Source organism: Ceratotherium simum, chromosome 3 (genome assembly GCF_057802395.1).
Source record: "Ceratotherium simum simum isolate JZ-2026a chromosome 3, ASM5780239v1, whole genome shotgun sequence".
NCBI lineage: Eukaryota > Metazoa > Chordata > Mammalia > Perissodactyla > Rhinocerotidae > Ceratotherium > Ceratotherium simum.
In genome coordinates this window covers 55,305,780-55,377,868 of record NC_141902.1, presented here as the reverse complement: position 1 = coordinate 55,377,868, position 72,089 = coordinate 55,305,780, and positions in this window count along the sequence as shown.

Below are 72,089 nucleotides of genomic sequence, written 5' to 3'. Positions count from 1 at the left end.
CCTCCAAAATATGTACATACGTATGTATGTATGTACATACATATATATATATATATCCTCAACTTTGAAGGAATCAGGAAGGTTTGGGAAAAAATACATATACATATGATAATGGGTGCTGTGAAGTTAAAAGACTCAAATCAGTACACAGCAAACCCATTTGATTTGACCGCTAACCCATTTCCCTGAACCAAACTTTTATCATCCCTATAGCTGGGGTCAGAAAACCACCACCCATGGGTCAAATCTGGCCACTGCCTGCTAAGTTTCCCTGGACCACAGCCAACCTCGGTTTACTCATTCATTGTCCATGCTGCCTTCGCACAACAGCAGGACTGAGTAGTGAGACAGACACTGCACGGCTCATAAAGCATAAAATATTTGCTCTCTGGCCCTTTACAGAAAATAGTTGCCAACTCCTGCCCTCTAGAATATGATTTGGGAAACCTACTTCATTCCTAGTATCGATATTTCTAACAAATTTCTCAAGTCAACACTAAGATGCTTCCCATGGCTAGTAGAATTTGTTTAATAACTACAGTAAATATCTTTCCCATTGACTATTAAAGCATTTTGGCAATAACACAGAAAGGCACTGTGCTATTATATATGATCTCTGTCTTCAGGGAGCTTACAAGCTAGTTTGGAAGGCATTACATGAATGAGATAACACAAGGCACAGATAAGTGGGTGTCAGTAGGTGTTTCAAACAATCAGAGGAGGTGATAAGGCATAGTGGAAAGAATGCAGGGGTGTGAAAGAGTAAAACAAACATGGGATTTAGGCCAAAAGAGTTGGGGTTTAGTCTTGGCTGTGACACTTTCTCCTGTGAAAAAAGTAAAACCTACTTTTTATTGAACACTTACCATGTGCCAGGCACCATCCCCATTGCTTTACATGAAGAATTTCTTTTAATTCTCATCACAGTGAGGTAGGTGCTATTATTATCCCAATTTATTGGTGACGAAACCAAGTCTTAGGTTAACTAACTTATCGAAACAAAGCACATACTAGGAAGTGGTGAACGGGACCAAAAGAGATGTGTAACAGATAACCACCATGTTACAGTGGCTCCTTCCTAGGGATGTCGCTTAACCTCTCCATTTCCCCTGAGGTGGCAGGAGGTCACAGCATACCCTTCTCACAGATGCAGTGCAGAATATAATGTTCCCGAAGCTGTGACACTCAGAGCTTCACCGCGAACACCACAGGACCTCAGGTGGTAGGAAGGTTATTGTGGGCTACAGGGTTCATGCAGAAGGCGCCTCTGAGGCAGGTAATGAAGGATGAGAGGAGGGAGGGAGGAACAAGGCATTCAGGGTGGATAGAAAGTGATAGGGCCACATCTTCAACTTTGAAGGAATTGGTAAAGTTTTGGAAAAGAAAAAGAATATACATAAGGTATACCTATGTACATGTATGTATGTGTATGCTGATTTGAATCTTTTAACTTCACAGCACTCATTACCATATTAAAAGCTTTGAGAAGTCCTGCAATTAAACACTTCTCACTTTGTTTAACCTACAGCTTCCCTATTTCTGTGAGCATGGAATGTGTTTTTCATTGCATATCAATTAATTAACATCTTATACACTAATATTCCTCACATCACCAGTTAGAAATACTGGTTTTTTTTGATGCTGACTCACTACAATCAAACCTACCATTTTTTTTAATGGTGAGGTATTTGCATTTATGAAATTGTTACGTTCATTTGAGGACACAGACTTGTATGCTGACCGATTTCTGCATTTTCATGGTTGTCCGCTGAAAGAATTTAGCACCTCATCAGAAATGAGCCTTATGCATTAAATCCAAGTGGGAGGATGTTGGAGGCTATATCGCAATGTTCATCTCTGTGCTGAGCTCCAACATAAGTGGAAGTTCTTAGAAGCCGTGTGGTTTAATACATCTGTCTCCTTGGCTGCTCTGCCAGCTTTTCATGACAGTGCTTTTCATCATCTGAAACATGTAATTGCTTTTGACGACAACAGGAGAATTGTGGCAAGAGAACTTTCCACAGTTTCCGAAAACACTGAGCCGCCAGTGTTTCAGGTCCAGTCAACTTGAGCAGATGTGGTGTTGGGACAGGAGGGTTTTCAGACCCAAAGGGGTGCCCAAGGGGGAGTGCCTCGGAGTGACTATGCGGTGGGCATTTTTTTCAAAGTAAGGATTTATGGACGGAGATTCATCCACAATACAAAGGCATGATGGGAAACTGAAGGGGAATATGGTGTGGATGAAGAGGTTAAAAGGTGATTCTGTGTTTTGCAGCAGGCTGACCCTTGGCTTTATCTGAGGCCAGAAGTGGGTCTTGACTCCCATTAAGCTCTAAGATATCGTGTGTGCTTGAAGAGCCGAGGCTTAAGTAGAAGAGACTGTAAATAGGAAGCCCAAAGCCCACTCTCCACCCAGTCCCTATTTAAAACCACCCCTTAGCCTTCCCACATAGACGAAGATTGTTCATGGGGACTGTATGGGTCCTGCTAGAATTGATGCCACAGTCTCCTTGCGTCCTGAGCTTATGAAATTTCTAAAACTGTACGTGCCAGCAGATTGTGTCCGTCAAGCAGAATTATAGAAACAGACTGGCTGCTCGGCCGTGATGCTCTCTGGGCTTTTCGGGCAGTGGCCACCCGGAGGAGATTTGACTGTGGGATAAGTGGGGAGCAGTTCCCCCAGGGCAAGGGGTCTTGTCCTCTTCTCTATGTAGCTCTTCACAGACCCTGCGTCAGGAGAGTGTCTGTGCCTTTCTCACTTCCCTGGTCTTGCCGAGCTACTGACCTCTCCGGAGGCCTCACTAACAGGAAAGAGGAAACCAGGACACAGTGTTCAGCTCTAGTTTCCTGGGGTAAAGTGGCCGCTCAGATGAGTGAAACTGGATAACTTAGGAACAAGTTGTCAAAGGCTTATGGATGAAAACACACAAAGTAGACCCACATATAATTTAACCAGTGATACCAGCATACTCTTACTTTCAAGTGTTGAGGTTATTTAGTTTTAAATATAATATAAAGGGAAGAAGCCATGGAAGATGCTGACGTAAAATGCACATGTGTCAGGTGAATGTCCATGCAATTTTGATCATGCAAGTCACACACTTTATTAAGATGCTGGTAGCCCTTTTAGGCCTATACTCTCTTTTCCAAAGTCATGTCTAAATCCCTGGTTACATAAACACATGAATCACTTCTGCCTCCTGGGGACTTGTAAAGTTACTAATTTTGTCACCGTGGGAACAAGTATCTTGGTTCAGATGGTCTGTCCTGGAAAATGGGTCTGTAAGAAATGCTTGCTGAGTTAATGACTATATCCTCTTTTTTATAGTGGGAAACCAAGGCAAAAAAGTTGTGGCCAGAGGACCACACTTCCTCTGCTTTTCTTTCCAAGTCTACACAGGATATGAACAATTATGGGGAAACAAAAGGAGTGGGATGGTTTGTATACTATCAGACCTGCAAAAAAGGAAAAATGTAAAACTGTCGTTTTTTTGCTTGGAACAATGCAGCAAAAAAGAGAAATGCCTCTGGTTTTTCATTGAATTTTTTCTTGAGCACTCTGAACACCCTCACTCTGATTTATGTCTTGAGAACAAAGTGAGAGACACTCCAAGGAGAAGTTCCATTTGCCCTTTTGAGAAGGTGGAGGATGCATTGGAGGCTGCTGTTACCAGGTCCTCTAGAGGCGCTTCTGCTGTCCTAATGCATTTTATTCCTTCCTACTTGAGAAACCCAAGCCCTGTTGTTTTCCTCTTCAGGAAAAATGTAGGTATAGAATGAGAAAGGTGGCCTTCCTTTTGAAATCCTTTAAAAGTTGGGGGACACAAGTCAGTCCCCTGGTAAACCTGCCTTCTTTCCTAGTCCTGAATGGAGAAGAATTCTGCGGGGGGACCCAGGCCACGTTGGCGAGAGAGGGGGTTCAGATCCTGAGTGTGAGGGCAGACAGAACCCATTCATTCATGGCATCAAAGAAGACCCTCTCTGTTGCCAGGACGAGGTGATATGGAAACACTTCTCAGCAGGCTAGAGACCCCTACCCCTTCTAGGATAAAAAGAGAAAATCCTTACAGGTTCACACCACAGGTGGCTACAGTATGGCCGGCTGCCCCACTCAAGGTAAGAAATTAAGGACTGTGCGTGTCCTGGGCGGAGCTGCCTAAAATGAGCACATCAGGTTGCCCCAGCAGCCTCAATCAAACGGAGACAGCCATTTTGAGCAAAAGATGCTCTCAAAGAAGAGCCTTGAGTGTGAAAACATCAACTCCACCTTCACAAGGTATGCTCTCTGGCGGAAGGCTGGCTCTGATATACCCCAGAGGGTTCTTGTTTTTATAATCAGAGCTGCCTTGAAGTCAGAAGAACCTGGAAGAGTTCGTATTGGTGAGGCTGTTGCTTCCCTCTCTGTTGAAGGCCTCTTGGAGTCCATGCCGGGGGCGATTCTGGCTCCTTTTCTCCAGTTCGATACTAAGTCCTACTGCATAATACCCCAGCCAGTCCAGCTGGAGTTTGTTGATTTTTTTGAGGAAATATTGAGCAGCAACTGGCAAAGGAGCCCTGCTGCTTGGGGTAGGGGCCTGGGGAGCGCCCTCCACTCGGCATGAATACCTTTGCAGTGACCTCTCTCTGGCTTGCCTCTGGCTGGCTCCAAGCTGCTCCAGTGTGGCGGCAGGCAAGGATGGCTGTGACGTACGTTCTGTGTGCGTGTGCCAAAGCCCACCTTCCGCATCATGAGAAGGCTTATCACTAATAGAAACCTACTGGCTTTATCCCACAACCTCTCCTGGGGGAGCCTGTCCCCTAGGAAAATTGTCAGAGCTAAGAAAGAGCTGATAATGTTTTGCCAAAATGGGATGAAGGAAACTTGAGCTTGCATAGGGCCATCCCTGTTTTGTAACGTCCTCTGGCCACACATAGAGTCCTCTTCTTCCTCATGCTAATTAAAAGGGAAATGTAAGACACACCTTCATACTCTGCCCCTTCTCTGTCGTGCACACACACACACACACACACACACAAACACAAACACAAACACACAGCTTCTGCCAGAATTCCCAGGACCTGACTCCTTCCTCTCAATTTCTCCTCTTTTCCTCTTCTTTCCTTGTTCCCTGATTTCTCAGTCTGCTGTCTTTTCTCTCTGCCCACCACCCACTGATCCCCCAGCCCTCTGTTTTTCTGGTCTGAGGTTGGCTGGGTGGGGGGTTGTGGATGTCTGGAGGAGAGTGCCAGGAGACAGAGACAGTAATTGTGACTGTTGTTCTCTGCATGCCATGACATCCTTTTCCCTGAGCATTTGCTTCCGATTAAAAAAAAAAAAATCAGCATTACGAGTATATGTTTTTATAGCTAATGTGATCAGACATTCCATTTGTTTCGGGGATTTTAGGTCAGAAAGGAACGAAATGGAGAGTTGGGATGCAGAGCAGTCCTCTGTCAGATCTTTGATTTGCCGGACATTGCAGTGTATGGTGGGGCCCAGCCTCTCTTCTGGCCCTAGCCTGGCCCTGGCCTGTCTCTGCTCCATCTGCCATGTTCTAAGGCCTTCTCCTCTGTACCTGGTACTTCCCCTTGGATGGTCTGGGTGTCTTGGGATGCCAGCACAAGCAATTCTGCCCAGCTTGGGCTCCCTAAAGTACCTACCTACCCCCCTATCCCTGTGAAGTGATTGAGAGACCCTGTCCCTTATACCCCAGCATCTCATTCATTATCATGCTTACGATTCATCTGGGGGTCTATTTATACTCCAAATTCCAAATCACTACATCTGGGGAAAGATCCAGGATTCTGAATTTCTAACCAGCTCGTGAAGTTCTGGGATCTATGGATCATACTTGTTTTTGTGTGTGTGTGTGTGTGAGGAAGATCAGCCCTGAGCTAACATCTGCCAATCCTCCTCTTTTTGCTGAGGAAGACTGGCCCTGGGCTAACATCCGTGCCCATCTTCCTCCACTTTATATGGGACGCCACAGCATGGCTTGCCAAGCGGTGCGTCGGTGCGCACCTGGGATCTGAACTGGCGAACCCTGGGCCGCCGCAGCGGAGCGCGCGCACTTAACCGCTTGCTTCACCAGGCCGGCCCCTGGATCATACTTTCTTAAAGACCACATTTTCTCAAGGCTTGATTCTATGGGCCTGCTGAAATGAAAGATAATTAATCTAATGAGCACATCAATATTAATGAGCTAAAGAGAGAACCAAGCATGGGCCTTACCCTTTTCTCAAGTGTTCTGTGTGCAGCACCTTCCTGGAGATAACTCATTTATTCATTCAACAAATATTTCTCAAGTACCTACAGGTGCCAAGCAATGTTCTAGGCCCCAGGGCAATGCTTTCCAGACTTTAATGTGCATGCAAATTACCTGGGGATCTTGTTAAAAGGCAGATTCTGATTCAGTAGATGAGTGGTGGGACCTAAGAGTCTTCATTTCTAGCAAACTCCTAGTCGATGCTGATGCTGCTGGTCCATGGAGCACATCACAGCTGGCAAGAGTCTAGACTAGTGTTGTCCAATGGAAATATGGCATGAGCCACAAATGATAGCCACATATGCAATTTAAAATTTTTCTGTGGCCATATTAAAAAAAGGAGCAGGTGAAATTAATTTGGAAGAAATGTTATTTAACCCATATGTCTAAAATATTATAATTTCAACACAATCAATATATTATTGACATTCACATTAAGTCTTCAAGATCAGGTGTGGATTTTGCAGTTACAGCACATTTCAGTTTGGACTAGCCACATTCCAAGTGCTCAGTGGCCGCATGTAGCTGTGGCTGCCATATTAGTGCAGGTCCAGGTGATGCCCTCATCACTGGGCAGCTCAGCAAAGTGACACTGGGGAGAGCAGACGGTGCCACTACGGGGCCTGGGACTCTAGTTACAGGGCCGTGTGGCCTTCCTGCTTGAGGAGCAGCCTTAAAGAATCAGACCAGCTTCCCTCCCACCCCATATGGAAAAATAAAATAGAAATCTCAGAACTCAAGCAGTTTCTTCCTTCCAGAGGAAGCTAATTGCTTTTGGGTGGATGAGATTTCCTTTCCATCCCAAATGTTATACCATCCGGCTTCATGAAGATGGAATCTCCTTAAACTCCACTGATGAGTTAGAGAGAAGGGCAGGAGGAGCTTGCACTCTGTGTTTGTGGCTCTTTTCAGTCTTGTTTCTGACGTCAAACGCTTTGAGCACAGCTTTGCTCTGGGAACCAAATTCCAACTTGTGCATTACTGCAAATTCTCTTGACACTCTAGCCTACTGGGTAAAAGTGGGAGATGGGTGCAGGGTACTTGTGAGTCACCACCTCCACCTGTCATACCAGCCGATTAGAGGAAAGGAACCAGATTAGAAGATTTAAGGACACATACAAAATAAAATCCTTTTGCTTCCTTGCCTCCTGCAGTCTTCTGTATTCCCATCCTCTGTACTCTGTGCTTTTATAGTGTTTTGAAGGTACTTTATCCTTGTTGACAGTGCATTTGGATGTAGCAAATGTGGCCGCCCTGGGAGATAACTGCATGACGGGCATAAACCCAGGACACAATGCATTTCCGTGGTAGGAGAATTTGCCCAGGTCCTGTGCCCAATGTCCAAGCATTAAATGGCTCTATTAGAGTAAAATAAATTCTGAAATAGAGTTTAAGGGCTGGTGCAGTGATGGCAGTTAATGTTTATATAGCACTTCTTAGTTTATGTAGCTTTTTGACGTCTCATTTCATTTTTACAAAGTTCTTGACAGGGAAGTATTTTCTGGATGAGGAAAAGAACTGATGGGGTCCTCATCTGTGAGGCGAGGAGGTGGGAGGCGTGGATCTTTCCAGTCCCATTTTTCTCTGACATTCTGTTATTTGGGATTGGTTTGTGCATTTGAATGTCCAGGCCCCGTGGGTAGAGTGTTGGGTCTGGGCTTAATTTTCCTGGGTTGCACTTTGGGCAAAATTTTTACCCTCTCTACATCTCAGTTTCTTCATCTCTAAAATAGGAATGATAATCGCACCTTCCACATAGAGTTGAGAGAGCATTAAATGAGATAATCTATGTAAAGCACTTTGTAAGTTTTTGGAAGTATTTCCATCATCATCATCACCATCTGTATGGCCCTTGGCCTGGCTATGGTTGTAAACAATATGAACGAAATGAAGGATCTATATAACTTTGTTCTTGCTCAGTCCCGCGTTTCCCTGCTAGCCATGCACCCTAATGCCCTGATTCTTCCTGTGTTGTTTTAGAAGGGGAGTCTAGGTGTCTTTGCTAGTATTTCCATTTCCAAAAGAAAAAAATGGCCCATGAGGAAATTTAAAACTACAAGTCAGAATTCCTCTCGGCAGGCAAAACCAGGTAAATAAAGGGCTTGGCTGGCAGTAATCAAAGAAGCACGTTTAGGAGGGACGGTGTCAAGCGTAGGTTGGAAGGCTTACGTAGGGAAGCTGCTGGTCATGCACTGGCACCGTCCGCTATTGAGTTATCACGGCGTCTGCTCAGCCAGCTGAGTACAAATTAATCTCTTGTGGCTGACCAATTATGCGCAGTCTTTTGTGAGAAAACAAGTGAAAAGAAATGCGTTAGGTAAAGAAAGGGCTAGCATCTCTTGGGATGGGAGGAGGGATGGACTTGCACAGTGTCAGAAGGCATTTAATTTCACATTGTTGCCCAGCTAATCTTATCAGAAGGTGTCTGGGAGAGCCTATATCTAATCGTGTGCATATGGACATATGTTCATTACTAGGGTAACCAGCCACCCTTGTTCACCTGGGACAGTTCCAGGTTACAACTGCAGTCCTCGGGTAATTATTAATAGCGCCCCCTTTCCCTCTCAGATGAATCTTGGTTTGGACAATAAATTATATGGTTACCTTAATCAAAACCACGTGGCAGGTCTGTATATATAATAAAAACACATGAGTTGTAGTGCTAGTAGAGTCTAACAGGCTGTTATTGAGGTATGCCTTTTTTGTTTTCTCTAGAAAATGAAAATCAAAAGAACTTGGCTTGTGGAGAAAGGCCAACCTAGACCCTATTACAGAGAATGGTTGGCTATGGTCATTAAGAGAGTAGAGTCCAAAGGTGACCATCTGGGTTCCAGCCCCAGGTCTGCCACTTACCAGCTGTGACTCCTTGGGCAAGTTACTTAACCTCTCTGTGTTTGTTCTATGACCTCTAACAAGAGCAGAGAGGAAGGTTGAAATGAGGAGTAGATGAGTTAATAGTTAACACACATGAAACAATGACTGACATTGATTAAGCCCTCAGTACATATTTGCTATTACTTAGTCTTGGCTTTACTGTTCTTTAGCTGTTTGGCCACAAGGATGGAGCTCTCTGAGCCCCAATTCCCTGTGAAATGAACATACTAATTTCTACCTCCTAGAAATTAATAAGCATCAAATGGGATCACATGTGAAGAGTTGAGTGCAGCATCCAGTTGTCAATGGCTTCTCAATAAATGTTCATTTCTCTTCCCTCCCTCTTTTCCTTCTTTTCTCTAATAGGGATGGGAAGGGCAGGATAGCTCATGGAGCCCATCTCTCCTCTAGTTTGCTTGTTTCATGAGAAGTCTCAGGTTTCTTCTGTGATGTCACTGGCATGAGGCTGTGAAGCCCACTGGTGAGATAAGTGAACTGCCCAAGGCTTGCCTGGGATCTGACTGATGCACGGAGGCTGAGAGGCTGGAATGACTGTAGTGAGGACAGCAGAGAAAGTTTTTAACGATGTCTGAATTTTTGCAGGCTTCTAGAGCACCTATTGCTACATACCCTGGTGGGGTGGGGTTTTTTTTTTCTTATTAATCTTCCCATCCTCCGTCTCAATTTCCCCTCTCCTTTCCCTCCCTCAATGTCTATGAGTTATTTTGGCTTCCAGGAACATTTCCATTTAAGTTATAACAAAGACGAAATGAGCTGAAGACTGCAAAGAAAAATCTATATCATAGCTCAAATTACAAAGGAGGGCATGTTTAAAATGCTCTATCTGCTTTTGGCTTCTATGGGGTCAACAACATCTAACCAAGAGTTTTATCAATAAGAACAGCCTTTAAAAATGTGTAGTCATCGGTTAACACTGTAAACTCTGGATCCTTTGAACAGGCTTTATTCATTCAGACAGTATCCAGACAGGTGAGTTTTTACTTATTGTCTATCATCTAGCCATCCTTTCATTCCTGTACTTATTTGAGAAATCTTTATTGAGTGCTTATTACATGCCAGGCAGTGTGCCATGTGCAGAGGATACAACGGTGAAAAGAACTGTCTGGCCTTGTAGAGTGTACTGTCTAACTAGTGTATACACAATATGTTTGTCATCATTTAAACGCTCCACGGCCCATCAACTGTCCTGAAACACATAAGTGAAAGAAAAAAATTGAGCTAAGAAGGACATGTATTACTGATCTAGAAATAAACAAACAAAAGCCTTATATCCGTGTTTTGAAAGACAATAAAATACGTAGCTTAAGCTGAGGTCATGCACGCCGACCAGAGTAGAGAAATGAAGCAACTGTTTCATCTTAAAGCTTCCAGGCTAATCTTACTGCAATTACTGGTCTCATCTCGAGCCTGAACCCGTGTCTGTTTTGCTTTCCACTTCCATTTACCCTAGACAAATTTTAATGGGATGAATTGGTGTTCCATATAACGTCTACCTATTTAAGATAAAGCCTACTTTGAAACGAATAGAAAATGGTTATTTATGTATAAAAGCTGTGAACATAGCCATTAAAACTGTGTTCTTATGATACAGATGATACATATAATTCATAAAGCTGGAAGTGGCTGGGAAGAAATATGACTAGAAAACCACCATCAAAAAATGACCCAAATACTTTACTAAATATCATTAGTTACTAGTGGTTTCCAAGGTGGTTGACAGAGAAAGTGCATCAGAATTACCTGGGCTCCTTGTTAAAAAGGCAGGTTCTTGGGCCCAATCCCACCTGCTAAATGATGAATTCTAGTAGTAGGGTCTGGGGATCTGCATTTTTAACAGCTGTGGTAGGTTCTTGTGCACATTGAAGTTTGAGAACTTCATCAAGTTGATCCATTTTACTAAAAAAGAATGTGAGCATCAACCTCAGAAAACTGTCCCTCTGAGAAGTGGTCAAAGCAATAATACAGTACAAAATAAAAAAAGAAAGAAAACTAATAAAAAAGCATCTTAGAGAAAATATGGAGGAATCTTGGGAATATTTGGGATTTCTAGGACTAAACCTATATTTACAAAGGATTGTTGAACCAAACACCTTTCAGGTTCTTCAGAAGTTCAGAATGACTTTTCTAATGTTGGGGGTTGACAAGAGCCCAGATATATTTTGCCAGAAGCAAGTTTTTCCCTTCAGATTTTACCTCCCCCTCCCATGCATTTTTAGGGAAATTCAATCCATGTGACCTTGATAGACCTGGCCTAAATTCATCAAAATGTCATTTTGTAACAATGATTTGGTAGCCCTGTAGTATTTCAAAGGCTTTTGTTCCCCTCAGAAACCGGAAGTTGTATTTGGCCAAGGACAAACCAACCCCAGAGAGAGGTTTGAGTTGACTCCAAAACACAAGCCCCACAAGTCTCCTGTGAGTGTCTCACAGGCTCTGGGCTCTCTGCTTAGAATTGGAACCTAACCTTCAAATATTCCTACCCTCTTGCCACAAAAAAAAGAAAAAATTTAATAACAGCAGTGACATCTAGACAAATACGAGGCTGGGAGAAAACTCAGGTTTTAGTCTGGAGTTTTACACCAATTAGCTGTGTAGCTTTCGGCAGATATTTTAACCTCTCTGTTCTTCTCTTTCTTCGTGTCAACTGAGAGGATTAAACTATATGACCTTTGGGTCTAAAGTACTTCCCTGTCTTAAGGATCATAACAATTATTGAAATTGCTGCCTAGAATCTTCTGTGACCACAGTGTATTTTGGTTGGCCTGTTTATTGTCTTTGCAAACACAATGCATTGCTGTGTCTTTGGCTTCTTGCCAGGAAAGACGAGCCAATTTGATCGTGTTGCTTCTGGATGTCAAAACAGTCTCGTCTGATCATGGCACAGAAGAAGTTTGTCGAAAGTGTGACTGACTGACATAATGACTGATTGGCTGATAACGGCGGCTGACAGTGATTGATTGAGTGTAAAATTATCTGCTCTCATTACTTCTGAAATTGAATTCAGATTGGTTCTATTGGAGGGTTTCCATGGAGACCATAACCTGCTGTAGCAGGTGTTTGTGGATGCGGTGGCTTATTGTGATCAATACCTGTTTCCTGTGCTGGTGTGAAGAAGTTATTAGTGATTGTAGTCAGCTAGAAAGAGGCAGCCATATATAAGGAAAAAGCCTCTCCCGTTTTGTCTTGTGGCTACGTAGAATAGATGCGGGCCTTCTCGGGGTTCTGCTTTGGCCGATTAGTCCATGATACATTCAGTAATTTGCGATTCTTATTTTGTTATGAGCTTGGAAGGTTTGCTTTTGAAGAAGAAAAGTGTTCTAGGATATTTTTTCTCTTTGAAGATCAGAACAGTAGATAAATGTTCATACTTGTTTTTTAAAATGTGATATATTACAGTAACAGCAAACATTTAATCAACTCTTAAGCACACACATGTTAATGTAGAGACAGGGATGGTCCCTCAGGCTTTTTCTGGGTTGTTTCCATGAATGAAAAAGTCATTAAACAATTTCATAGGCTTGCCTTATTGATCTCTTACAATGGCATGCTATGTCTGCCCTTCAGGGAAGCCGTTCCTAACTGCCCCCATCAGAGTTAATTACTACTTCTGTGTTCACGTGGCATCCTTCCCTCTTCTATTACAGCATTCATCTCAGGCCACCTTGCCTTAAAATTACTTGCATCTCTTCCGCGCTCTGCATTGTGACCTCCTTGAGGACAGAGTCATTTTCTTTTTTCTCTTTATATCATCCTCAGCCTCTAATGGAGTTCCTGATACATCACAAGGGTTCAATAAATGCCTGTTGAATTGAATTAACTGGGTTTGCATTGCGAGGTCATCTCTTCTGAGACTGGTGTTTAATGGGATTCCCACTAAATGCAATGGAGGTAATGCAACATGTGTCTGGTGGTTCAGTTGCTTTGTCTCCTGCCCTGTAGCTGTATCTGTGCCCAAGAGGGTTATTAGGAAATATTGTGCTACAGAAGGTTCATGTTGTATACGAAGTCTATAGGCACTGACCATACTGAGATGATGGTGGGAGGATACCTAATAAGGATTCGATTTTATGCTTAGCTGCATTCATTCGTTGCTTCAGTTGGACTCTGCTTCAGCAAATTTGGATCATTAGTTGAAAGCACTTCTGGATGAATCCAGTATTAATAGCAGCTAACATTTTTTGAACTATTACCACGTGCCTGGTGCTGCATCAAGTACTTGACGTATTCTTCAGTTCTTTCACATTGCTACCATTATCCCATTTTGAACATAAGGAAGCTGCAGCACAGAGTGGTTGAAGTAATTTCTTTAAGGTCACACAGTTAGGAAGGGGTAGAGCTATAGTCTGGCTCCAAACCCCACTCTTAAACCGTTTGCTATGTTGTGTCTTGGCAAAAGAGTTTCGAAGTGGAATTCCTGAAGCCCCTGCATCAAAATCCCCTAGAGTGATTGTTAAAAATGCAGGTACCCCCAGACCTATTGATTCAGGTTCTTTTGGCTGAGGCCAGCGGATCTGCACTAAGATGTTTTATTCTGTTCTGTTCTCCAGGAGCTGTGCTGTTGGTTTGTTTTCTTGTTTTGTGTGTAGGAGGGACGAGTGATTTCAATACCACAATAATCTCTCCACTAAGGACACAGTCCTTGAGGCTTTTAAATTCAAGTCAGAGCTTTTGGATTTTTGTTTCTTTTTACTGCCTAACTTTAGACATAACTGGAAGTGGTAACCTGAAAACATTTTTTAAAGAGAATTATCAGGCCTTTCTGGCAGAATGAGTGTTGAATGGAACAGTCCAGAGAACTCATCAAGGAGGTTTGTGAAAAGGCACAAACCGGCTCCAATTAAGGGTCAAGCCAGTGGTGTTAGCAGTGAAGGGACTGTTCCAGAGGCATGCTCCACAGAACCCCCACAACTATAGGCAGTTTGCCGGTGGTGGCTTGCCAGTGAACTTCATGGCCTTACACTTGAGCTTCCGGAAGTACGTACATATCTTGCTTTGTATTTTCCTCACTGTAGTAAATGCAAACCAAAGGAGATCTGAAGCAATGTATTGACAATAAGACAAAACTCGGCTTCCTCCAAAGAGGGTTGTTTCTTGTTGCTTTATCTTTGCTGATGCTCTCCTATGGCCCATCCATGTCTTGTCTGCTTTCCTGCCTTTCTAGCAGAAGTTTGCCTGCTCTGATGGGACCACCTTCTTGCAGGAATTTTTTCTGCCTGGTGCAGCCTCCAAGGAGAGACGCCCCATCTGAAAATTTTAAGAGGCTTATGTCTCTGGGGTGAATTCAGTCCTTGCTCTCACCTTGCTTTCTATTCCTAGTTATCTTTCTGTGACTTGTTTCCTAAACTACCCTGAGGGGCAGAGACTGTTTCTTTGAAGGTCTTCTAGTCCTCTCCCTTTCCCTCACTCCAGTGACAACCACAGCATCGCCATATACCAGGGCCATTACCTTTTATCATTTCTTTCTTTTTTCCCCCAGTTTTATTGAGATATAATTGACATACAACATTGTATAAGTTTAAGATGTACAACATAATGATTTGATAGATATATATATATTGTGAAATGATTACCACAAGTTTAGTTAACATCCGTCACCTCCCAGTTACAGGATTTATTTCTGTTTCTTATTTTTGTTGGTTGGTTTGTTTATTTTCTGCCTTCCACCATTAGAATATTTGTAGAACAAATGGGTGCTTATGGGTTAATGGATTTTCTCCGTATCCCTTTCCTTTCTCTCTCCAGTCTCTTAGAAATGCTTTAGTTCTGTATGTATAGCCACCTGTGGGAAGAGTCATGATCCTGGTCTTTATGGTATCAGTATTGCAATTTTGTATGTAGCATAAACATTTTTTTAAGTGCTATTTCTTAGTGATTCAGCCACCTATCATTTAGCTTACCTGCTGTGGCCTTTCAAGGTGAGCAGGAGACCTCTGTTTTGTTCTGGAAGCCAGTCACAGTTGAAAAGCCTCCAGGTGGTTTGCCTCAGGGGTCCAGCAACTTCCCTGCAGTCCAGGAATGCTTCTTGTGACCCCAGCTGTGTGGATCAGGCAGGATTCTTAGGACTCTTAGGTGAAATGGGACAGAAAATTACTCGATGTATTTTGCCACATGCAGTACATTTAACTGCTTCTGGGTTCTTTATACTCTTTCGATTGCAAACTCTCCTAACACTGTGTGGGTAAGTAAAAAAAATTCGTTTTTATTTGTTCTGTTAAAAAAGAAAGAAAGAAAAAAGAAGGAAAGAGAAAAATTTGGGCATTGTCAAAATATTTGCTTAATCTTGCAGATTTGGGAAGTTGTATAGCTGCTTGCTCTGACAGACCAGAACAATGGTCATTAAATGAGAAGCAGATGCAATAAAGTGTGTAGTAACAGGCTTCTATTACGGGTTGTAAGGGGAAAAAAATTAGTTGTTAACAGAACACAGTAAGCGTTATGGAATAAATCGGAACAAAACCATTCACAATTACGGTACAAAGATAATTAAAGTCTACAACGCTAATCAAAGTCTGTTTATATCTATTTCTGTTTGTGTACAAACATATGCACGTAGTTAAATATTTTCTATTGTTTTTTGTGCGATGCTAACTTCAGAGTTGAATCTCTCTGAATTTAACTTTTGTTTTTATATCACCAGGAAGTACAGTCTCCAGAAATTGAAACTCTAGCTTTTCCTCCTTGATTTTCTTTTATTTTTCTTGGCTAACTTCAGAAAATTCTTCAAGTCTGTTACACTACTTCCTCGAGTGGATGTTTTTGGTCAACTGTGTTTTTAGTGGGATCAACTGTGTTTTTTTCCCCCATTTTACAAAGAAAAAGGATTTTTCTTTGAACTTGACCAATATACCAAATTATATTCACACGTTAGCATTACGTAGGATTATAAAATGTCCTTTGGATATGAATCTCAAAAGAATTCAAACTTGAAGAATGAGAAATTGATAAATAATCCTCCCTACTGGCAGTTCCCCAGGGTTTTCTTCACAGGCTATAAATATCACATAAATATTCCTTGAACTGTAAGCTATTATTTTTTTGGATGGATGTCAATGGTTTTTAAGAGGGAACAACAATGAGCTATAATTATTGTTCAGGAGTGATCAGCTAAACAATTGGAAAGGCAATAGCTTTCAACTAAGGTCCAGGAATAGCCTATATATATTGTATTTGACTTAACTTTATGAATTAGGAAGACACTTAATTCTAACTTGCTGTTGACGTTCTTTCGAAAATCACTTTATGCCACCAAACAGATCAACAATCACAAATCTCATTTTTAAAAGAAAATGCTTGATTCTCCTTTTGACTTCTTTCCCTTTCTTTTATTCCTGTTTTCAACCCCACCTACTTTCTCTTTTTTCCCCTTAGTCTCCGTCCACTAAGGATTTAAGATAGCTGCAATTTTAATACAGTTCTTCCTTCTAGGATTAAACTAAAACAAAAAGAACCTGAGCTAGCCCTGATGGCCTACTGGTTAAAGTTCAGCGCACTCCACTTCAGTGGCCTGGGTTCCGCTCCCGGGCTCGGAACCACACCACTCGTCTGTCAGTAGCCATGCTGTGGTGGCTGGCGGCTCACATAGAGGAACTAGAAGCACTTACGGTTAGAGTATACAGCTATGTACTGGGGCTTTGGGGAGGAAAAGAGAAAAAAAGATAGAGGAAGATTGGCAATAGATGTTAGCTCAGAGCGAACCTTTCCCAGCAGAAAAAAAAAAGTTCTTGAAAAAGAACCCGTATATGATGCAGAACGTCAGCAATCTTTAGATAGCATCGGCAAGCCTTCATTCTAGACCAAGACTATCCAATAGAACTATAATGCAAGTGGCATATGTAATTTTAAATTTTCTAGTAGCCATATTTAAAAAAGTAAAAAGAAACAAATGAAATTAATTTTGATAATATATTTAACCTAATATATCCAAAACATTTTAATTTCAGCATGTAACCAATATAAAATATTTGTCAATAAGATATTTTACATTCTTTTTCTCATACTGAGTTTTTGAAGTCCAGTGTGTATTTTATCCTTGCAGGAAATCTCCGTTTTGACTGGCCACGTTTCACTCACACAAGAGCCACGTGGGTTGGTGTTGACCAGACCTGACAGCACAGCTGTAGATAATACTTGGAGAGGCCCCAGTGCTTAATTAACAAAATCTGGAGGCTGGAGTGTCTTATTTATATGGAGCTACTTATCTAGGTCAGTTTGGAGCTAGAGGAGGAATCATCCCCCATTTCTCACTTGGTTGGTGATAGATTTGGAGAAAGGAAATGTCAGGAGGTCTTAACAAATTTGAAGAGTCTGACTGACAACATGACTTGGTTTTGAGCATAAAGCTACAAATTTGGGGCTCTTAAGTTTTACTTGTATGAGAATTCTCTCTTGTTGGGCTTCACATTCTTGTTATGAGCAAGCTAGGACTGAACTAGAAGGATTGTTGGGAAGAGTTAGTTCTCTCTGAACAATCCCAGAACAGAAGGAACATTTGGATTAAAGGTGCACTCAGCGCTCCTCTCTCTTGCTTGCCTGAGGCGGCTCCTGCTGCCTTGGAGACTCACGTTGCCTCTTTTGTCTTGTCTTGTACCCAAAGACTGGAGCCTACATGTGTTCCAAGCTTCGTGATAAACACTCACAGACTCCTTGGGGTATAGCCGAGAGAGCATGGACTTTTAGAATCTGATAGCCCTCAGTTTGAACAGCTGGGTGACTTGAAGCAAATTGCAGATCTGAATCTGTTTCCAACTCTAAAAGAGGCAAGATGATACCTACCTTGCAGAGTTGTTTGAGGAGTAAATACCATGAAGTGTATAAAACACTTGGCAGAGTGCCTGACACATAGTAGGCAGTCAATAAATGGTAACTGTTATCATACTATAAATCTTAAATAAATATACAATATTTGTATAGACATAAATAATAATAAATGAGACCACATTTAATTATTATCTCAGACTGCTGCTGTGGTCCTGTGTAGAAAGATGCTTGTATTGCTCTACAGTCCATGAATGAAAACTATGTTCTCTAGTTATGATCTTTTATGAAGATAATTTTTGATGAAGCTAGAGCAAGAATCGTAGATCTCTAGGCTGTGTTAGAAAACTCCTAAGTGTTTGTCAAACTAAGCTCCTGCCTCTTTTCATTTTGTCAGAATGACTTTAACTGTGAATGTAAAATATTTCTAACGTCTGCACTTGGTCCAACCTGGGTATATGACTCTGTGACTAAACTCCTAATGATTGTCATCTGAAAAGGTGGAGTAGGCATGCTTTTACCCATTTACCAAATATAGATAAAATTCTTGGTTTTTACTTTTCAGGGGCTTGTGGTTTTCTTGAAAACCAATTTTTTATTATTTCTATTCTTTAGCTTTCAAGTTTGCAAGTTTAGCAAAATCTCACCTTTACTCATTCTCATGGCCAGAAAGGCACTATTTGCAGGATTCTGTTTCATTTGGGTGTGCGGGGTCTTTGTTCCTCTCTTTGAAACTCTTTGCTTTGGATTATATTTGGGCCACATTTTATAGCTTATTTTATGATCCATAAAAGTGGTAACCACAATTGGTTACGTGTGATGTGAGCCACTTGGAAGGATTTTCTTTGTAATTCTGCATACTTTCAAGCACTCTGCCTGTTAATTTTGCTAACCAGTCAGTTAACTGAAGTGTTCTTCATGGGTAGAGCATGTGCTGAATGTGACGTACAGAGCTTATGTAAAATATATCCTTTTCACAGTGCACTTCTCCTGTGACACAAAAAGACACTGTTTTAAAGACAAAGCTTTTTAGGTAATCGGTGATAAAATGACCATTCTTGGCAGGACAAGTAGGATCGACAAATATTCTTCAACTCTTCAGAAGGGAAGTCAGTAATATTGAGAACAAAATTATGAACATAGTTATCTATTATACAGAAACATCTGTATGTAATATTTTACATAAAAAGGTTCTCTAACCATGTCTATGGTTCTGCCTTCATGCCCCCGCCCCCCTGCATCATGATGGAACAAGTATAACAGACTTTATCTTTTCACATCATTCTCCTTGCTAATACAGATGTACGTATGCATGGATACACATTTATAGGAGGTCTCTCTGGGTTTTTTTGGTATGGAAGTAGAATCATACTACACATATTTTTATGTTTTTCACTTCACAGTGCATCATGCACCCCGCTAAAACTCAGTAGATAAAGTTCTACCCCTATCCTTTCCCCTCTAATTGGCTAAGCAGCTCTTTAGCTGCCTCATACATGCAAGTTTAGAACACACCCACAATCACATTATATTCCAAATCTTTACTGACAGTAGTCCAGGAAGTGGGTTGCTTGCTAAGCCAAGTCATGTTGTCAGTTCAAAAATCCATCTGACCTAAAACCAAATCAAAAGAGTGTTTCCATTTGATGTAGACCAGAAAAGAAATGACTCAAGTCAATAAACTGGAGGCATTATGTCTTATGAGCATATAGATCCTAGATGATGTGTCAAATAGAGAGACCCTTCACCTGGAGACTAGTGAGATCTGAAAAAGAAAGAATATAAATTAGAGTTTTGTAATACCTCATTTAACTGAGTTTGATATTCAGAGACAATTTGTCTTTATATCATAATTGAGTTTCAGCTGGCCAATAACACCCATGGAGTAAATATTTTTATGCAGTTGTTTCTCTTACCCATTCTTTTCCATTGCCCAAATATTGTCAAGAAGCTAATAATTTTTAAATAAATTCTGTGTTCTTCAGAAACTATGTGTTGAACAGTTGTTAAAGCAAACTGTTGGTCTTGAAGTAAGTGTTTGGATGATATTTTAAATAATCTGTGGTATTATTAAAATGAAATGTGTGTGTATACATGTATACATACATAGACACACTAAATTTAACTGCTTTGTGAGTTTTAAACTATATTTTTCTAATATCTGTCACAATTGTTAATCTGAGTTTTTCTCAAAATTGAGGAAGAGACAACTAAAAATAGTTTATCTATTATTAGAAATAACTGTCTTGACTAAGTTGGATATACATATCACTTACAGAATCAGTTTAAAATGCTACATTTTTTAAGTCCTTGAATGTGGTTCAAAGAAACAGTGTTGTTTTGTCCATAATCACCATCTTGAACCCCAAACTTGCCTGGCAGTCTTAGTCTACTTCTCTGATCAGCTCATTCTCCCACACAGCACAGCAACTATTTCAAGTCTTTTCTCCAACTTCCTTCTCAGGACCTGTGCACCATTGATTATTCTTCTCTTCTATAATCTGTTCTCCCCCTCAAATGGGTCATGCCCATGGCTTATAGAAAAATAGCAAGACTAGTTCAAAGAATTTTATTTTCCTTAGAATCATTTGAGAGTAAGTTGCCAACCTCTTGCCCTATTACCCTGGAATACTTGAGTATATAATCCCTGTATACAAGGATACTCTTCTGCATATCCCTGGCACAACCATCAAAATCAGGAAATTAGCATTAACACATTACAACCTTCAAATCTTTTGACCACAGTCAACTTTCACTAGTTGTCCCTATATATATATGTATATTTATATATCAGTATATGTAAATATGTTTACATATATGTATATTTACATGAGGTATATTTATATGTAATATAAATATATTATATATATTGTATTGTCCCTTTCTAGTGAAAAGTTCCAGTGCACAATCATGGATTATGTTTAGTTCTCATGTATCTTTGGTTTCCTTTCATGTGGTACAGTTTCTCAGTATTTTCTAGACTTTTGTGACCTTAACACAGTTGAAGATTATAGGCCAGTTATTTCATAGAATGACCTTTAGGTTGGGTTTGTCTTATTAGATTCCAGTTATGCAGTATCAGGCTATTACATGTTGGAATTCCTCAAAGCTCAGTTTCAGGCCTTCTTGTCTTCTCACTGAGCCAAGTTCATGTTCACTCCTGCTTCTACTTATCTCTCTTCAGGTAACTCACAAATTCACATCTCAAGCTCAGGTCTCTCCAGAGAGCTCTGGAATCATAGAACCAACTCTCTCCCCAGTTTCTCCTCTTAGATACTAAATACCAATCTATCACCTTGTCCTGTTGATGTAACATCTTAAACATCTTTCTAATCTGTCCACCTCTGTCCATCAGTGCCACCTCCACCCATGCCTTGGACTCACACAGCCTCTTAACTGGTCTCTACATATGCTCTCTGGCTCTCTCCAGTCTATTCTCCTTATTTCAGCCAGAATGATTTTTTCAAAATGCAAATTTGATTGTGTTGTCCCCCTTACCTGCTTAAAGCCCTCCACTGGTACCCCAGTGTGCTTAGGATAAACCAAACAGTAACATGGCCCACAGGGCCCTGTGTAGACTGGCCTCTGCCTCCCTCTCTTGTCAGCCTGATCTCACACCTAACCCTCCCTGGTCTGCACACACTGGCCTTCTGTCTGTCTTTCCAATTGTGCATATGGTGCTTCCTCCAACCACAACCTCTCCACTTCTCAGCTCATCATCTTCCTAGCCTTCCGATATTTTTAATAGCTACTAAGATATAATTCGTGTATCATATAATTCACCCATTTAAAGTGTAAATCTCTATGTTTTTCACTATATTTACAGAGTTCTGCAACCATTACCACTATCGAATTTCAGAATATTTTCATCACCCCCAAAGGAAATCCATGCCCTTTAGCAGTCACTCCTCATTAATATCTACCAGCAGTCGCTCTTCATCCCATCACATCTACCTGTCCAGCCCTAGGCATCACTAATCTATTTTCTGTCTCTATAGATTTTCCTGTTCTGGACAGTTTATGTAAATGGAATCATATAATATGTGATGTTTTATCACTGGTTTCTTTCACTTAGCATAATGTTTTCAAAATTCATCTGTGTTGGAGCATGAATCAGTGCTTCATTCCTTCTCATGGCCAAGTAATATTCTACTGTGTGGATATATCATATTTTATTTACCCAGTCTTCAGTTGATGGACATTTGGGCCAGCCTTCGAATCTTGAATCAAGCATCCGTTCCTCAGAGAACTTCCCTGACCAGCCTAGCTAGGCCAGATCCTGCTAGATGGGGTTTCACTGCACTATCTTTTTCTCTTTGGTAGCATTTCTCATAGCTACAATTTTACTTTTGGTCGTATGTATCTTGGCCTAATTTAATGCTGGTCTTTTCCAGCAGACTATAAACTAGAGGAGGCAGGGACCATACCTGTTTTGACTCACCGTAGTATCCTAGCACCTAACACAGGGCCATGCCCAGAGTAGGAACTCATGAGATATTTGTTAAATGAATGCATCTTAATTCCATTCATTAAAACAAGATTGTTTCTGGCAGTCTAGATATTTGAACCATTTGTATGAATTTCCTTGGCATGGCCTCTATTGTGCCTTAGATTAGAAGGGCCTTCCATAAACCATTCAGTTCTTCTTCTAGCCTCCAGCATGCCTTTACTCAATTGTATTTCTTAATAGAATTCAGCATTTATTGTATATATTTATTTGAATTAAGTTGCAAAAATATCAAAGTAACTGTGAGAGGCAAAAGCAGAGATGCATGCTGAAGTTAATGCATTGTAAGCCAGTAGCTGAGCTGGAAAGGTCTGGGTTACTGTCAGATGTGAAGAGAAATGGGATTCCTGGGGCAAGCTTCTATAAATATCTGGGGAAAAAAATTTTTGTTGTTGAGTTTCCTCTTTGTCATTGAAGTGTGGGAAATAGTGTATGGTAAATATTTTTGCTTGAACAAGTGGTTGGCTGGAATGACAGTAGCTCCCCTTCCTAAATTGCGTCCTGTGGGTTAGGCGCTGTGCTGTGGGCTTAGGTGTGGAGGCTCGTTTAATTCTCCCAGCCACCTTGTGAGGTAGGCATCACTGTTACCATTTTACAGATGAGTAAACTGAGGCTTTGAGAGAAAAAGTAACTTGGTCTTTATCCCATAATTTTTCTAATTCCAGATCTCACGTTAACTACTACAGTTTTAGATACTAGCTGTCCATTTTGGCAGATCTGGGGTCTCCTTTTAACTACAAGGTTTAAAGTAGAGAATTAAAAGCTGTTAATGATTATGCCTGAATAAAATACCTTTGTTGTAACAGAGCAGAGGCAGTAGCTTAGGTTCTGGAGATAGATGCATCTGGATTCCACTCCCACCTCCACCGTTTATTAGTTGAGCACGTTGCTTACTTTCCCTGAACCCCAGTTTCCTCATTTGAAAAGCAGGGATAGTTATATCAATGTCAGTGCTATAGTTAGGGCTTAAATAAAACAAAATAAACAATTTTGTGCTTAAAAAAAAGTCACCTCCCCTCTCATTTCTTCTACTTCTGTATCAATGTGCAAATGAATGGCTTCAGTATAAAGTTTCAGCTAGCCCTTCTAGTTAATACTTTTTCAGGCCAAGACTAGAAAGAAATTAGGTACTAAACAGTTAAAATGTTTATTAGAAATAGAAACATGAATTCTCACCTTAAATATTCTTCTCTTCAGTGAATATGAATTCAACTAATACTATTTGAGCACAGAAATGAATAGGATAGTAATGATCCCTTGCCCACATTGGGCTCATTTCCAATAGAAGAGACACAAACAAACAAGCTTTCACAATTCAACCAAATACAGAGCACTCACTATGACAAATGCCATTGAAGATGCATGGGGAAATTTGACAAATTTTTTGCGGGCCAAAAAGCCTTTCTAAGCTTACTTCTAATGCAGTTAAAACTCAAAGCCTTCAGGGAGCCAATGAAAATCCTCACCTCTTACTTAAAGGTAATTTCAAGGGAGAGGAAATTCAGCCTATTTTATGAGGCCAAGTCTCCCATTAGGTGCTAAAGGGCATTGTTCAGATATCCCACCTAGCAACTCCTGCAGGTACTTCCTGTGTCTGGTTTTTAAGAGTTTAAAACGGGGAGACACTAAGGATAAATTTGAAGGCCAACTGGAAAACTTTAATTCTGTTGATAAACGTTTCTCATTACTTCGCTGTGAAATAGAATTTGTGAGGCCAGCAAGTGGCTTATCTCACTATTTATGAGGCAAGCATATTAAATATGATATAAGCCAACTGGAATTGTGGCGGGTATTTCATGGAATAGTGTCAAATATTGGGGGTGAGGGAGACAAGGAGATGAAGTATATTTGATTTCCTTGGGAGTCACTTTGCTCTTAAATACCCCAATACCAAAAGTTTAAACACATTTTCACAATTCCTTTGTATAAAAAGCCAACAGAATGGCTACCATTGTAATTCTGCTGCTTCTAGCAATTCGCCAGCAGAATACATCCCGAAATAGCAGATATACAATGCAGCATATGCTTTGGTGAATCTAATAATCTCATGAACGCCTTCACTGCTGGGTTAGTAATCTACATAGCTTTAACGGTGAACTTTATAAAATTTGGAGCCTCATGAATCAGAAGGGAAAAAAACAAAAGTGGACAGTTTTAACTATGATGGATGAGTTGCTAGGGAGTAAAATTAAATGGTTGATAATAATTGTGGTAGCTCACAAAGACTGATGTTATTTACAAAAGCTCCATTTTGCATGTAATCAGATGTCTATTCCCCTGAGCTGGGTCATAATTCATATTCTACTTTAATGTTCGTGGAAAATGTGCTTCTCTCTGTGTATGTATTATTTTTAGGATGTTATGTTTCCTTGGTGCATACACAATGAGCCTGAAATCCTTTAGGAATGTGTTTAATTTGAAAGTTTTATCCTTTGGGTCTGGTTAATTCAAATACACGACTAGGAACATTACTGTGGGGCCTGAAAGAATGTAGGCATAGCAAAATATGTGCACAAAGGCAACCCCAACCAGTGTTGCTGACGCTCCTTTGGTAAAAGGCAAACGCCTCCAAGGGTTGCCAACACACATTTGGTGAAAGGTAGCAGAGAGAATTTTCTTTCCAAACTTTTTTCTTCCTCTATTCATTTGATATTTCTGCTCTGATTCTTTACCTTCATAAACTTGATTTATACTGGACCAGATTTCTCTGCTTTTAAATTCAGAACCATGTATGGTGGCTCTTCCGATTTAAAATGCTCATCCCAGGGCCCTTTATACGCTTGTGTCTTCCACTCAATAGCTCCAGGGTATCCTGTGGTCTCCTTTATATTCTCTTCCATCCTTGGTGACAGAGATGATCTGAGCTGCATTTTCATCTCTAGAACTTGGGAAAAGTCCTAAGAGTATGACTCAAGGATTACAGCTCTCAGAAATGAACAGGGTTTGTCCTGCCGTCTCAGAGGAGATGTTCCTGAATCGTCGTTGAAGAGCAGCGGGAGCCTGGGAATTTGGCCCAGCAGCTCTTCAAGGGAATGAGTGGCGCTCTGGGAGCTGAAAGGTCTCTCAGGAGAAACATTTTCACAGGGCTCTGTGATACCCAGTCTTACATATGGAGAGAGACACATGCCTTATGATTTGAGAAGTCTGAGGAGAAATTAAGTCTTGTGTCAGCGTGTAATGCTATGCCGAGGGAGTGGTTAGAACCTTCTGGAGCATCCTGAACCTGACTTGGACTGATCATTTTATACATGATGGGGCTTTGGAGTCACACAGACTCAGGTCTGAGTCCTGGCTGCTCAACTCATTAGATATGTGGTCTGGGCCTGGACTGAGACTTTGGAGATCTTTAAACATCAAAAAGATTGTACTGCCAAAACATGTAATGCAACCACGTAATGCAAAAAACAAAACCAGAAGTTAAACCATAAAGTGAGTATGAGGAGATCCAACAGATTTCTACTTTTTCCCCAAGATGAATGCTACCTGTATGATTTTTTTGGCATATCAAATTATTTTTCCCCCAAATTTTGCTTGTGCCCCTGCTATGCTGGTATCCTCAACTTGGGTTTTGTGTAGAAACCCAACATATGGGATTACCATCTGCCTCTTTAGGGGGTGTGCATATTAAATAAACAGAAGTGTGTCATGAACCTTGTACAGTGTCAGGCATGTAATCAACTGTCAACATAGGTTACTTTTCTTTCTCATTTCTCATCTTTTTTTTTCTTCCATAGATTCTTTAGAGATGAGTTTAATAAGCTCCCAGTGCAATGTAACTGGGCCTTCTGAACTGAGTTTGGTCAAAGTAGATAGGAGAGTACCATGGTTTTATATATATGCTACACTTTGGATACTTTCATGTTTTTCTCGAGCCACAGGAAGTTATCTTCTGATGAAGATGACATATGTGATGAAATCTCTTATCCCATGGAAAATCATGAATGGGAAGGAGTCAGGTTGGTGATTATGATGAATCAAGTTGCATATTTTATAGATTATTCATTTGTTTTAGTGTCTGCCTACTCCAAGGGAATTTGCTTAGACAAAAATATCCAAAGCTTTCAACTGAAACAGTGTAGAGACACCAAGAGCAAGTTTGCCATCTCAAAGGTTCATGCTAATTCTGAGGTAGTCCCACCTCTTCATAGCCCTGCAAAAGTTGAACATCTAGTTCTGTCATTCCTTAAACATTGGTTACCACCAGGAGCACTGCTGCCTCCCTGCATCTTGCCCTGAGGAGCCAAAGACAAACTGCAAACTTGGGCTTATGTTCAACACACCATCTTCTCCTACCTGTGTCTAGACAGCTGAAACACAAATATGGTTTAGGATGGGATTAACCAGCTAATTCTCAGTTAATCATTTCACTTAAATTTGAATGATCTTTGCCATGATGTGTCTTAGGGGTCATAGTTTTTACCTAGCTTTGAAATAAGAAAACACAAAATTACAGAATGGTGTCTTACTGATCAAGGCAAGGCTATGAATATGATCCCATCTCCCAGGTCTTAGTACTGAGCCCCATGAATTTTACTGTGGCTTTTGTTCAGTTCATTTTTAAGGCCTTGTGAAATGGAATGCATTAAATGTGATATGTGTTTATGCCTTGCCAAGTGTGTAGTAGATGTCACATCAGCACAATATGTCTGAGTGGGCACCATTGACGATACTGGCGTGAAAATAAAGATGACACTCTGAAATGTGAGCTCTATTCTCAGAAACATTGGGAAAATGGTATTGCCTTTCAGGTCAAGCCCAGCAGCCACACATCCAATCCAAACTTATCTTCCTTCAACATTTTAGCACATGACACAATTGTCATGCACATTTGTACGCATATACATTTGTTCACACAAATTAATGTGTGTGTATTAATTAATGGTTGCCAAAATTGTGAGTGTTTCTGTCTCAGGCATTTTATGTGCATTAGCTCACGCTGTAGTTCCAACCACCCTGCAGGGTAAGTGCCTTTGTTATCATGATTTTACAGATGGGGAAACTGAGGCAACAAACTGGTGAAGTAAGTTGTCCCAAATCATAGATTCCACAAGTGAGTCACCTGGTATTTGAATTCAAATGATCTGACTGTAGAGCTTGTCCCTCGCCTACTCCTCACAGCTGCCACCCTGTATTGTCCTTTGCCTGAGCAAATCCTACCCACCTTCCCAGGCCTCCTCAGGTTAGCACATAAGTTAATTGACCAAGGGCACTTACTCTGAGCAGAGCACCCCATGCAGCATACCAGGGGATGCACATACCATTCACATCTAGTCTCTGTCTGCAGAACCCCATTGCACAGGTAAGATGTGATGTGGCATGTCCACAAGCACTCTGCTGGAGGTTAAAACCACAGGGAAGATGTTCACGCATCCTGGATGGCCCAGGACATTGTGTCCTCCTGGTGTCATTACTAATTATGCTTCCGTTCACTCTCACACATGCCGCACTTTGGATGATGTCATTGTCCTAGCCATAGGAGAAGTACATCGGAGGGTTTAAGGAAGGAAAGGGTGTATCTGGTCAGAGGAATTGCATGCAAGATATTCTTTTTGAGAAGGTTGTACTTAAGCTGTTCCTTGCAAGGCAGTACTGTGTTGTGACTAGGAGTGTAGGATCTAGAATCAGGCTGTCTGTTTAAAACCCCTCTCAGCCTCAGTATCCTCACCTGTGAGACAGGTATAATAATATTCTTACCTCAGGGTTATTGTGAAGATTAAGAGCTAATACTGTAAAGCATTTGAAGCACTGCCTGGCCTAGAGCAAGTGCTTACTATTAAGTATAATTATTTCAGTAGACACAGGTTCAGGAAGGAACAGCATTCTAAGTTTAGGCAGTGACATCTAGAGTGCATTTAGGAAACTCCAGTGGTGGCTGCTCAGAGCCATTCCCAAAGCCACCTCCTTCCTTGCCAATCTCCCACTATAGAGGCTAAAAAATAAAAATCACTTTCCCACCCTCTCTCGTAGCCATGTGACCCAGTTATGGGCAGTGAGACAAGAGAGAGGAGCCCTTGAGGAGAGTCTTTCTGTGCAGACCTCTCCTGCTCCCTGCATTGGAATACAGGGATTGATGCTTGGAGCGGCTGCTGTCATCTCTTCTCTCCTGACCTTGTGCAACCTCTGATGCAAAGTACAAAGCCATCTGCTTCCAGACTTCATGTTATGTGAAGAAAAATAAATGCTTATTTGTTTAGGCCACCGTCTATTGGGTTTCTGATACTTATAACTAAATTCGTCATAACTGATAGGGAACAAGAAATAACCTAATTTGGCACAAGGATCAGTTACCATTTGGGAAGTAGAGAAGATAAGTGAGAGGGGACAAAAATGTCCTCAGAAATTTATAGAGAGCCCTTGAAGGTTTCTTAGCTTGGGAATAATATGACTTGAGTTATGGTTTAGGTAGGTAATTCTGGCTTCAACGTCTATGATGGATTAGAACAGAGTCTCCAAAATCTAATTGTGCACCAAGATCCTCTGAGAAACTTTTCAAAATACAGATTTGAGGAGGCTTTTGTCAATACTCTCACTCAGAATCTCTGAGGGTGAAGGTTTTGGGAACATCTGGATTGGAGGAGGGAGACCTTGGTGATTTTAACAATAGCCAGGCATTGTTATTTTCAATAAGCCATAAGAAAGAAGCCTCATATTTTAGAATGGGAAAATTGAGCCTGAAGGGGATTAAGTCCATGTCAAAAGTCAATTCGTGAAGAGGCAGCAATTTTGAATCAGAATTCTGGCTTGTCTTTGTCTAGAGTATGTGTGCTTTCCACTGTAAGATTCTCACTTCTGAGACAAAGAGCTTGTTAATCCTGGGCTTCAGGTGGGAAAGTCTGAAGTGAATGGTGGGAGAGAGGATGGAATATAAGTAACAGATGTGAGGAGCTGTGAGGAGGTGATACTTGGAAGCTGACTTAATGTGGGAGCCAAAAGAGGGGGAAATACGAAGATATATGTGAGGCATTTCACACTTGTAGAACTCTGACAATAGTAGCCCCAATGGGATTTGGAAGGAAGATCAGCATTCAGAGCTGGTTTCACTGATACTTTACAAAGGGACATTCTGTGGTGATGTCTGACACACCCTTGGGAATGTCAATTTGGAGCTCCTGGGAGAAGTTAGCAATTCTTTTGATGATCAGTGCTATAAGAGGGGTAGTGAAGGACATGGGGAGAAGAGAAGAGGTCAGAGGTCAGTAAATTGGACATGGGAGTACTCTTGGAGCCAGAGGAGGAATTAGAAGGAGATGTTTAAGAAGTAGGAAAGGAACCAAGAGTGTGCTCTGCTCTGGAGGTGAAAGGAGGGGCTGAAGGCAGAGGGTGATTGACAGGCCATTGAAGAGGGCAGTGAGGATGCCATCGAGAACCTCATCAAGAGGGTAGGTCATCATCAGTGGAGTGGAAAAGAGGTGAAGCAAGGTGCACAAAGTTAAGGAGGGGATTGTGAGGGACTTGAAGTAGCAGAATGGTTTATTCTTTTGAGAGGAGCGCTCAAAAAGGTGGAAGTGGGGTGGGATGAGAGGCTCGCTCAGTTTCCACCTCTTTCCCAACCACTCTGCCCAGAACAACCTCTGCGTCTTCTGAGTATCCATAGTGGTTAGCATCTAAATCAAACTAGTTAGCACTAAGACTAAATCTTCCATTGGCTTCTAATTGTTTGGGGTGTAAGCCTTGTCTCTTAAATCTGACAGATTGTTAGCTAGTAGGCAGTGGTGTATACTGTATCCTTGATGATTGATTGACAAACAGCACTGGGAATGACTATACAAAATGGAGGAGGAACCCGGGGAAGATATTTTTCCTCTTTAAAGAAAGGGCATGATGAAGGACAGACATGGGGAAAATTCTGTTACTTTAAAATGTGGGAAGCACAGCCTGAGAACAAATGGGGTTATCATGACAATGTTAGAAATTTGGGGCGAGCAGTGCCGGCAATATCAATTTCAGAAGAGCCACGCTGGAGCGGTGTGTAATGTATTCCGCTGGGCATGTTCTGTGGAGCTGTGAAGCTGGTGCAATTCTTGTGCCTCGCAGCAACTGGGTCCTTTTGTATTAGAGAGCTTTGGAGATGTTAAGAGCATTTGGGGATCTTGGCAGAACTAAAAAAGATCTTTCCTTTCAGAGGGTGTATTAGATAAGATGGAGGAAAACTCAGAGGGGAATAGAGCTAGATAAGCTCTGCTTGCTTTAAGCCCTTCAGCCTGGACGCTTGAGGTCTGGATTGAGTCTTGGGCCATTTCAGGTACCCTCTGTTGCAAAGGGCACAAGTTAACTGGTTCAGATATGTGCACATTTAATATGTGTATTGGCACATATAGACATATATATGTATATGCGTAGGTACTCATGAGCATATATGCTTATGATGAGTACCTATATATGAGTACATCATCATATACATACATGCTCATATGTGTTAGAAATGCATCTTTGAAGTTATTATATTCCTATATACATCTGTACTTATCCATGGGTACCTATACCTGTACACATGTGTGGTGTGAGTTCTGTATACACATGCATACATATACACACATTAATATTCATGAATGCAAATACATATATGTGTATACAAATAATGTAGAATATATGTTTACCTTATACACACACCTTCACAATTTGGAGACCTTGACACCTTACATTTATAAAGTACTTTAGATACTTTTTTGGACTTCTTTGGCATCCTTTTCTCCCTCTTTTGATTCCTAAGGCAATCGTGGAATGTTAATGTGGGGAGAAAAGCCCCTTTAGTGAAAGAGGAAATAAGTCCACTGAGGCTCGTGGCCTCTGAGCCCTCTGAGTACATTGAGCAGGTTATAGCTAGAGCCAGACAGAGGCCCCAGGCTTGTGACTTTAAAGCCACTACACTTTGCTGAGGAATCAGAAGGCGAGGGCCCTCTGAGTTAGTGAAGCCACTTACAAAGATATTCAATTTTATCACTTTTCTACTCTGCACTGTGAAATATAATGGACTAACAAAGTATTCCATAGGCAAGTTCTTTTGGGGGGGGGCACTGTAATAAATAGAAAAGTCAATTGAACAGTTCTACCAATTTTCTATGTCAACAATGCTTCTAAATGCTTGAGAAGAGCTTGTTCTATTATGTAGGCAACCCTTTTGCCCCTTAGATGAAAATAAACTGCCCCACCCCTGTCAGAATGATCGACATGGAGAGTTAGTGGAACTGGACTTCACAAGGTTCCACTGTAACAGCAGTTAGGAAGGAATGCACATGTGTTTGTCTCCGGGAAGGTTAGAAATGGAAATAAATGCAAAAATATGCTTTTCTGGCAAGTCATCATTTTTAATACGAAGACGGAAAGCACAAGACAGCTTTGTTTTGCCTTTTTTGGGGGTTGTGGTTGATTTTTTCTTGCTTCCTGGTTTTTTGCTAGAAAGAAACTTGTTCATTTCCCACCCACTCCACACCCCCTCTCCCAAGCTGAAATATCTGTCCAAGATCATCCTTTTAAGTGCTCAGTCTTAGAGAAGGGAGAAGAAAAAGAACTGTGATTTAAAATATGTATATACATCTTTTTTTTAAGCTTGCAAACTGGGATTTCTAGACTCAATTTGTGTTCTTGAGACATTGGAGTCAAGTTTATATATAGTTTTTGATGTAGGACCTAATTAGGCTCTCAGCATATCTTAATACTTTCTGCTACATCTGCATTAAAGATAACGTTGCATATATTTGCATTTCATTTACATAAAAAAGTTAGCCATGCTGTATGTAACAATCACTTTAACCAAGTACCGTTGACAGCAAATATTTTGAATAAGCATGTGAAAATCCATGTCTACACAAAGCCTGTCCTGGATTCTGTCGCATCTCTCTCATTTGGAACTTGTTTGTGTGCAGCACATTCCAGGGGAGCCATGGAGGCTAGGCCAACAAATAAGGACGTAGGAATCAAAAGGGTCTGATGTATGCAATATACTCAACTCAGGAAAGAAAGGCTCAATTGATACTTTTTGATGCTGTTTAAATTTCATCAATAATGATAATCAGTGGTAATAATAATGGTCTGGTTTTTATGATATGTTTTAAAAGAGAGGAGATAACCTTGAAATGAAAATATTCATTCATTTCTTTCTTCATTCATGTGAGTTCAGATGAGTCTATGTGAGGCAACCTTATTTCCAGGTCTCATTTAATGAATCTCAGGTTTATCTGGGCCATTTTACTTTAAAAGTGAGCTTTTGTCAGGGGACTGTTCCACCAGTTTCCTCAGAATGAGCTGCTTCTTGCCTTATGTCCTGTGTCCACCAGGCACATTTCCTGTGTTTCAACCTGCCCAATGGCCCACCTCCCAAGTTTGTCACACTCCGTTATCCTTTCCCTCTTATGGGTCCCAAAGCCTCTGGACAGACTCTCTGGGGTACGACTTATCAACATCAGACGATGCTAGGCATAGCTTGTGAAGTGTAGGATCTTCTATAGTTATAATACCCAAAGCTTGTTCTGCAGAACACACTCTTTCCAGGGAATGTTCTCTCAATATGGTTCTAACCAAATACATCTGGGAATTGTTTCATACTTCTGCCTCTTCTTGGAGAGCCACAATGCCTAGAGTAAAAATCTTGCTTAATTTCCTATAAGTTGGTATTTCTCAAACCTTTGGGACCATGGAAGCCTTTGTTGGCATGCCACGTATTTCCCCTGGGAGACCCGTTTTCTGCAGCAATTTTGGAAATCACTGTTCTGTTTTAACAACCACAAGAATAACAAGGATAGCAACAATAATAATAGCAGCTAGCATTTGCTAAGAGCTTCTTGAGTGCCAAGTACTAGGGTAAGTGCTTTACTTATATTATCTCATCTAATTCCCTCAAGAACCCTATGAGGTTAAAGTGCCATGTTAGTGCCATCGTAGAGATGAGAAAACTGAGACCTAGAGGGGTTAAATAACTTACTCCACATTGTGCTGCTAATAAGAGAAAAAGGTAAGACTGGAACCCAGGTCAGTGCTCTTGTTTATTACACTGTTTGCGATCTTTTACAAAGCCTGGTCCTCTTCTGTTTCTGCCACCACTAGTTCCTGCAGTCATTTCTCAGGTGTCATGACTCAAGTCTCCTCACCATCTCAGCCACTTTCCACCCCCGTTTATCCCTATCCCATGTGAACTGTGTTCACTATATGAACACAGACCCCTAGATGGATGCTGAGGTCCAAGGCTGGGCAAAGCCTTCACCTCCCTTGTCCTGGACCCTATGCCTCAATTAATGCAGCCTAGGACTGCAATGGCTCTGTTACAAGTGTCTAATAATTTTGTATCTTTAGAGCATATTCTCAGAATTGTTCAGTCTTCTTTTGCTACGTATGCAGCCCATTTTTAAAAACTGAGATTTGTGATCTATAGCAAGTTTTTCAACCTCCTTAAGCCTCAGTTTTCTGGTGAGTAAAGTGGGGATAATAATAGTACAGACCTCCCAGAGTTGTGGGGGGCAACAGATGAGCATGTGCAGTCCTCAGGATAGTGTCTTGCACATAATAACTACTCAGTAAGTATTGACTGGTATAATCATTATTGTTATTAGAAAATCGGAAATTGCAGTTGAACAAAAAGAACCTTTCTTCCAAACATTTTTCTGTGCCTTTCAATGTAATTAATTTTTCTTTACTTTAAAAATTTTGAATTAATATCTCAATTTATAAGAGTAGCTTTGTCAGTACATTGGAAATGATTCCCACAATGCTGATTTAGGCATTTTACATTTTTATATGCATTTTTTAGCTGGTTTTCCAAGTTGCAAGACTCTAAGGAAAAAAATTAATCCTTACTTGGCAGGCAAGTCCCCTCCCCAAATCCTTGGATTAAAATAGAATCTGCCGCCAGGGCTTTCCTTGTCTTCTGTGATTGAGATCTGTCTCAGGCGGGAAGGCAGCCAATACCTGTGCACAGCAAGTACATTCTTTAGAGATAGAATTTGCAACTTTAATATTTATCGATAGGCACACTAACTCTCTTGATGATGGTAATTAATGAGGTGCTTATATCTTATTTTGCGGTAGTTTAACGAGCTCCAGGCTAGTGGGGAGATCTGGTGCTCGCAGTATATGCTGAGAATCAAAGATGCTGGAGGAAAATGCGGAAAATGGAGCAGAAAAATTAAGGTTTCAGGAGATAAAGTATCTCAGCTTAAAACAATCTCAAAACAAACCTTGGTAAGGCAGCAGCGTTTAAATCGGTGAGAGCTTTCTGGGAAGAAAAGTCACATGTTTCCTATTCCCTTTTCCCCAACCACGCTGTTAATTTTGACCATCTCTTTGTCTTCCTACCCCTTTGGTCTGGTCTGTGTTAGCAGTGTGAAGTGAAAAATTGAGAGGAAAACATATTTCGCTTCTTAAGGTTTAGATAGTTGCAGCCAAAACGTTTTGTCATATTGAGTTTTGAGTAATTGGTCCATATCGACACTTAATTTTACCTTAGACAGCTAGCGTTATAACCCTAGTTAACCTGTGTTTTCTCTTGTTCTTCCATCCTCTGGAAATGAGGTCCACAGAATACAAATTCAGCAAGGCATAAATTCTAACTCCTTAGAAGACAGGAATAGAAGTCAAAGTGACCTCAATAAATCAAAAGCAAGTTGAAGTTCAATAGGGACAAATGTATGGTAGGATACTTATGTCCAGTAAATGGAGTCACATTTAAAATTGAGCACTGTTGTGGTAGAAAAATGTGTTGCTCTTGATGTGAGGAGGGCATCTGTGGTCTTGTCCTAGAACCTACTATGTGCCAGGCGTTCTGTGTATATTAACTTATTTACATATGTTCTGTTGTAATCTCTACAATAACTCTTTAAGCTCTATGTGATTTGTTCTCTCAGTTTCTGGATGTGGAAGCTGCGGTAGAGAGAGGTTAACTAATTCACTCAAGTGTTCACAGTCAGTAAATGATTTAACTAGTTTTAGACCGTGCTCTTTCTACTTGACCAACAGGGCTTCATTACAGAGCTGTTATTTAAAAAGCCAACCCAGTTCTTGGCTGTATTAACTTAGATTTCACTTGAGAAGCAGATAATAACCTTTCTAAGATACTATCCATTAATTAAAATTTAAAAGAAAAATGAGCAGGAGAAATTGGGGCAAGTCCAAAAATACCCCACCTGGTAACAAAGCAGCAAGAAAAATGTAAAACTGGCCTAATGGGAAAGGACTTAAGGTGTTTGGGATTGCTTAGCTGGGAAGAACGCAGCTGTGGGGTGAGTGGCACACTAATTGCCTATAAATGTTGAAAAGGCAATAATAAAGATTTACATTTTACATAAATATTGCAGTTTACAAAGCACTTCCAGATCAGTCATTTTATTGGTTTCTCACAACAGTCTTCCAGAGCAGGAGTTGACAGTCTTTTTCTGTACGGGGTCAGATGGTTAAATATGTTTGGCTTTGCAGACCATATGATCTTTGTCACAGCTACTCAGCTCTGCTATTGTAGCACAGGAAAGAAGCCCTGGACAGTTCCTGAACAAATGGGTGTGACTGTGAGCCAATAAAACTTTATTTACAAAAAGAGAGGACAGGCCAGATTGGCTCTCAGGCTGTAGTAATGTGAGTACATATTATTGTTCCCATGACACAGATGAGGGAGATGAGGCTTGTAAAAGTAAACTGACTTGTCCAACACAACTCGGTGAATAAACAATGGCTGCGGAACTAGAATTCAGTTTCCCTGGTTCATATTTGGTGCTCAGTGCACTAAATTGAAGACGTGTCCCCAGAAAGATTTCAGAGAACTTTGTCTTCCCAAGTTAACTGTTTGCCTGTGAAGGTGATTAAAATTTGGAACAGACTAATCAGGAAGTTAGTTGACTACCTGGTGTAGGGAAATAGTATTTACCAGGTGCTTGAGAAGGGGCATCTGGTCAAAAACACTTTCTGGCTTTCCTGAAATTTCCATTATTAAAGCAGTTACTTAAGGATCTTCCTGAGACATATGTGAATTTCATTTGAATTACAGCATTCCTGTACCTGGGAGAGAAAACACATTAGGTGCCTTCAAATTCATTTGTCTGGTTATCATGTTGACACTGATTTTTAGCTAGTAAAGGCTAGGATTGATGGGGGAATAAGGCAGCAGGACAACTTAGTGTTTGTGGGATTTGGGATGGGGAGAAAGGTTGTCAGTAAAGATTATAAAGACACCAGTGTGAGTGTCCTATATGAACAAATGGTGAAAGCATTATGAGTATCTGCTAGATTTATTGGGTACTTAATACCATCTTCTAGCACATATTCTAAGAGCTGTGCTTGAATTAATTCATTTAATCCTCCAAACAGTCCTGTGAGATAAGTGCTGTTATTATTTCCATTTTAGAGGTAGGGAAACTGAGGCACAAAGGCTCACAATAAATATAGTGGAGGGGGCAGATCAAACTCATGTTTTATATAATCTGCTAGTGAAGCCGCCCCTGCCCTGTCCTTCCTGGTTAACTCTGGGGAACAGAAGCTCTACACCGCTAGGATGCTTGGAATACATACCCAGACTTGCGATGCAATTGGCTGGAGCAGGTGATCTTCCAGGTCTTTCTGTTGCTTTGATAGAGATGTAAATTGAGGTAAGCTGTGGGGAAAACAGAGGGCACATTCTCTGGAAGTTAATGCGTCATTCCTGGCAAGGCTTGATGGCATGAACTCTAGCTGAAGAATGTTTCCTTTTGTTTGCTGAAAGAATCCTTAAGTGGGCACTTGTTGCAAGCTTGGTTAAACCTACCTAGCTCGGGGTTAAACCCTCATAAATCAGAATAGCTCAAGTGACCCTAGTAAATGCCAGGTACCCAGCAGTGGCTGGAGTAATTCAATCTACTTTATAAGTGTCAAGTAGCTAATACTTTTTTTTTAAACCTTTTTATGTGTTTGTGGGAAAGCTTCTACAGATATACTTTCAATAAAAGTATTTTCCCAATATCTCCGTTGAGAAAAGAGCAAGGAATGCCACTTCTGTTTCTTCTTTAGATTACAGTTTTATTTCAAACCACTATTATACTTAAAGTAGATAAGATTTATACATGTAAAAATAAACAAATGCAAAACCTTCTATCATTTTATTAGTCTTGACATTATTCATTTTAGGATATCATTATTATTAAAATTTCTTCCCAAATTTCTATCCTTACGATTCAGGAAATTTAATACCTGTACAATAGGAGAGAAACAGATTGAGTAATGAGATAATGGATGCTTATAAAGGAAGAGAATGTGAAAGATATAGATAATGGGAAGGGAAAGAAAGAAATACAAGATGGTGATAGGAAAGTGGAGATAGGAAAGAAAGGATAAGAAGCCAGATGTGTATGCAGTGGGATGAGGAGGCTGGAGGGAATTCTGGATTTGGAATCAGAAGATCTGAGTTCAGTTCCCAGCTCTGCCCCTTGCCTGCATGACCTTTGACTTGTCACTTGACCTTCATCAGATTCCTTTTATGTCATGGGAAATAATCATGCAAGCTTTAAAGGGTGTTTAAATGACACGATGTGGGTGATGGCACTTGGCTTAATCAAGAAAGGTGTATGGAATTTAAGTGTCTTGGAATAACAGCAAAACAGAACCAAGGGACCAGGCTCATGGTGTGAGCAGAATGGGAAGGAAGCATCTCAGGGAGTAAATTCGTTTGGGTATTCACAGCCAACAGTCCTCATTTCCAAGCTCTGAAAAGTCATGGAACGTTCTGTCTGCTATGCATTACACCGCACCTCCTTACAACTGAGTCCTAATATTACTAGGTCACTAATTTTCATCAGAACCTTATAAGGCAGGAATAGGGTCTGGGATGTGTACCATCTTATAGATGGACACCTCAAGGGTTAATTTTGGTATTTCAGGGAACTTTTGGATGGGGCTCAAGATGATTCTGCTTGAAACAGAACCTCTCTATGGTAGTATTAGATTCAGGTTTCAGGGTGCCTTGAAAACTTCTTTCTAGAAAAGTACCCCAGACTCTCTCAAGCATAGGTCTTTCTCCCCAAAGCTAGGGATTTTCATAAGCTAGATTTAAATTTAATTATTTTCTCCCAGTGTCTTTTCTTTGTAACTCACCATCTGACAGGAATAGTTAGTATATAACCCAAAGCATATGTGGTAAGCTTGTTCCTCTCTGCCTAAATATGAGTTTAATAAAAAAATAGCAGTTAAACATATGTTAAAAATGAAGCAGTACAGTTGAGGGCAAAGACTAAAAGGCGACACAACTGTTTATTAGTTGTGTTTTTCATTTTCACGTTCATGGAATTTTAAAACCTGCTTTTTTTCCCCCCCAAGCTGCAGCCAGATCTGCACAATTATGCACTCTATTTTGGTCTTTATTTCCTACAGATAAACATTAGACTGACACTGTTGAAGTCCATGTCCAAAGCAATGAACATCAATTACCAAATTAATGAATTAGGATCCTTTTATGTGTCAATTGTCCAGATTAATAATGTCAGAGCTTATAATGTTTTACCTCAAGAGAGAGCTTTGGCATTAAGTATAGAAATCAATTTAAGAAAGTGTTAAGTGATCTTGGCTCCCTGGACTGCAGTTCAAGATTTGTGTGATCTAAACATAGTCAGGACAAATCAGATGTTTCCATTTCTCATTGTTGTTAACAGCTTTATTAAGACAGTCCCTCTGACTTAAAATCAGTGCTTAGTCTTGACCTTATAGGTGAAGATTAATTTGCCAGTTTTTCTTTCCGGTGTCATAAGGATGAACCAAGGTGGAGACATCTTTCATCTTGGTGTAACTGACTACACCAAACCATAGTGTTTAAGAATAGGACTGTGCCCAGAGTCTTGGCTGTTTCTTTTCATTGCAGTGAAACCAGGCCTGCAAGCCCTAACTTTTCACTGCCATGTGAATTTTCCCTATAATAAATTTTTGCTCTATGTATGTGACATCAGTGGCAACACTCTACATCCATACTTCTACCCAAATGGGCTGCTTTATAGAGAAAGAGAAGTGACATCAGGATAGAGAATAGAAGGGAGAACATCGAGTTAAGGTTCTTCTTCCAACAGTGTTGGCACAGAAAAGCTTTTAAGACTCAGAGTGATCAATGAATAATGGTGTATAACGTTCTTTTAGATTCATACTCTAATTTGCTATTCGCAGCCGTCTTGTGAAGCAGTAGGTGAGGTGTTTTTTTTGAACTCCACCTTAAAGATAAGGAAACCAAGGCTCCGAGAGGCTGAGGGGTTGTTCGAGATGGCAAGTGATAGGACCTCGTTCTTTCTACACCCCTTGTCTTTCTTTTTTTTTTTTTATGTCATTGGTCATTTAAAATATTCTTTTTTTTTTTTTTTTTAATTTTTTGTTTATTGCAGTAACATTGGTTTATAACATTGTAAAAATTTCAGGTGTACATCATTGTACTTCTATTTCTGCATGGACCACATCATGTTCACCACCAAAATACTAATTACAACCCATCACCACACACATGCACCGAATTATCCCTTTCATCCTCCTCCCTCCCCCCTCCCCTCTGGCAACCACCAATCCAATCTCTGTCCCTATGTATCCGTCCATTGTTGTCACTATCTACTACTTAATGAAGGAAATCATACGGTATTTGACCTTCTCCCTCTGACTTATTTCACTTTGCATTATACGCTCAATGTCCATCCATGTTGTCACAAATGGCTGGATTTCGTCGTTTCTTATGGCTGAGTAGTATTCCATTGTGTATATATACCACAGCTTCTTTATCCATTCGTCCCTTGATGGGCACTTAGGTTGCTTCCAAGTCTTGGCTATCGTGAATAAGGCTGCAATGAACACAGGGGTGCATGTACCTTTGCAAATTGGTGTTTTCAAGTTCTTTGGATAAATACCCAACAGTGGAATAGCTGGATCATATGTTGCATTGAGTGAGTAACTTTCTATTCCTGAAGTTGCTCCTGGTCAGAGTTGGCAGAGAGGAGGAAAGGCTGTGTGTTTGTCCCTGTAATTCTTCTACATCATTCATTTCCAAGTCTTTTTCATTGTTTGGGTGTGGATATATGCATACAGCTTTCTGAATAACATAGTGTACTTGATTGTGGAATTTTTGCCTAATGAAATCAAGGATAAAGCATTAAAAGGTAGTAAATAGTCAGATACGGACAAAAGAGAATTCTGTCTGCCTGCTAATATTTTCATAGAATTTCTTCCTTTTTTGCAAATGATAAACGTTATCATTTTGCAAATGATAAATTACTTGACTGTAGCTGTAAGTCACAGGTGGGAGATTTAGTTTTCCTTTTCCTTCTATGAGTCAGATTTTTTCCACCCCTCAAGGAACGACCTAATGTCGGAGGTCACCCTTGTCCTTAGAGCCACCCCATGCTCATTCCTGTTCATGTGCTGTGAGCACCTGCTCCACAGGAGAACCAGTCAACACCTGGCCTGTGGCTGCAGGTGGACTATGGCCAGATCTCTTGAGAGGACTAAATCAATTATTTTCTTTAGCCCCCTTAAACCCCATAAAATAAACATCATTCTCTTGGGTCTCATAGAGGAAAAAGGATAGCCATGAAATGTAGTAGACAGTGAATTTCAATTTTTTTTTGTTCATTAACCGCCCCCCCCCCCAAATTTTGCAGTTCTTTGTATCTCCTTGGACATGCTTATCTGAAATTTGACATTTAAAATTTTTCATCAAAAGTATAAATAGTTGTAAAGAATATACATTTCTGGCAAATTATAGATATTGACATTTTAAAATAAAACTCTTTTATCACTTTTGAAAATGCATCCAGTGAAATCAAATACTATTTTGAGTGAATATTCATCATTCTTTTTTTTAAAAATACATGAATAAGCTGTTTTTAACACTCAAAAATTTTACATCTTTTTTTTCTTTGAACTTGTGTTTCTATTATATTTTCCCTGTGGAATTTTATCCTGATGTTATACATTTTAATGCTTAAAAGTCTTTTATTGATCATGCTAGTATAATCCTTTGTAATAAAAATATATGTAAAAATAAATTTAAATTTTAAAAGTGCAGTGATCATCAAGCTCTACACAGTAGTAAAAAGTCTTCTAGGTTGATTTATCATTACAGTGATTTTTAGTACAAAGTTTATCAAAACAACAGAACTGTATGAAACATTTTGATAATTATTAAATGTAAGAACTAAACATTTATTGGAAATACATTTCTTAATGAGATGGAAGGGGGTTTGTTTCTAATTAGTTCAACTCATGAATGAACATACTTGGCCCTGTATATCCATGAGTTCCACATCTCTGGATTCAACCAATCATGGATGGAAAGGCCTAAGATAGTTGTGTCCATACTGAACATACACAGACTTTTTTTCTTGTCATTATTCCCTAAATAATACAGTATAACAACTATTTACATAACATTTAGATTGTATTGGGTATACAAGTAACCTAGAGATGACTTAGAGTATACAGAAGGATGTGTGTAGGTTGTATAAGACATCCACAGATTTTGGTATCCACCGTGGTCCTGGAACCAATCCATCACAGATACCGAGAGATGACTGTATTATTTATTACTAAGGGCTCAACATTAAATCCATTCCTAGTTTGTGTTTTTATGGTATAAATGGTGAGAAACGTTGTCTATGTATTATGTAATGGGAACAGATGGAGTTCTGTTAGAGCAATATCATTTCTGTCTTTGAAATTCTGAATTATAAGCCAAAAACAAACCAGCACCACCAGCAGCAATATTTAGTGATCTCTCAGTTGGTAAATTGATTAGCTCCTCCTTTGATTTTGTGAAAGCAAAGAATTGGTCAACACCTGGCTTCCAAAAGCATTTGTTAACCATTCATTAAAGTCATCTACTTTCTCAATGTATACCGAAAAGTATATCACATTTGCTTTACCAAGATACCAAATGACCAAAAATTATATGTACACTTTCACTTAGCGACTTGCTGCTTAACCTTATCTACCTAGAAAATGTTGGTGATTTAGAAATATTGGTAATTTCAATACATCTTTGCCTGCCAAACAATATTTTTTATATAATTATGGTAAAAATGCTTTTCTCACATCCTTTAAATACATATTCATCAAACCTTGGATCTGCAGGTTTAGTTCATTCAGTGCATAGATAATATACCCTAATTGTCTTCATTATTTAATCAACCAGCCAAGTCAGATTTATGTTGTGTCAGAAAAGTCTGACTTCATTTTTCAATGAATATATTTTTCCAATGTCATCCTTGTGACAACCATGACTTCTAAATCTGAACTTTAACATAGAAGTTGACTAAAGTGCCGCTCTATGAGGACAGAGTTTTTTTGGTGTACGTGTATATATTCTTTTTTGGGGGGAGGGGAGGTGGGAATTGTTCAATAAATATTTGTCAGAGAGAAAAAGAGAGAGAAAGAGAAGGAGAGATGTTGAAGAATGGAGCTATGGAGCCTTGAGCTTGTGGCCTAGATGTGATCAGGCTGCATAGCCTTCAGTGGTTCTCACTGACTCCCTTTGCTATAATGGGGTCTTTAAGAATAGTCCATGGATAGAAGAGGAGAGATCGTGAAACCATAGTTGTCATCATTCTCACCAACCCACTCTGTATCTGAATCTTGAAACAGGTCAAAGTACACTATTTCTAACTCTTTACAAAAGACCCAAACCCTACCCACCTTGGATTTATAATGTCTTGATTACAAAAGGGTTACTTTGAACCCATACATCAAATTAGCCCTTTCTGCTTTCCAGTGCTTTTTCGTAGCCCTGGGCAATGTGCCGTAGCAGATTTGCAATGGGTAGGGTTATGTCTTTCTGCTATAGAGTAGGAGAAGGACGATTTTAGGAGGGCAGGTGAGTTTACTGGTATGAACCCTTAAATGGATTTGAACACAGATCCATTCTCAGGCAAATTTAGGAAAGGGAAATTGAGATTCTGCAAGTTAATTCCCTTAAGACTATCTGTGTCATGTACTTGGATGGATTTTTGTAACAGTTCAGGAGTGTACATTCTCTAGTTTGAAGACCACTGTAATAGAGCAAGAAGTAGCCTCAAAAAACCAAGGACTTAATTCAAAGAAAGCTAGAATTTGAAAGGGGACTGATAGTTGCATCTTACGGGCACTGATAAGGCATTCGTCAGGCAGAATGTATTTCCCTTTGATTTTGAGTTGATGGTCTTCCCTAAGACAATGAAGACTGTGTATTAGGCAGAGCCTGGAGAATGCCACTGCTGGAATTGGTGTGTTCCACAAGACTGGCAAGAGAAAGGGGGAACAGCATTTATTGAACAGTTATTGTGTGGGGGGTGGTTTTATATCCCTTAGCACATTTTTTTCTCACTTTACATTAGAGAGGCCAAGTGACCTTTCCCAGGGCACACAGTCAGTAAGTGCCTGTGCCTGGCTCTAGGGTCCATCTGGGAAAAAGAATCTGGTAGTTGTTTTCTGCCTCTTCTTGAATCTTCCTGAGTCCCAAGGAGTCAGATGACCAGAGTCAGAATATCATCTCAAAAGAAGAGCTAATTTTGTTTTTTTCTTAGTTGCGAAAGAAACACATGCTCATTGTAGAAATCATGAAAAACACAGAAAAGCACAAAGCAGTAAACAAAAATCATCTCTAAGCCTACCACTCAGAGATGACCATGAACATTTTAGAGTATATGTATTCATGAGGAAGGACACATGTGCACAAACATACACACACTCATTCTCATGGCAGAGAAAGATTTTGTGTTTTAGACCAGCCCCCACCTTGGTTTAAATTTCCACTCCCCCATTTACCAGTTTCTTTATCTATGAAAAGATAATAAAAGTATGAACTTCATGGGGTTGTTGTGAGTGTTATATGAGATAATGCAAATATGCTTAGTTAAATACTTAGCAGACGGTAAGTATGATTGATAGATAGATAGCTTTTAGACTTTTTTTTTTCTTGGTTAGCAACATTTCCTGAACATTTATCCATTTCATTAGTTATATATTGCTCTAAGCATAACTTTAATCACATCCACTGTATGAATATAACACAAGTGACTTAACCAGTTGTCCCATTGTTGAACCCTCAGATTGTTTCCAATAATGTGCTATTCTAAACAATGCTGTGATGAACATCCTACTGTATTATGACTGATACAATAAACTGCTAAATGTGGAATTGCACTGAAATCTACATGTTTAAGGCATTTGCAACATGTTGCCTACTTTACAGAAAGACTACTAATTTATATTCCAACTCTAAATAGACACGAGAGGGCCGGCTCCGTGGCTTAGCGGTTGGGTGCGCGCGCTCTGATGCTGGCGGCCCGGGTTCGGATCCCGGGCGCGCCCCGAGGCACCACTTCTCCGTCCAGCGTGAGGCCGAGTCCCACATGCAGCAACTAGAGGGATGTGAACCTATGACATACAACTATCTGCTGGGGCTTTGGGGGGAAAAACTGAATAAATAAAATCTTTAAAAAAAAAAAAAAAAAAAATAGACACGAGAGTGCCTATTTGCATAACAAACGAAGTATTATCTTTCTTTTTCATCTTTGCTAACTGGATAAGTTTTCAAAAGTATTACACATTTTAGTTTGCATTTCTTTGATTATAAGTCAGGTTTGACAGTCTTTTTTATTTCTTTGGACTTGGAAAAACATCTAACAATGAGAATGTGTGCAGGTGTTTGTTCTTATGTTGCTTAGTGTTATTTACTCCCAGTCTGTATCCATCTCTCTCTTCTGTAGGAGGCATAAAATTAAAGTTCAGCTTTCCTGGAGGGGGTGTGTATGCATAGGAGGTTTAATCAATAACTGACAGAGGAAGTAGGGGTTCAGAACGCCCTCCCAGGTCTCTGTGGATTCTTTCTCTTTGAATCTGGCTGCTGCTTCTCTGACAGGTGTACTTCTTAGCTCCGGGGACCTAGACCAGACAGCCAGCCCTCAGCTCTCGCTCTGCCCGATGTGCCTTGGGACTCTGGACATTGCAGAAATACATATGGTCTGGAGAATGCAAAAGGTCACAGGCTTATTTTCAGAGAGGAAAAATAAGACTCCATTTTAAGTATAAAGAATCCTATAATAGGATGCGCCCTCTTGCTGTATTATTTGTATTCTGGTATTCATTTCTCTCTCTCTCTGTTTCTGTCTGTTTCTCTCTCCCGCTCCCTCTGGCCTGCCCCTCTCTCTGTCTCTCTGTCTGTCTCTCTCTCTCTCTCTGGCAAATTATACTTTTCCATGACAAGAAGTGCTGTCAATAAAGAAAGCAAATGCATAACAAGGAATTGAAATAATAGAATAAAATATCCTAACCCTAGAAAAATCTTCTTGTTTGCAAATTGACAGAGTGAGAAGGATTTTTCTCACTTAGCAAAGAATTGAAACCTCATCTTGTCTGAGTTCTTTTCACTCTAGTATTTGAAACCTGTGACAGAACTCCCTGTTGCCTCAGTACCTCTATGTTGGGATTTTGTTTTTTTCCCTCAAAAAAAATATTGGTTTTGACCATGAGAAAAGATTTCTCTTCGAAGGAGAGAGTCTGCGTGTGAGAGAGACCGAGACAGAGAGAGATGGATCAGCAGCGGCAAGGGCCAGGCCTATGCCTTTCTCCCACCAGCTCGCCCTGTTTCATTTCCTTCCCCCGAGGGAAGGAGGCCAGGCCTTGTCAGCCACTGCTGGAGTGAATTGGAACTATCATCTGTACCTTTTCTCACATTTTAGCCATTTCTTTCTTCTTCTAAAAGCAGTCTGGGATAAGGATAATTTCTTCCTAAAATCGGGCTCTGTTCTCCCCCACCTCCCATGCCCAGCCTTGTTTTGCATTTTGTAGTTGAAAGAACATGAAATAAATTTTAAAACTTGTTTGATTAAATAAATATTCACAGGCCTCACAGAGACACGCAAGCCCACATGGTCAGCATGACCACACTAAGCATATGAAGGCACTAAAGATAAATCTAGTTTGTCTTTGAATTTCAAAAGTTTACATCTCCCACCTGGAATCCTCAAGTGGGCCTGCATTCATATATATTCAATACAAGCATAAACGGGATCCTAATTAATGAGTTTGTTAATTCTTTTTGCCAGCTGGGGACAAAAACCATTGTTTGGTCTGTAGCCATTGTGTGTGTGTGAATTTGGAATCTCCAGATTTCAAACCACTACATCAGCAGATTATATAGTCTCTTGCATCTCTCAAGATATTTTAAAAGTGTAGACATTCTTTCTTATAATGGCTAATAATCAGAAACCACCTTTTTTTTTTTCAGGCTGCGTACTATATAGCTTATCATAATGAATACACAAGAGTGATAGATAGTTATGTCCTTGTATTTTCAAGTGACTTACAGAAAACTAGCTTAGTGACATTGGTAAGCACAGATATTTATATTCCCTGGCTGGGTGCATCCAATAACTCCTTTTCAAATTGGAACATCAGCTCCAAGGATGAAAGGATCACTTCTCAGAGTTTAAACCATAAAGCAGCATCATTCATGAGAATGATTTGCTGGCAGAGATTAGCTCTCTGACTAGATGATGTTTTGGATAAAGTAAGAAGTGGGCTGACTAGTTCCTAAATTACAGGTAGGCTGCGTTCAGAAACTCTAAAGTATTTTTTCAATATGATACAAGCCCTTTAATCTCTCTGCGTGGCATTGTTTTAGCACTGAGCAAGGCTCCTCAAAGCCCAAGATTAAATTAGGAGAAATCCCCCTGCTGCTTCTATTGAATTGAGTTAATATAATGAGTTTATTGTTAAATTAAACAAAATGAAACTTGCCATGTGGAAGAAACACGGCTGAGATCGCAGTGGGATGTTGTTTTTCCCTTGCTACCTTGCTTCTCTGTTATTTAGAAGTGGCTTGTTGGCTCAGAGGCTACAACTCCAACACACTCACTCAACTTGCCCTGGGAGATGAAAGCCGAGAGTTAAGTTTGGTGCGTGAAGCAGAAAGGAGCTTAAACCTTTTGAGGTGGTAAGATGTGGTACCCAGCCTTCCTACGAGGACCTCCTCCTTCGTAGATGCAGCTGCTAGTGTAACCTAGACATGGCTTCTGTTTCCTCCCCAAGGATGAAACCAGCTGACCCACCTCAACAGCCCGGCAGAGAGAGGAGCTTATTAGGCAGCAGCCAGCTTCCCAGCTGCTCCTCCTGTCCATCGGTTGTCTCTTCCGACTACACTCTGTCTGATGTTTGCTGTCTCCACTGTATAACTGGTGCCCTCTCCTTTCGCTCACTTGATCTGACTCTTGCTCAGATCTTTGCATGGCTGGGTCCTTTTTTTCCATTCCGTTCTTGGTTTAAATGTCACCTCCTCAGAGAGCTCTTTTTCTGTTCGCCACATAGAAGTAGTCCCTCAGTCACTCTCTGTCATATTCTCTGGTTTTATTTTTGTCATTTTTCATGCTACCAAATATTTCTTCATCGTTAGCTTGTGTGTTTACAGCTGCTCACCCCTCCCCGCCGCTAGAAAGTAAACTGTCGAGGCAGGTGCCATGTTGGCTTCTGTGGCTGTATCCCACATGTCTAGAACAGAGTAAGCAATCAGTAGATATTTGATGAAAGGATGACTCCTCAATCTGCCCGTGTGACCTGGAGCAGTCTTTTTGAACTTTCGATTCCTCACTTATGACATGGAGATAATAAATGCCCATGTCCCAGGGCACAGTAAGAATTAAATCCATTACAAGCAAACTCACACAGAACAATGACAGACACATGCTAGTTTCCTTCTTTTGGCTCTAAAATTTTGGCTTTGAATGCTTTCTTGGCCTCTTGGAGCCCATACCTTACTCAGCCAGCAAGCATATTGTTATGTAGTTGATGTTCCCAAATGGGAAGCTGAGCTCTTAAGTTGAGTTATTAATGACTTTTCTATAGCACACTTTTCCCTCCCAGAAGGATTGGTAATTCATTATTCAAAAGTATAATTTCCTGCAACAGACCATGGGTTAGTAAGCATTGTCTCTAACCCAGCAGTGACTGATGTACTGATGGGCTGGAAACTCCAAGGAAAAGCAGGCCAGAACCAGAATGTTGGGAGGACCCTCAAGAAACCATTGGGTCAGACTTTTCTTTTATTAAGGAAATTTAAAGTGGAGCATCCTCAGCAACCTACTTGATACTTTTTATCAACCTTCTCATTTGAGAGAGGTTTTTTTTTTTTTTAGTTTACTTATTTTTGATTAAAAGATCTCTTGAGCTGGGAGGAATCTTAGAAATCATTTGCTGAAACCTTTGTACCTTACAGATAAGGAAACTGAGGCCTATGGAGATTAAGATGCGTATCCAAGGTCTCCTCACTTGTTGGTGATAAGCGGGTCCACCCAGGCCTCCTAATTCCGTGGCTGATCACTGCCCTCTTGGCTGGCCTCTCTCCCACAATGCCCACCTGAATTTCTCTTGCTTTCACTTAATTTCCCTAAAGCCTTTTGTAAAAGTCAGTCATGTACTTGATGATAGGCATCAAGTTGCCCTTTTTCTTTTCTTCTGAAGTCAAAACCACCCTAATTCCGCTAATCTTTCCTTACCAGATCTGTTTTCCACCCAGTTAGTGGCTTCTGTTCCTCTTCTGTAAATCCTTGCTACTCACTTTGCCTCTACTTGGAGGGCAGTGACCAGCCATTGCCTCTCCCAGCTCCTCGAGCATTCTCCCTGGACAGGGTCCTCCTTGCCTCTGAGCCTGTGATCATGGGCATCCGTTGACTTAAGAGTTCTCTCACCAGCATGATTAATTATCAGTTTCCATTATGGAATATTCGCTTTGCATCTGATATCATTTCTAGCTTTGATGCCTCTCATCTTTTACATTAATGGCTTGTCAGTAGGACAATCCGTTCCCTAACCTTAAAATTTGTGTATTTAGTGCTTTAAAATGTCCAGTTAATTTTCGGTGAACCTGTGTAAGCCCCATTTTAAGATGATTAAAGTATAATTTAGTATAATGAACATTTTTATTTAGTATAACGAACATTTTAAAAATTCTTGCCATCGTCATCAAGAAGTACTAAACATCAAATGTATTTTCCAGAAAGATCATCTTTAGCTAATAATAAAAAAACTCCAAAATGCTAAGTATATCCTGTAATTTTACATCTGTTAAGTGATTTGAACTGTGAAATGTTCACAACAAAAAACAGTTTGCCTTTCCAGCTGTTGATCTGCTCTAAACATTGAACGTTACTGTACAGGAAGTCTTCCTTGCAGCCTCTAAGTAGTTCTGTTTAGGACGCCTTTTGAGCAGAGAAGAGGCAGACTAATTTTTTGTCTGCAATTCAGCTGGTTTTCATTTTCTTTTGATTTACAAAGTCTGTTTAGAATTTTCCCCCCGAGTCTGATGTACTTCTAAATGTCCACAAGCCAGTGTTCATGGCCCTCTATTCAGAAAGGGTGGAGTCTGCTTTGAAGCTAGTAGAAAAAACAAGAACTCAGCAGCAGAATCCTTTCCTTCCCTTCTTGTCCACATGCACCGTCAAAGGTGCCTGTGTCCTTTCAAAAGCTGAGCCCCCAGCATACACACATACAGGAAGCCTTGATAAGACTGGAGGTAGGGGTGGGGAGCAGAGGTGGTTTAGGCTTGAACACCTGTGTGAGAGGGAGGGCATGTATACACAGCCTGCCATATAATGAAGGGCATGTCTAAAATACAACATACCTGCTACTTCGAATATATGAAGATTTCTCCATGTGAAATGGGGTTATATTATTCATTTGGCCTCAACAACAAGCTAACATTTGTGAATATGAACCACCAGGAGACTAATTTTGGTTCTATGTAGGGAAGAAATCCTCTAGGAGTCCGGGCTGCCTGTGGTGGAATAAATGGATATTAGTGGTGGTAAGCTCCCTGTCACTATTCTTTTGAGAACTCTCATGTTCAAATGTACTCTGGGAAACCTCTGATAGCAGTGTTTCAGGACCCCACAAGCAATGAGATGAATCTTTCTGTCAAACAGTGAGGATTTTTAACTGCCCAGCAAGCAACCCGTTCCTTGATTTTAATTGTGTTCTATGTCAGGGGTCCATATAAGATTTAATTTCAAAAGAAATTCTACTTTAAAAAACTGCTTGAAAACCACCACACTTGGTGATTATTCAGCTCCCTTCTAGCTCTGGGGTGCTGTCACTGTAGTAGAATCCAGGGTGGTTGGGCATCAGGTTCTGGGTCCTCAAAACAACCACTGTCTTTCAGGTGGGTTCATTTCTGCTGGGCGGCAGTAAATCACCCATCTTTAGTGTGGCTGGTAGGGGTATGAACATCCTATTAGCATTAGCATCTGTTCATTGTGGCCCACTGTCTCCATGAACAATGTGTTGAAGACATGAACAAGAGTATTGTTTTTTTTTTAATTAAACATGATTGGTTTCCGTGGGATGATGGCTCTTTTACCTTATCACCGGCAATTCTTAAAGCCACAAAGAGAAGGATGACTTCGCAATCACTGAAGCAAAGTTAAAGGCAACATTGAGGTCCAAACAGGAGAAGATGTGGGTTTGTCGTGATGAAAATGCCTTTGAGAATCTTCTGTTCGAGGGATGGGGTATCAGCAAACATGAATTACAGTTTTTAAAAGCCATAACTATTACAGAGAAGATGTACATGAGTACTTCCTAAGACAATAAACATGAGTAACTGAGTATAACACTACACTATCTTAGTTTTTTTAAAACACACTTTGAGAAGCAACCATTCTCAGGGGGAAAAGATTTTTCTGAAGATATTTTTAAATATTAGTAAAAATATTACTTTGTAGAAAGTTGCTGATAGATATAAATATCATATATGCTTTAAAATATTAGTAAAGGATGGCATTTAAAAGAAGAATAATGAAAAACTGGAAGGAGAAACAGACTTGAGAGCCAGAAGATCCATGTTTGGCAGAAAATGGCTGTGTATTCTTGGGCAAATTGCTTTCCTTCTCTGAACTTCAATTTTTATACTGACTTAATAAGGAGATTAGAATACATAATCCAATGCCTTTTCATCTCTTAAATTCTGTCATTTTCTTCTTGAATTGAACAAATGTTCTCATTTCATCTGCAAATCCCTGTAGTTCAAGCAAACCAGTTTTGTTGCCTTCACTTTCAAACTCCCAGCCAGTACTCCCCACGTCAAGGCTTTTGAGACCAAGTCAAGCACCTAATATACTTTGCTTTCTGATTATAAGAATAGCAATAACTAGTCAACTCATATGTAATATATGACAATATCATCTCTTCCTACAAAAAAATTTTTCTGAGCCACTCTGGATTATCCTAAAATGTATTTGAGGATCACATAGAAATTACCTTTGGTTCTTTGGAAAATATTCCATTATGTCAAGGATAACTGATGAAGTGACACAGTGCACGTTTTTCCTGTGCGTTTTTACAACAGCGGCCACATCGGTATGCTGGTATGGATGCACTGTGTAGACACAGTGAGTGTTACTGGAACGTAAGCCCTTAAATTTTAAATTTTTATTCAGGTATAATTAACATACAATAAAATGCACAGATCTTAAGTGTTCAGTTCAATGAGTTTTGACAATTTTATTCTACACCCATGTAACCACCACTTAAAACAAGATAGAGAACATTCCCATACCTCTGGAAATTCCCGTGTGTAAGCACTGATTTTAGTATCTTAGTCTCATTTTTTGTCCTTTTAATTTAATTATCTGCTAATCCATTAACAAGAATCACAGGAAAAGTGGACAATTTAATAAGTAAGGAACTTGCAGGAACACTCTCTTTACTTTGATTCAAAGTATTAATGGCTTTTCTTGGACTGAATGGCAAGATGTGCATTCCTTTTTCCATGTTCATATTCCATGTGTGGACATAACTGTGTAAATAAATATGTGTGGCATACTGTTTGGTGTTAGCATTTACAAAGAAGCTTTCACTGACTTGTGGGGAAACACCAAGGTTTTCTGCCAGGTCGTCCACAGACTCCGGTTCACTGCAGTGATTTGAAAAGGAGTACATATCAGGCATTTTCTAGGGGCCTTGAGTTTGCCATCACGTGTGCGCTCAGACACTTGGGGACAAGAGTCCTTGTGCTGCAGGCTTTCAGAGTGAGCAGGAGGAAAATCCACCAGTTTGAAGGAGGGAGAGCTTGTCAGTTAGGAGGATGTTGGGGAGGGGAGGAGGAGCAAGTGGAGGAAGATCCCTCTTCCAAGGTCGCCTTTATCTGAACACAGAGCCCAAAGGTAGAAGGGGCGCTGGTGAGATCCTGAAGGTCAGGAGGCCACGTGCTGACCAAGAAGCCCTCAGCAACAGCTCCGGAAGATCTGCTGCCACACCTGAGGCAGCCCCTCATTTATCTGAGCCTCTGTACCGAGACTGCTAACAACCAGCTCAAATTGGCTGATTTTTCCACATTTGTCAGGGAGCCAGCTGCACTGGCTCAGCTGAGCATCTGCAGAAAGGGAAGCAGAGAACCAGAAAAAAAAGCTTTTAAGTCATTATTCTTATTCATTTCCCTATTCTCTGCCCCACCCCCTCGCAGTCTCCACTGCCATGCTTCTTTCTTCTTCTTCTTCTTTTTTTAAAAATCTTTTTATAACAATCTTTTCCTTTATGTGGCAAGAGCCCTTGGCATCCTTCCAGTGACCTGTCTGTAGAGAGATACTCCTCCCTTATAATTAGGCCTTTGTTACACCACTTCCGAATTTCTTCTCTTTCTTTCCTTTTTAAAGCTTCTGGCCCTTGACACCCCAGTGCCCCAATGGAATAACCACACTTGTTAAAACGAAGGGTCTTCAAAAGGGTGATAAAGTTGGCTTCCTCAAGGAGGTCTGCGAGTTCATTCAGGCCTGTGGTTACAATGGACCTGCATAGAAGGACCCAAAATAAGATGTGTGTTGAGATGTCTTCATTCTGGTCACAGCCTCACCTGCAGAGCTCTCCCCAGCATCCTAGTCCCTATTCTTGGGCCACTTCATTTCTGGATCACAGTTTCTACATTACATCATTCCTGGGCTATAATCATATAGGTTTCTTGGCAGGAGGATGGGATTTCTTATTGTCAGATACTCCTAAAAGGACAGAAAGAGCTAGACCCCAAAGAGGCAGGGAGAGCCAGAGATGGAGGTGAGACAGGTAAATGCGGCTAGACTTCATTCTTCTTGGGCTCATGAAATGGTAGTCAGAGGAGAAGGGACACAATTTGAGGAGGCTCAAGAAAAGAGATACAGATCTGATTATTTGCACAAACACTTGGTTGCATTCCATTCACTCCTTTTAAAGAAAATTGGTACCAGGATATCTACAGTTATAGCCACCGCATTTGAGGGGGCTCACAGGGAGAGCCTGGAAGTCTTGCAATCACTAAAGTCTTCAGAATATCAAGATGAAATTATGAGAGGCTCTAGTCCTTCCCCGTCAGGACTGGTGATGTTCCATTCTGTTCCCTTTGTTTTGAAATCTGTGGTTCAACAACAAATAAATGCCAAGCAGGCTACAAAACCACTTTTAGTGACTTCTCTTTCGCTAAGGTGACTTTTAGAAATAAACCTGTTTGTCTGGCCCAAATGTGGACAAAATATTAGATTTTTGTTTGCCCTTGATTGATATTCTCATTAACCCAAAATGTTACCAAGTGGCTCTAGTGTTCTTAAATCAGATTAGGGTAACACTAAGGTTTTGTCTTCCCTTTTATGGGTTTTAGGATTTTTAGATATAGATATTTTATTTCCTTTGGAAAATTATATGTTCAGAAGAGTATTACAGGGAAAAAATGTTTTATCAATTTTTTTGGTATACAGAGATCCACCCCCTAAATTACCTTTATAACCAGCCTACTAGTAGCACAATTTGCAGGTGCCTGGTTAAGAAAACCCAGTGCTCCTCCTGATGGTTGAAGAGATTGAAGTTAGGTCCCTTGGAAAAGTTTAGACTGGGTTGAATGAGAATTAAATGGGATATTGATTGTAAAGGCAAGTTTAAAACATTGAACTAGATCCCAAGTCTGTAACTTGCTTTGTGAGTTACTTAGCCAATCTGGAAAAGGGAGTCATTTATACCTTCCTCACAATAATGTGGTGAAGATTAATGAGATCTTGTATATAAAGTACCTAATAGGACCCTTGACATATGGTACATGCTAGAAGAATGCACACACTAACCATTTTTCAGACCTTCATTTTTCAAAGTGCTTTTTCAACTTCTACAAGTTACCACTATCCAAGTAAGAGCTGAGTTTAACATAATAAGGAGATTGTAGGTAACTAAGTGCTCCCTACATTGTTAGATAACCAATGAGAAAGACAGGTGTTGTGGAAGAGCTTGGCCAGAATCTCATGCTTTCTGTTTCAAAATAGGCCAGCAACCAGAGGGGAAGAGTAGGGGCGTGGAACACCTCCAATTTATGGACCAGTTGTTTTCTGCTGAAGAACTTGAAAATTTTGTTTGGGTACAAGAAAGCCTTTTTGTATAAGGACAGTGGGACAGTGTTTTAAGTATCAGTGAGGTACCCAAACTAACCCAAAGTAGACGTTTTTCCAGCACAGATTGACTTTTCCTTAGTGTCTATAGTATTTTTTTCTGTTAAACAGTACATTCTGATTTCCACGTACATAATATTCCCCTGCATCTCCACAACCGGTGTGAGTGGCTGTCTGACAAGTTCCATGGTGTCAGAGACTCTGTGGGACAAGGGGTGACAGCAGATGGGTAGATGCTCATGGAGATAAACTTGTATCCTCCTGACAACTGAGGCAGCGGGTTGGAGATGGAAGCCATCCTCCTGTAGCTCCCCATCTAGAATTAGGCCTAATGCTCAACTCTAACTGGGGACACAAGGGATTCCCACCTACAGGGGGTAGGAGGATCTGGTCAGGACTGTTGTTTGTTCTCGCTCTTATACGTGAGTCATCCATAAATTGAAAGTATGTTGTGTCAGTTAGGACCCACCATTCCCATGAGTTGTAATGGCGGATTTGTAATGCACAGGTTGTATAGATCTTTTATCTTACGGCAAGTGAAGGAAATACAAATACCCAAATTCCCCTCTGTGAATGCCAGCAGTCCCTAAACCATCAGCATCAGCATCTCCTGGGAACTTGTTAGAAAAGCAAATTTTAAAGCTCCACCTCAGACCTGAGTTAGAAACTGATGATAAGGCCCAGCTCTCCAAGGAATTCTAAGGGATTATAGAGTTTGAGGATGACTGGGTTACCATTACATAGGATCCTTGTCCATATTGCAGCCTTTGGGGCAAGGGATGGCTGTGGAAAGTGGGGTCAGGAGAGTTCCCTGGACAAGGTGAGGGGCTTAGTGAACATTTATGGCTTTTATTGGGAGTTTACTTCTGAAAGTGGGGCTGCCAGATAAAATATAACATGCCCAGTTAAATTTGAATTTTAGATAAAAAAATACTAATAATAATATGTATAATAAGTATGTCCCATTTGATGTCCTGTGTTTTTATTTGCTAAATCTGGCAACTCTATCTGAAAGTAAAGTTAGGTTGTGTAGAAACTTGGCAGACACCACCTTAAGTGATCAAAATTAATGTCACCAGCGATAAGTCGTGTTAATATTATTGCCCCCTGATAAGGTGTGATGAGAAGGGCAATTCACCTCTGAGATATTTTTCTTTGTAATCCATAACCTCAATTCTTCTGCAGATCTAAAATTATTTCAAAATAAAAAGTTTTTTAAAAATTGGGTTGGGTATACTTTAGCAGCTTTGTGAGTACTACCTTCCTTTGTTTTCTTATGGAAACAAAGACATATTTTACTTAAATGCTGATCTATGTGAGTATGTTTAGATGAATTACGAACACGTGGAACACGGCTCCTCCAACACTGTAGGGGCCCAAAATGTCACAGTGGTTTTAAATCTGTCATGGACAAATGTAGTCTTTTCTATGAGCGGATAATGTGTTTTGTCTGAACATTCGTGGGAATCCATATTTACTGTTATGGCTTATTCACCCCAGAGCTGATTAAAATGGATTTTGGGGAAGAAGGAGAGGTCAGCAGTGGGGTGGCCGTGTAAGAGGAGGTTGCAAAAGGATGGCTAATCAGAGTGGCTCGATCATTCCAGGAAAATTCTGTTGTATTACCCAGTTTATAGTTTCATCTGCAGAGTTTGGTCTATGTGAGCCCATGAGCTTGGGGATGGGACAGCAGCTTTTCTGCCAAAAAGATTTTTCCACAGCACTAGTTTGCAGATGATTGACCAGTTTATTCTAGAATTAGTGATTTCAGATATAAACCTTCTGGTAGGGCCTCTACTTGCAGGCATTTGGAATCAGGCTGGAAGTTTAGTTTATTCTCCACCCCACCCCACCTCACCCCACTCCCATTCAGTAGTTCCTGTGTTTCCTTGCATGGGAATATGTATTAAATAACAAATCCCTGAACCACAAGAACTGTGGTGTCTTCTTTCTGAAGGCTGAGATGCTGAGAGCCCTCCCCATGGCAAAAGGCCTGAGGATTGCAGTTAGCATCTCTGTGGAGACTTAGGTTAACTTCATCCCTAGCTCAGTTCTTACCCAGAAATGAGTGTAGCCTAAATCCTAGCTCTTAGTAGGAACTCTCTGTCTCAGTCTTGTCTCTTCATTTTTCCTTTCCTCTCCATCATCCCAAAGCCATGCGCCTTCTTGGTGATGTTTCCTCCAGCAGGAATCCATTTTTCTTCCTTGTTTGAAACTCTTGTGTTTATTAATAAAATAATGTTTAAAAGCATATATTATAGTACTTATGTATTTTTTTATACTGATCTTTTTCATCTAACACTATTTCATATCTGCTTCTCCTTGGGTGCAAAGACTTGATTTGATTTATTCACTTACCATAATTTTCTTCTGATTTCTTATTGTTAGACAATAATTTATTAATATTAAATGTTTATTGACATTTATTAATCTATTTCAATTGTTATTTCTTATTGTTAGGTTGTTTCTAACTTTACCATTTTAAATAACAATGGGATTTATATTTTTTAAACATAACTTTTTTTCATCTTTTGAGCCATTTTTATCAGGAAAACCTCTTAGGTATGATGTTACTGGGACACAAAAACTCTCAAAACTTTTAGGACTTTTGATATGCATTGACTTTCAATTTAATTTTTGCATGTCTAAAATGACCAGAAAAGTCCTCTGTTGTCTCCTCTAATTTATGACTAGCACCTTCTTGAAAACCCACTATTAACCCCCTTCACCCAGACTGAAGTTTCCAAGTAAATTCTACCTAATTCTTTGTTCTGTCTATGATGTTTCATTCATTCATTAATTCATTCAACAGTTTCTACTTGCTTATTGATATTATTAGTTTTGTTCTTTGGTCTTTTGCTCGAGTCAGCTGGATGCAGGAAGTTCTGCTCTCTTCCCACTTGCTTCTGGGAAGAAGAATGAGGTGGTGATTATCTCCTGGGTGTAATTGATATCTTCTCAACAGGGTCTAGGCTTTCCATTTGTTTATAAAATTTTTATTTTTATAGTGAATATCCAATTTTTTTTTTTTTTTTTTTTTGCTGAGGAGGATTGTCCCTGAGCTAACATCTGTGCCAATCTTCCACCATTTTATATGGGGTCGCTGCCACAGTATGGCTGACAAGTGGTGTAGGTCCACGCTCGGGATCTGAACCTGCGAACCCGGGCAGCTGAAGCAGAGCAAGTGGAGGACTTAACCACCAGGTCACGGGGCTGGCCCAGTAGTTATTGAATAAATGAAAATGAATAAGATTGATTCTTGCTATTTTGAAAAACAATTGTTTGCTGTTTTAATAAACATAATATATAGATAAGGATTACTGGAGGTTTGGTGACATAGGGAACAATTTTACTTAGTCTTAGATCTACTTAGCTTAAGTGAGTTATCAAAGGTTTATAATTTGATTTCTGCCTGCATCGTATTTTGAGATTCCATTTGTTTGAACTCCTTTATAACCTCTAGTGCTTGGTGCTCTCAAGTGTTGAGTGTGTGTGTGTTAAAATAATGGTCTGAGCATTTTTGGTTTTGGGGGAGCCTGGGAAACTTGCTCATGCTGTTGGTGGATGTTTGGGTGCAGGTGGGTGTATGTTCACACACAGGTTTGTGAGCAAATAACTTTGTAATTATATACATTTAGATTACACACATTGTAAATTAGCTGTTACCTCATTCAGAGAACTCAACTTCTTCCAGAACTCACTGTCTTACCAGTGTACATGGCTGATGAATGCTCAGGATACATGTGTTGGCTGTTTGAGCATTCATTTCTTATCCAAGAATAATCAGCTTTGAAGGAATTACACCATTTCTTTTTTTTTTTTTTTTTTCCTCTGGATCTACAATTACACTTTTATTTTTTTTTTTTTAATTTTTTGTTTATTGCAGTAACATTGGTTTATAACATTGTAAAAATTTCAGGTGTACATCATTGTACTTCTATTTCTGCATGGACTACATCATGTTCACCACCAAAATACTAATTACAACCCATCACCACACATATGTACCGATTTATCCCTTTCACCCTCCTCCCTCCCCCCTTCCCCTCTGGTAACCACCAATCCAATCTCTGTCCCTATGTATTTGTTTATTGTTGTTATTATCTACTACTTAATGAAGGAAATCATATGGTATTTGACCTTCTCCCTCTGACTTATTTCACTTTGCATTATACCCTCAATGTCCATCCATGTTGTCACAAATGGCTGGATTTAAATCGTTTCTTATGGCTGAGTAGTATTCCATTGTGTATATATACCACAGCTTCTTTATCCATTCGTCCCTTGATGGGCACTTAGGTTGCTTCCAAGTCTTGGCTATCGTGAATAAGGCTGCAATGAACACAGGGGTGCATGTACCTTTGCAAATTGGTGTTTTCAAGTTCTTTGGATAAATACCCAACAGTGGAATAGCTGGATCATATGGTAGTTCTATCGTTGATTTTTTGAGGAATCTCCATACTGTTTTCCATAGTGGCTGCACCAGTTTGCACTCCCACCAGCAGTGTATGAGAGTTCCCTTCTCTCCACATCCTCTCCAACACATGTTGTTTCCTGTCTTGTTAATTATAGCCATTCTGACGGGCGTGAGGTGATATCTCATTGTAGTTTTGATTTGCATTTCCCTGATAGTTAATGATTTTGAACATCTTTTCATGTGTCTGTCGGCCATCTGTATATCTTCTTTGGAGAAATGTCTGTTCAGTTCTTTTGCCCATTTTTAATTGCGTTGTTAGTTTTTTTGTTGTTGAGATGCATGAGTTCTTTATATATTTTGGAGATTAAGCCCTTATCCGATGTATGATTTGCAAATATCTTCTCCCAATTGTTAGGTTGTCTTTTCGTTTTGTTGATGGTTTCCTTTGCTGTGCAGAAGCTTTTTAGTTTGATGTAGTCCCATTTGTTTATTTTTTCTATTGTTTCTCTTGCCCGGTCAGATGTGGTGTTTGAAAAGATGTTGCTAAGACCGATGTCGAAGAGCGTACTGCCTATGTTTTCTTCTAGAAGTTTCACAGTTTCAGGTCTTACATTCAAGTCTTTAATCCATTTGTAGTTAATTTTTGTGTATGGTGTAAGGTAAGGGTCTACTTTCATTTTTTTGCATGTGGCTATCCAGTTTTCCCAACACCATTTGTTGAAGAGACTTTCTTTTCCCCATTGTATGTTCTTGGTTCCTTTGTCAAAGATTAGCTGTCCATAGATGTGTGGGTTTATTTCTGGGCTTTCGATTCTATTCCATTGATCTGTGTGTCTGTTTTTGTGCCAGTACCATGCTGTTTTGGTTACTATAGCTTTGTAGTATATTTTGAAATCAGGGAGTGTGATACCTCCAGCTTTGTTCTTTTTTCTCAGGATTCCTTTAGCTATTTGGGGTCTTTTGTTGTTCCATATAAATTTTAGGATTCTTTGTTCTATTTCTGTGAAAAATGTTGTTGGAACTTTGATAGGGATTGCATTGAATCTATAGATGGCTTTAGGAAGTATGGACATCTTAACTATGTTAATTCTTCCAATCCAAGAGCACGGAATATCTTTCCATTTCTTTGTGTCTTCTTCAATTTCTTTCAGAAATGTTTTATAGTTTTCGGGGTACAGATCTTTCACCTCTTTGGTTAAGTTTATTCCTAGGTATTTTATTCTTTTTGTTGCAATTGTAAATGGGATGGTATTCTTAATTTCTCTTTCTGCTACTTCGTTGTTAGTGTACAGAAATGCAACTGATTTTTGTATGTTGATTTTGTATCCTGCAACTTTACCATATTCGCTTATTACTTCTAAAAGTTTTCTGGTGGATTCTTTAGGGTTTTCTATATATAAAATCATGTCATCTGCAAATAGTGACAGTTTCACTTCTTCCTTTCCAATTTGGATCCCTTTTATTTCTTTCTCTTGCCTGATTGCTCTGGCTAGGACTTCCAATACTATGTTAAATAGGAGTGGTGACAGTGGGCATCCTTGTCTGGTTCCTGTTCTTAGAGGGATAGCTTTCAGTTTTTCACCATTGAGGATGATATTAGCTGTGGGTTTCTCATATATGGTCTTTATTATGTTGAGGTACTTTCCTTCTATACCCATTTTATTCAGAGTTTTTATCATAAATGGATGCTGGATCTTGTCAAATGCTTTCTCTGCATCTATGAGATGATCATGTGATTTTTGTTCTTCATTTTATTAATGTGGTGTATTACGTTGATTGATTTGCGAATGTTAAACCATCCCTGCATACCTGGAATAAATCCCACTTGATCATGGTGTATAATCTTTTTAACGTATTGTTGTATGCGATTTGCTAGTATTTTGTTGAGGATTTTTGCATCGATGTTCATCAGTGATATTGGCCTGTAATTTTCTTTTTGTGTTGTCCTTGTCTGGTTTTGGTATCAGGGTAATGTCAGCTTCATAGAATGAGTTAGGAGCTTCCCCCTCCTCAATTTTTTGGAAGAGTTTGAGAAGGATAGGTATTAAGTCTTCTTTGAATGTTTGGTAGAATTCACCAGGGAAGCCGTCTGGTCCTGGACTTTTATTTTTGGGGAGGTTTTTGATTTCTGTTTCGATCTCCTTACTGGTGATTGGTCTATTCAAATTCTCTACTTCTTCTTGATCCAGTTTTGGAAGGTTGTATGATTCTAAGAATTTATCCATTTCTTCCAGATTGTCGAATTGGTTGGCATATAGTTTTTCATAGTATTCTCTTATAATCTTTTGTATTTCTGAGGTGTCTGTTGTAACCTCTCCTCTTTCATTTCTGATTTTACTTATTTGTGCCTTCTCTCTTTTTTTCTTGGTGAGTCTAGCTAAAGGTTTGTCTATTTTGTTGATCTTTTCAAAGAACCAGCTCTTGGTTTTATTAATTTTTCTATTGTTTTTTTGGTCTCCATTTCATTAATTTCTGCTCTGATTTTTATTATTTCCCTTCTTCTACTGATTTTGGGCTTTGTTTGTTCTTCTTTTTCCAGTTCCTTTAGGTGCATTGTTAGATTGTTTATTTGAGATTTTTCTTGTTTGTTGAGATAGGCCTGTATTGCTATAAACTTCCCTCTTAGAACCGCTTTTGCTGGAATTACACCATTTCTTAACAGTGTATAGGGCTCCCCATTATATTTTACTTTTTATTCACAATTTACTGAAAAAGTACAGAAGTAGAAATTTACTCATTTTCTACCTCTTAACGACTGAGTTACCGCCCAATCATAACATGAGACAAGTATAATTGTATCTTAAAACAATGACTAATAAAAAAGGAAAATCACACACAAGCTTTCCTAATTCTAAAGTATCCTAACACTTTTATACTGTTAACTGTTAATTAAAATCTCATTTATTATCTCATTAAGCCCTCTGAGCGCATAAACTCTGCATTAGGGCATAATTGGAGCTGTTTAAAATAAAAGTTATATTTGATCCAACAAGATAAAGTCTGTTGCTGTTGATTTGTCTGGGAAACAAAAAGCTCGGATCTCAGCATGAGCCAAAAGCAGCTACTGGTTCCATGAGTTCACATCAGTGTTATTAATCATATGACCTCAAAGTGTTTGAGTTGAGGTTATAAGTTAGGAATATTCTACAAAATAATTATTCAGTGAATTTTTAGCCCAAGAAGCTCTAGGTTTAGTGGATGGACTATAGAGTTGGGAACCAGGTCGACCAGGGTCACAATCCTGGCCCCACCACTAAAGAGCTGAATGACCCTGAGCAGGGTACCTACTCTCTCTCAGACTCACTTTCCCCATCTTAAAGCAGCAGTTCTGCTCCTAGGTATATACCGAAGAGAAATAAAAACATGTCCACACAGAAACTTGTACATGAATGTTTATAGCAGTATCATTCATAATAGCCAAAAAGTAGAAATAATCCAAGTGTCGATCCATCAACTGAGGAATGGATAAACAAATTGTGGCACATATGTATATGTGTGTGTGTATATATATATGTATATACACGATGGAACATTATTCAGCCATAAAAGAATGAAGTACTCATACATGCTACAACTTGGATGAGCTTCAAAAACATTATGCTAAATGAAAGAAGAAGAAGCCATACATAAAAGTTCACCTATTGTATGATATGTTTTATATGAATATCCAGAATAGGCCAATCCATAGAGACAGAAAGGAGATTAGTGATGAGGAGAGAGGAGAATGGGAATGATTACTTAATAGGCATGGGGTATTTTTCTGGGGTGATGAAAATGTTTTAAAACTAGAGAGAGGGGGTGGTTGCCAATATTGTGAATATACTAAATGCCACTGAATTATACACTTTAAAATGCTTAATTAAATATTATGTGGATTACACCTCAATAAAAACATACAATAAGAATACCTTACCCTGAAGGTTATTAGAATTAAGTGAGGGTGATATGCACACAGTAGGCACTCAAAAAATACCCTTTCTTTTCTTTGTTCTACCTTTATTACTGCCCCACCTCCCTACTTTGTAGATGATTCCTCCTTCTGTTGAGTGTGAAAGAAAAGTGTGAGATAATAGTATTTTCAACTGAGAAGTGAGTGGAGATGATGAGGGATGGGTGTAAATACCAATTTCTGAGCACCTGGAGTAGATAAATCTAGGTCAGCCCTTTAAGATGTTAGTGTCTATGAAACACATTATATACCTTGTTTAGAGTGTTTCCGTGGCCTTTAAACATCATAGAGGGGTGGGAAAGGACAGAGACAGCTGTAGCATCTGGGGCACTTCATCTAGGGCAGGCATTTGCCGAGGAAGCAGCGAGTCATAATTCTAATAGTTTAGCAGTAGAGGATTTGCCATGGTCGAAAGGCTGTTTGTCAGTGAGGCAAGTGTTCTGCCTTTGGCTATGACTTTTATATATTCTTTCCAACAGAGGCAGGACAACAGAACAACAAAAATCCCCAAACAGCGCACTCACTGGTTGAAAAATAGGCATTTCCTGAGCTGAATGAAGGTAATTGCGTTCTGACCTATGAGGTTATCGGTTCACTTCCAGAAGCATCAAATGGGACTTCCCTGCTATTAGCATGCTATGACCGATGGCGGGTATGTTTGCTCCTAATTTTCCCCCCCAGGGGAATTAATATTTCTACCTGATTCTGGAAATAGGTAACCTATCACTTGCCCTAGTATCTCCTCTCTCCCAAGCCTCCTTTCAGCCCCACCAGACCTGCTTGGGGGTCCTGCCTGCCACCTTGTTCTCACTCTTCCCACTTAGTTGCCCCATGAAATATGGTTTGCTAACTGCCTGGGTCCTTAGAATTGTACAGCATTGTGCTTATGCTCAATGCAATGGCAAGAGGGAAAAAACAGAGCCAGAGTAGGTAAGCACATCTCAACAGCAAGGACGATGGCAGGTAAAGATGCCATGAAGAAAAGGATGCAGTTGGACTAGGGGTATGAATGCAATCTAGCTAATCAATCAATCAAAATTTGCACCTGCTGTTCAGACAGCACTTGCTATGGTTGAAGAAGACTTGGGTTCAAAGCCAAGCAAGCTAGTTTCTAACTGTGTGGCCTCTGAGAAGTCAGCACTGACTCTGGGCCTCAGTTTCTTCATCTGTAAGCGGAGGGTAAAACTCTCTTATCAGGGTCATTTTGAGAATTAAATGAAAGCAGCCCAGTACGTATCACAAAGCAAGTGTTCCGTTAAGTGGACACTCAGCATAACTGAATTTCTGTTTCAAAGTTGTGGGATGCCCTCACTGCCCTCAAGGATTCTTAGGGAGATAAGGTCAACCTCCTGAATTATTGTACAAATCATACAAGTGCTCAGGGATGTGGTTCTGATTCTTGTGTTTTTGGTATTCTTGAGAGAAGAGCTCTAGCCAAACAGATGGCTGTAATAATAAAAGTTATTATACCCAGCATTTTTTTTGTACCTCTAAGCCTCACAATGACCTAGCATTTTATAGTGAAGAATCTGTCACTCAGATTAAGGAATTCACCCACTTCAGATCTGGCCAACCTCAAAGCCCATGGTTTTCTTACCACCCAATACTGTTTTGGAAGGAAGCCTTTGTAGAAGAGGTGGAATATGAGTTGGACCTTAAAGAATGAGCAGATGTGGATAGACCATGAGTTGGTCTTTGATAACCGTAATTGGGTATACCATCCTCCAGGCAAGGAGAAACAACTGGGACGAAAGCATGGAGAGGAGAATGACACTGCCTAACAATGAGGGGACATCCCACGTGGAGTGGGAGGAACTAATGAGACATCACAACCCCAAGTCTTCAGTCTTAAAATCTGTTCTGAGTATCAGTTTCCCCAGCTGACCACAGCATGCCACCAGTAACATCCTGTCCCTTTTTATGTGATTACAGTCTTTCCATGGAGAGGCTAGTTTAGCCTTAACCAAAGGAACATTTGACATTTCTGAACATCAGAAGTAGCCGAACTCAAAGTGCTTTAATTATCCAGTCTGAGGATTATGCTAAATGAAAGTCCCAAGGATTTTAGGTACTTCTGTGTCCCCCTAAACTGAGACAGAGCAGATATTTGAGGGAAAACTGGAAATGGGTCTGTGCTCATGCAAACTTGCTGGCTCAACTAGACCCCTCTGTGTCTGGCTTTGAGAAAGTTGTCCTGCAGTTACAAGACGAACACATGTAAGTAACGACAACCACAGCACATGATGTACTTTATGATCTCAGCACTTTCAGGGCCTTTCAAAGACTCAGGGTTTGTGTGTCATTGGGCAAAGTGATCTTGAAGCGAACCTTCACCCTGCCCCTAACAGCCTTGTATTGGCACCTAGTGAGCCCATGTCTGAAGCTCCAATGACAATCGCCAGCTTCTTGCCCAGCCAACCCCCTTCTCTGCCCTGACTTGCTGTGATCACCCAGGACTTTGACTGGTTGATGGGGCCAGGGGCGGGGGTGTGAGGGGGTGGTGCTCAAGTTGTTCAGGGACGTGAAAAGCTAGTACCTGAAGGCTGATTGTATGCGTGTCTAATTCTAGTAAGAGTAAACTACAAAAGTAAGTGCATTGGATTAGAAATTAGGTGACCTCATTGCCTTTACTCCTAATCCAGAGTCCCATGTCCTAGCCCTAACTACCTGTGTCTTGCTGTGGGATCACCAGGAAGTCTTAGCTTCTTATGACCCAGGACTCTTCATCTCTAAGTTAAGTAACTTAATTTGGATTAGCCATGGTGCTCTCTAGTTTCCACAGGCTTCACATACTGTCAACATTTTGATTTAAAGCTTTATGTACACTCTTGACTTTGAAGAACTCCTTGATTTAAGTAAGACATGTCAAGGTAAGCTTCTTGCCTAGCCTCAGCACGAGATTAATTTTTCATACATGAGAAAAACATTGTCTTCACCCATTTCCAAACAGAATTATTGCTTTTAAAAATACACGTACTAAATTTTAAGAAGGATTTAGTTTTTTAAAATTGATCAAATGTTCTGATTACTTTCAGTGCCAAACATTTTAGTATAGTTTTCTTTCTCTTAGGTGGGAGCAAGCTCTTCTATCTAATTTTGAAAATGAGAAGACACTTAATTTACATTTTCCCCTTCACTCAAAGGTGCTACCAATCACACTATTTAAAGTTTAAATCCCTTCATTAAGGAACTTACAAGCCAAGGAGGAAATTAAAACATTTTAATCCGTTTCCTGATCTTACCCATCATAATGGAAAGGGATGCCTATATTCAGACAAGAGAGATGCAAAACCTTAGGAGAATTTATACACCTTTCATTTCCAGGTTTTAGGAAACTTGATCCTGGAATCTTCCTCCATTCTTCACCTATGCTTTGTAACAATGTAAAGTCCCACTTATTCCATAAATCCTGCTCAAACCACTCTAGTCTCTAGTGATCTCTCTGTTCCTCCAAATCCAAACAGTAAATATCATCCAAACCTTTTATTTCCCAAACCACATAGCATAGATTGTCTCAACTAGCACTTCTCAGACTTTCTGTAGGGAAGGACTAGCTTCTCCCTCCTCTAACCTATTGCAGACTAATACTTTTGTTAAAAAAAGAACACAACAGGGGGCTGGCCCAGTGGCATAGTGGTTAAGGTTACGCACTCTGCTTCGGTGGCCCGGGGTTCACAGGTTCGGATCTTGGGTGCAGACCTACACACCGCTTATCAAGCCATGCTGTGGCAGCATCCCATATAAAGTAGAGGAAGATGGGCACAAGTGTTAGCCCAGGGCTAGTCGTCCTCAGCAAAAAAAGAGGAGGATTGGCAATAGATGTTAGCTCAGGGCTAATCTCCCTCAAAAAAAACCAACCAAACAAACAAACAAACAAAAAACAATAAAAATGAATTACCAGAAGAATGAAATAAGAAATATATATATATATATATATAAAATACAAGCCCAGAGTTGTTATTATTAAATTCCACAGAAAAAACTTTTCATTGTGGGGGTGATGTGCCCATTCTCAAAGTGATGTAAGTTTCTAAACAGTACTCTCAATTTCTGTTCTTGTCTCAAACTAGTAACAATAAACTTGCAGATCAGCTCTGGCCCATGGACTATACTTTGAGTAGCACTGGTTATTACATGCAGTGCCTCATTATTTTTGCGTGTGTTACTTCCTTATTATGTAATCACTTGTGGACAGACTTTACATAATACATATTTCTGTATCCAGATCCCCTTACTCCCTCCAGTAAGACTCATAAATACATAATTGCTAGTAGCAATTACAACAGTGATGATAATTCTAATTTTTAAAAATAATTAAAATTATTAGTAGAATCAGTACTAGAATTATTATCAGTAATATCAATGAATTGCTATTATTACTATTCTTTTTAAAAACAAGAAATGTATATCCAGAAATTATTCTTCTTCAACTTCTCTTTATTAATATTATGCTCAAAATACTCATTTGCTTAGACCTAGTTTTTTAGGGAAAATGTAATTTTAAAAAAATCTAAAGAAACATAAGCATCTTGTTAATTATCCTTAGTCAGAGTGCTATATTTTCTTATAAAGTGGATCAGAAAAGAATTGCATATGAGAAACTCCATACTTGAGCATGTTCTCCATGTCTTGGTTCTTGTTCTGCTAACGTATGCTCAAAAAGGTTTTAGTGTTATCCTCAGTGTGTTTGAGACCCAGGAGTGCTTAGGAGGAAAAACACAGCAGTTACAATTTTGCTATATAATATACAAAACAAAACAAAAAAAGAGTACTACTTCTTCCCCCAAAACCCCCAAACCCCACACTCCACTCTCCAGTCTCCTCCAAGGACTAAGGTAGCTGGCTTCATGTGAGATCAGGTGACATCAGAGAAAATGGTGAAGTAAGGAATTCCAAAAGTCCACCTCACCATAAAAGCAAGTAAAAAAAATCTGGCAAAAACGATCAGAATCAACTTTTTCAAAATTCTGGAATCTAACCAAAAGCTTGCAGTAATCTGGGGAGTGTTTATTTAAAAAAAAAAAATCAAAACAACAACCAGCCAATTCTTAATAAGAAGAGCAAACTTTGTAGTGTCTTAACTTACTGTAATCCCATCCCCCACACACCAACTCAGCAGCGGCCTTGAAAATAGCAGGCCACATTCTCAGTGCAGGTACCTGAAGGGCAGAATGGATTGCATCTACAAAGAATTCTTATTTGGTCTGTCTGGTGGCTGTCTGGAAGACCCACTCAAAAGGACTGTCTTTATCTCTCCCGACTTGCGTAGTGCTAAGCTACTCTCCACAAGGCATGATCTAAAATATTTAGAGGCAACCAAATATAAATTCTGGAGTTGAAAAGTACAGTAACTGAAAGAAAAATTCACTAGAGGGGCTCAACAACAGATTTGAGCAGACCAGAGAATTAGCAAACTTAAAATAGATCAATTGAGATAGTCCAGTCAGAGGAACAAGAAGAAAAAAGAATGAAGAAAAATTAACAGAGCTTAGGAGACCAGAGGCCATCAAGCATACCACCATACCCTTAATGGGAGTCCCAGAAGGAGAGGAGAGGAAGGGGAAGAAAGATTATTTGAAGAAATAATGGTGAAATTTCCCCAATTTGATGAAAAACATCAATCTGCACATACAAGAAACTCAATGAACTCCAAGTGAGGTAAACTCAAAGAGATACACACTGAGACATCATAATCAAACTTTTGAAAACCAAAGATGAATAGAGAATCTTGAAAGCAGCAAGAAAGAAGCAACTTATTGTATATAAGGGATTCTTAATAAGGTTAACAGCTGATTACTCATCATATACCATGGAGGCCAGAGGCAGTGGGATGACATTCAAAGTGCTGAAAGAAAAGTACTGTCAACTGAGAATTTGGTGTTTGAATAAACTATCCTTCAAATATGAAGGAGAAATTAAGACAGTCCCATAAAAACTGAGACAGTTTGTTACTAGGACACCTGACTTACATTTAAAAAAGAAAGACCTCAAATCAATAACCTAACCTTAAGTAACTAGAAACAATACCTTAAGTAACTAGTAAAAGAGGAACAAACTAATCCCAAAGCAAGCAGAAGGAAGGGAAAGCAAAGATTAAAGTGGAGAGAAATGAAATAGAGAATAGAAAAATCCACAAAACAAAAAGTTGGTTCTTTGAAAAGATCAACAAAATTGACAAACATTTAATAAAGACTGATCAAGAAAAAGAGAGGACTAAAATTAGGAATGAAAGAAGAGACATTACTACCAATTTTATAGAAATAAAAAGTATTATAAGAGAATACAATCAGCAATTGTATGCCAACAAACAGGAAAACATAGATGAAAGTGGACAAATTCCTGGAAACCCACAAACTACCAAAACTGACTCGAGAATAAATACAAACTATGAATAGACTTGTAACAGATTGAGTTTGCAATCAAAAAACTTCCAACAAAGAAAAGCTTAAGACCAGATAACTTCATTGATGAATTCTATCAAACATTTAATTCAAAGAATTAAAACCAATCATTCTCAAACTTTTTCAAAAAATTGAAGAGGAGGAAGCACTTCCTAATTTGTTCTATGAGGTCAGTATTACCCTGATACCAAAGCCAGACAAAGACATCAAAAGAAAATTATAGACCAATATCCTTTATGAATATGTATGCAGAAATTCTCCAAAAGATCCTAGCAAACTGAATCTAATAGTTCTAAGTTCCCCAACATTAGAAGGGTTGGAGACCATGACTAAGTCAAATTTATCCCAAGAGTGCAAGGTTGGTTGAACATATGAAATCAATCAATGTTAGACACAATGTTAATAGAATAAAGGAAAAGAACCTACATGATCATCTCAAGAGCTGCAGAAAAAGCATTTGACCAAATCCAACATCCTTTCATGATAAAAATATTCAACGAACTAGAAATTGACGAGAACTTCCTCAGCTTGATAAAGGGCATCTATGAAAAGCCCACAGCTAATATCATATTGACTGAAAGCTTTCCCTGTAAGATCAAAAACAGGACATGGATGTCTGCTCTCACTGCTTCCACTCAACATTGTATTGGAAGTGTTAGCTGGGACAAATAGGCAAAAATATTAAAAAGTACAAAGCATCTCGATTGGAAGGAGGAAGTTAAAACTATATTAACAGATGACATAATCTTGTATATATAAAACCTTAACACACACACAACACACTATTAGAGCTAATAAATGAGTTCAGCAAAGTTGCAGGGTACAAAATCAATATACAAAAATCCATTGTATTTCTATACATTTGCTATAAACAATCCAAACATGAAAAATAGAAAACAATTCCATTTGCAAAAGCATCAAATATAATAAATACTTAGGAATAAATTTAACCAAAGAAGTGCAAGTCTTGCATACTGAGAACTACAGAAGAGTTTTGCAATAAGTTAAAGATATCCGGTGTTGATGGATTAGAAGAATCAGTATTGTTAAGATAGCAATACTCCCCAAATTGGTCTACAGATTCAATGCAATCCCTATCAAATTCCAAGTGGTTTTTTTGCAGAAATGAACAAGCCCACCTTAAAATTCAAATGGAACTGCAAGGGACACTGCATAGCCAAAACATTCTTGACAAAGAAGAACAAAGTTGGAAGACACACACTTCCCAATTTCAAAACTTATTACAAAGCTACAGTCATCCAGACAGGCTGATACTGGGATAAGGATAGACATATAGACCAATGGAACAGAACTGAGGGTCCAGAAATAAATTCATACATGTATGGTCAATTGATGTTCAGCAGGAGTGCCAAGACTATTCAATGAAGAAAGAAGAGTCTGAACAAATGCTGCTGGGATAACTGGATAGCCCCATGCCGAAGAATGACATTGGACCCTTACCTCACTCTATATTATATACAAGAAATGGATCAAAGACAAATGTAAGAGAGAAAACTCTCAGAAAGGAAACATAGGTTTAAATCGCATGACTTTGGATTAGGCAATGGTTTCTTAAATATGACCCTAAAAGCACAGGCAATAAAAGAAAAAAATTGTTAAGACTTCATCAAAATTAAAAACTTTTATGCATCGAAAGACACTTTTGAGAAAGTGAAAAGCAACCCACAGAATAGGAGAAATTATTTGTAAATCAGATACCTCACAAGGATCTAGTATCCAAAATATGTAGGAATTCATACAACTGAACGATAAAACACAAACAACCAAATCAAAAAAATAAAATGGGCAAAGGATATGAAGAGACATTTCTCTAAAGAAGATTTACAAATGGCCAGTATGAAAAGATGCTCAACAAAGAGGACATGAAAAGATGCTCAGTATCATTATTCATTAGGGAAACGTAATTCGAAACCACAGTAAGATACTAGTTCACACCTACAAGGTTGGCAATAATAATAATAATGATAAAAAATGGAAAATAACTGTTGAAGAGGATATGGAGTAATTAGAACCCTCATACATTACTGGTGGGAATGTAAAATAGTCTAACCTCTGTGGAAAACAGTTTGGCAGTACGTTAAAAAGTTAAACATAGATTTACCATTTGACCCGGTAATTCTTCTCCTAAAGTATAAATCTAAGAGAATTGAAAACATATGTTCACACAACAATTTGTACATGAATATTTATAGCAGTATTATTCATAGCAAAGAAGTAGAGACAAACCTAGTGACCATCAACTGATGAATGGATGTACAAAATGTGGTATATCCATACAATGGAATATTATTCAGCCATAAAAAGGAATGAAGTACTGCTACATTCTATAACCTGGATGAACCTGTAATCCATAGTGCTCAGAGAAAGAAACTGGACATGAAATGTCATATATTGTATGATTCTCTTTATATGGAGTGTCCAGAATAGGCAAAACTGTAGAGAGAGAAAGTAGATTTGTGGTTGCCAGGGAATGGAGGGAGGGGGCAATTGGGACTGTCTGCTAAAAGCTATGGGTTTTCTTTTGGGGGTCATTGAAATGTTCTGGAATTAGTCTTGATGGTCATACA